Source organism: Schistocerca gregaria, chromosome 3, assembly GCF_023897955.1.
Source record: "Schistocerca gregaria isolate iqSchGreg1 chromosome 3, iqSchGreg1.2, whole genome shotgun sequence".
NCBI lineage: Eukaryota > Metazoa > Arthropoda > Insecta > Orthoptera > Acrididae > Schistocerca > Schistocerca gregaria.
In genome coordinates this window covers 810297703-810369791 of record NC_064922.1, presented here as the reverse complement: position 1 = coordinate 810369791, position 72089 = coordinate 810297703, and positions in this window count along the sequence as shown.

Here is a 72089-nt window from a genome sequence, read left to right as displayed (position 1 = left end):
TAACAAACACTTTGCACCTCGATATCGATTGCATCTATATGCAGTCTTGTGATCATACAAGTAGAATTTCATGAATTGCACGAGAATGTAGAAAAATGTTGGTGCGAATGGAAGCTGTAAGAAACACAGTTACCTAATTATTCTGTACCAAGTAATAATCAATTCATTTGATAATTCAGAAGAGAAGAAACTAAAAATTATGCCTATTAAGACAGAAACTGAAGTGCAGATGCGGCACTGTGCAGATCAGCGCTCTTTCATCTTCATAGCTATACAAATAATGTATACTAACCAGCCTACTCATTGCTTTCGTAATGTTTCCCTCTTGTTTAGTCTTCTTCTGATGAACTGGATCCACACCCATGAGTCTGATTTTTTCTTTGTACCCTTCCATCTACTATCTTTGTGTGTTATTGTCCGGTGTCCAAAAAGCAAAATATTATGCCTGCTCCCACGAGGTATTAAAATGAGGTCGCAAATAGGCTAACGAATTATAATCAAAATACAGTGAGACGCAAATTTGTCTGTCGTCATGGTGTTAAGTGGATAGAAATAGTTGGAGGTTATTGTCGTCTTTTCTTATAGAGATTTTCATATGACTCTGACACAAGACGCCGAGATAAATGTGTATATTCTCCGTGACGGAACATCCCACATTCCATTCATCCTGATCCATTCGTTACGTGCATCGGCGGCAATGAGTGATTGGAAAGCTGTTGTGAGGTGACGAATAACAGTAACAATGGTAGTAATTACAAATCAATAATCAAGGATGTTTACTGCATTACAGACGATTAACAAAATAACCAAGAATGGCTAAGTGTTTAATTGACGCACTGAGTAGGTATTCTTACCACTTTGTTACTGAATTCTGTTCTAGTTGTTTGCAGAGAGAAAACAAAGAACCCCGAAGCCATACATATCGATAGTACAACGAGATATTACCTATAAATTATCCTTGCTTTACATCACGAGACGAACATGGCGTCACTGAGCTGATATTTGAAATACGTTTCTGTTTTCTCTCACTGTCTCTCTCCCTCTCTTTATTTTAATTTTAATTTTTTGAGGAAAACGTCGAGAAGCGCGATAATAAGCAAGTAGGCATATAACCTGTTTACAGTTATTTTCATCGGGATACATAATGCAAAAATACAACTTTTAAGTGTGTTAGTGGGTAATTCCAGTTATTGACAGTCTGTTCGTGAGCTTGCTCGCATTCAGTGGGGTGAAACCTATCCTAGAAGCAAGTAAAACACAAATATTTCTCGCGACATGCGCAATACATAAACGAAATCTCTTTGCACTGACGTGTTGTCCGATATGTTGCACGGAAAACACATCTAATTCATGTTGCTAAATACAGCTCTATCAGATATCAATTTCGAAGCGTACCAAATGTATACAAGTATATCTTGAAATACGCAAAAAGGCCCATAGAGGTATTAAACTGAAACATAGCCTTTACCAAAATTGTAACTGGGGTTGACAGCAACGTCGTCTACCACATTGACAACTCGAACGGTGACAGTGCTCGGCCAGTTACTTATGTTCGCTGGAATCAAAGCTACAGCATGAAAGCACAAAATTGAAGATCATTAGTTTTGGAACCCATAGAAAGTAAAGCAGTCATCAGTCGCAATAGTGGTTTGAACACCACAATGCTTTAATAGGCACGGTCTTGTTGGAGGTGGTATGCTGTTGCTTTCAACCGACCTTTGAGTTGACTTACCTAGCCAGTTAATAGGGGAACGTACAGTTTTACGTGGATTTCGGACCACAGTGCAACTCGGCATTTTTCACATCAGCAAACACTGCCCCAGGGGAAATATGTGTAAAACGGCACATAAAAATCGTGGGACTGGTGAAGAATCGAACCTGCGACCTCTGTATCCATAGTCTTGCTCTTAATCACCTTGCCACCACGTAGCCAACACTGTGGTTTCTGCTTGCCATTAAATTTAAGGATCTCTCGTTTGTGCCTGCGTTGGCAGTTGCGTGTGCCTTAGGAGACCTTACCTTTGGTATAACCCTCGTATACGGTGTGTGTAAACGCCTTCTAATGCCCACTCAAGAAAGACAAGGATACGTAGTCTAGCTTCAATATTACAAATACGCCTAAGTTTGTGGATGAACGCAGACTTACGTTAATAATCATTTAGAATATTTATCAGTACTGTACCCACTGGAGTGAAATTCGTTTTCTATCAATGATTCCCACAGCTACAGGAACACTACTTTAATACCTCTTACACAAAATACAGTGGTATTAGACGAAAAGATCAACCTGATACAAACTGTGGGAAGTTTGTTTTACAACCTTCGTACCTGGATAAAGAGCTTTTCCTATTTGAGATATCTGTGAACGTTGCTGCATAAGACGATTTAAGAAGAAACTAAATTTCTTCAGCTACGCCAATGTTTAAAGAAATCGTGTTAACGGCACTAAATCGTGGTTTGTAAATCGTTTACCAGCCGTACTCTGCCGCATTTCGCTGGTTAGTAGGCAAAAAGCTTACTGACAAATTTCACAGAAGGAATAGGTGGACGAAATGTCACCCATTGGAAGATCGTGATATTTTATTTAAATGGTTACAAAACCAGGTAAAACGAACAGTAAGTTTGTCAGTAAAAGCACATTACTGTTGTCAGTATGATGTTGCACTGCCCAGGGCCTGTAATGATAAATGGCCCGTTTAAATCAGGCATAATGTATACAGAAGTGAAAGAGAGTTCACTACGATATTCAACAACCCGTATGCATTGCATACACACAGAAATTACTGTTTCAGTGTACTTATGAAGCCCAAAGGGTTAACAGCGTATTTTCCGGTGAGAAAGAGAACTGGCAGACACTATTCGCTACATTAGGTTACTTAAACTGGTGTCACTCTGAGCTAGAATTTATGGTCAGCGTAGTGTCAATGAGTCGGATGCCGGTTTTGCAACTGTGAAATACTTTTCCACATTACAGAAGCGAACATTAAATGTGAACTAGTACTGCGAAAATTTTGAACTTGGCTAACTGTGAATGAAGATCTTTTTGTTTACAGCAAAGGAAAACAACTGATTTTCTAAAACATTCTCTGTTATGCACAACTTGAAATAGGTTACGTCGACCAAATCATATGGAAGAACAGATAGCGACGTATATCGGAAGGCAGTATGATCCCTTGGCTTTTGGTTTGGCAGTATTCGACAGCCATTCCTAGGCGAAGGTAAATGAAGAAAGACAGTGCGTTTTCGTTATCAGGTGACATCTTCATCAATTACTTCAGTTTTAATGTAATCTACGAGTAATTAGTGATGTTTGATATTAACATGAAAAGAATTCCGTAGACAGGGAAAGAACCTGTTGTTGGACAACTACTTCTATAGTGACCAAAAGGACTTAAGTGATCTTAAAGCTCATACGTTCCACCAGCGGTATGAAGAAAATGATTGTAATAATGACGGTGATAATCGAATTATCCGGTAACTTGACACGTCACAGTGGATTCTCTCGAACTAAGAAATTTCTTGAATTAGTAAAAATTTCAAAATGGCTTCAAATAGAGGCTAGGACGCCTAGAAGAGTCTTTACATCCAGCTGACATGAGAATAGCATTATCTGCACGTCAGAAGCTTGCTTCTACTTAACCATTTAATGGACTCGCGTTTTTTCCCACCGTGACTAGTTTAGTAAGCTATGCCCATCATCCATTATAGAACACTCCTGGGGCTGGGAAATGTGGCCACAATGGTCTGGTGGAACGAACTATCACAAGTGCAATGCGTGGGTTCAGGAATTTACTTTTAAGAGGCGCCCACAGATTTACTTAACCTCTTGTAACCTCAAGATAAAGCTGTTATAATCCAGAATCCGCATTAAACATCACGTTCCTTCATTCCAAACTGGGCAGAGCCAGTTTACGTTGGAAAATGACATATGTGGTGGTCAGGGTAAACAGAAATACTGTCACCTGTAAACTTACTTACATTAGAAAATTTTATTTTATTTGATGAACTGATAGCCATCTAAAGGAACAGGACTCTTATTTTACTTGTACTTGATTGAACTAGAGACGTTGAAAAATTTGTTGCTGGACTGTAATTCGAATTCGTATCTCCTCTTTCGAGGATCTGAATCTCTTGGAACAGTATAGTTTAATCATTTCATTCCTTCTCCCAAGACTGCAATTTTCTCTAGATCTCCTCCACAGGTAAATATGTGGGTCGGAATCCTGATCCAGTAGAAAAATATTCGTAATTCCTTTTCAAGCCCTATCACGTGCACGCCGGCCTGCTAGTGAAACTTAACGTGCATTTTTAATGTCTGTTCATGTTGCCAACAATTTCTGGACAAACACACACACATCTTAAAGTTAGTGAGTAAGCAATTGATACTAAATCAATATTCATGAACAATAAAGATGAACGATAGGAGTGCGGTCCGATTGTCACTCAGGCACAAAAATTTGTGTCCTTATTTTAGATTCAAACACCTAGCAGCTGGCAAGAAAAACAGAGACGTAACATTTGATTCTACTCAGTTCATCTTACAGTTAATGAGTAAGCAATTGATAGTTAAGAAATATTCGTGAACAATAAAGATGAACGATAGGAGTGCGGTTCGATTGTCGCTCAGGCACAAAAATTTGTGTTCTTATTTTAGATTCAAACACCTAGCAGCTGGCAAGAAAAACAGATACGTAACATTTGATTCTACTTAGTTAAGAATCCGATTACGTCTAGGGTTCGTATCTCCGTCGCTGAACGTCACACCACGCGCTTAATCTTTAAATGCATACACACTTCGTTACTTCTGAATTGAGGTACATCAGACATCTTTCATGGTTGGTTAACAGGGATTAAGTGGTCTTGATAGGACTCCCGGTTTATTACAAAAACTGTCGTCTTTTATTTTCAAGTTTAGATTTCGTTACTGATATAGGCGAAAATTTCGGCACTTCATGACTCTTCATGGATAGTCAGCAATATGATATGTTTAGATTAGATTAGTACTTGTTCCATAGATCATTTCGTAATGATGTGGAACGAGTCATTTTAATGAAAGATTTCTTTACATACCAGTATTCAATTTCTTTACAATAATTTTGTACCTCGCTGATCTGGCTCCGTGCAACAGCCGCATCACAGCATTGGTCAATAATGGCGAGACATCCATCCTCTTCATGACCGCCGCGAGGTACACAGGATCCACGCGATCAAAAGCATGAACGAAATCTACTGCAACCATCGCCCCCCAGAGGCGGCATTAGGCCGCGAGGGCGACGACGTCACGATAGTCCCCCAAGGCTGTGTGGATATTACTGATGCCGCCAAGACAAGTCTGATCGGCATGTATTCGATTCTCCAGCGACTTTTTGATACGACTTCCCAGGATGCGCATGAAGATCTTGTAGTCACTATTAAGGAGGGTCAAGGGGCAATAATCACAAGGCCGTTTGCCACCACGGGGCTTCGGTATCATGAGTCCTTCCGTTAATTGAATGTGAACCGGTACTTCTTGCCGCAGAAGCTCATTAAACATATATAGTCACATCGGTGTCATAATGGTCACAAAGGCACGATAAAATTCCAACGGGAATCCGTCTGGACGTGGGGACTCGTTTAATCGCTTCCTCCAGCTCTTCACACGTAATTTCAGATAACCCGTCCGCTTCCCCGTTCACACTCGTCGCGTCTGGGATCTCTTCCAGGACGTTCCCCAGCTCCCTCTGACCCTCCCCGTTGTTCGCATAGAATCAGCTGAAATGATCCGTGAACGCCTGTTCTATGCCCCTTTGTGTTGTAAAACGACGGCCATCGCCGAGATAGATCTCATGTATTAAATTCCTGCGCTTCTTCGTCTTTCCTTTATCACATAATGCATCGAGGGAACCTCGTTGGGCAGAAAATCCTGCGACCTCGCGCGTATCATCGTACCTGCCATTCTTTGCGTCGCAACTTGTACCAGCTTCGCCGTAGCTCGGTGGACGGCCGTCTGGCGTTCAGATGTAGGTGGTTGAGCTAACAGTTCCCGGAGAGCCGTAAATTAAAACTCAGTGGTCGTGCGCTGCCATTGAGAAACCTCCTTCCCGTAACCTATTAACGTCCTCTGTAAAGCTGGTTTCGCGCACTCGATCCACCACTGCAGGACAGAACCGAAAGAATTTCGTCGACGGAGGCAGCCATGCCATGCGTCCTCCACCATACGTCGGCATTCTGCATCTCGCAGGTGGGAGACGTTCATCTTCCAATTACCCCTCCGTCTCCATACCTGCTGTCTATCAAGGTTAACGGTACAAATATATGCCTCGTGGTCCGTAAACGCTGTCGGCCATATTTCTGCGTCCACCGTCGACATTGCTAAAGGCCTCGAAACGTAGATCCGGTCCAAACGGCCCGCGTAGTGGCTAGTAAAAAATGTATATCCTGGTTGGTTGCGATACTTCAGGTCTCATGTATCGACTAATTCCATCCCGTTGACCAGCTCCCTAAGTTCTTGGCTAGTAGTATAGTTAGGTTGTTTGTCCTTTCTGTCGAGCACACAATTAAAATCTCCGCCGAGTATACAACCATCGTATCGTCCCTGGAACAACGGTGTAAAAATCTGCTCTGTCCCTTCTCTTATCTGAGCCTAACGGCGCGTATATGCTGATCAAAAGTATTCCACCTATGGTCAAGGACGTTCCTCGGGCAGAAGGCAAATACTCGACGTCGTCTGCACGTATCCCTTCCTTTAAAAGTATAGCTGTGCCAACGCCTCTCTCGTCACACGGGGAACAGTAAATGTCGTAACCGTAAAAGTCCGAGGGGGGGGGGGGGGGGAAGTACCCGAACTTCTTCTATTAGTGCTATGTCTAAATCCGCAGCCTTTATCATGTCACTGAGCATCTTAAATATTACCGGCGTCCCAATGCTATTTATGTTAACAGACCCTATTCGATAAGCATGTTGCATGGCGGTCAACGTAGATAGGGTACCGTACGGTCGCTAATTTTTCCGTACATAGGCTGCTGTCGGACTAACGCCCCCCGCCGTTCCCTCACATGGTCTGTCATTATTCCGTGCACTCCGCCGGTCTTACACAGGGAGAGTGCGTGGGAGCAGCTCCTCCGGCATCATCTGTTCCCCACGGGGGTGGCTCTTCTGACCAGTCACCTAGTGTCCCATCGTTGTCGTGCGGTGCAGGCGCCGTAGCCTCCTCAGTAGCCTGTTGCCGTCTATCGAGCTCCTTCGCTGTGTCTGGAGCATCGACAGCGGTAGGTCATACCGCCGTCCCGCTGGCCACCGTTGCATCCACGCTAGGCAGTTCTTCTGTATCCATGGTCGTTTGTTCTGTACCCGTAAACTGCTCAGAATTGTCTGCTAGATCAGAGTGGTCGTTCTCCACCGTGAGGCGGCGCTTCTTCCGGCGCTTTGGTGATCGCTGTTTACGTTGCCGGGCCTCGGAATCAGAGGTCAGCGTGGTCTCCAGTTGTTCGTGGGGGGCGTCAGAATCGTGTGCCGCCGTATTATCGACGTCTCCGAGTGCCTTATCTGAAGGGGCAGCAAGCGGAACCGAAGAGAGGGCGTCCTGTGTCTGCTGCAGGCGGTCCAGCGCAACGTCGTCTTTCTGTGGCTCGCCACGATCCGCCGCTGTCTGTGTGTTCTGGTACGCGTCTGTCTCGCGGCCCACGTCAGCACCTAACGCGGCGACGTAAGTCATGGGGAGCACAGTCGGATGCGGCGTGAGGGGTGGATCATCCCGTTGCAGCTGTAATAACCTGCACACTCAGAACGTATGTGTCCCTCCTGCCCACATCCAGAACACGTCCTCGGTTGCCCGTCGTAAATGACAATCGCCCTACAACCGGAGATGTACATGTATGACGGGACGTGTTTTCGGAGTTTTTGTCTGACGCCATTGAGGACAGGACACGTCTTGAAACTAGCCCACTATTCGGCCACGTGGGATAGGACCGTTCCGTAAGGACGCAGGGCGTCTGTCACCAATTCTTCTGGCACTTCGAATGGAAGCTCAAAGACGCGAATCGTTCGGAGGCCCATGCCGGCGTGTTCAACTGTTACCGCTCCAACATTACCGTCCGAATGACAGAAACGAAGTCCTTGTCGGTGTCGAAGTAGTAGGTCGTCACATGCCGCTTCATTAATGAGCTTGACATAGACCACGCTGATGACTATAGATAAATGTATTCCAACTAGAGCGTCAGGTTCGATTTTCACCTCGTCCCGTAAATAACGTTCGATCTCGTAAGCCTACGGTCGAGCATATTCGTTATTAAAACTAAATTTCAGTGTCGATTTGCGGAACGACAAGGCCATGATTCGTTCTATGTATACAACGACACACCGCTACACACTTAACGTAAACACCTCTCCCGCAGACGTGCGGCAGGGACATAAACACCGTCCGAATCGCTGAGCCACCGAAGGCTGAATGTCTGAGCTACCGAAGCACGACTCACGCTCGGTACTCACAGCTGTACTTCTTACAGTATCTCGTCTCCTACCTAACAGACTTTACAAACTTTCCTCGTAAGGTTATATTGGTAATTTTTTTTTCGTTGTTTATAATACAGTGCACAGTTTTCGTAAGGTTTCTTTTAGTGTTGTTAAAACAATACTAAACACGAGAGGGAAATTAATCATCAACGATATATGCGAATTATCTGTTATCTATAACAGTCTGACAATGCACATGCAGTTTATTGATTACATGCATGTAGAATACTTGGTCTGAGTTAAAGCTGTCAAACAAGGTTTGAAGAAGAATAAAATGCCACAACCAGAGGACAGCTAATGTAGAAAATACTTTTCTGACTATTTTGGCACGATGCGCTCTCCCCACACATAATACAAAAGCTTCGAGACGCATCTGCTGCCTGGCTGTCTATTAAACCTGAGAAGAACAAAATGACGCAGAAGTTAGCCTTTTCTCCACATGCACCTATTTTAGGTTGAAAAGTGAAGAGGATTCTGTTCAAAGTTCCATTAAATTAATAACATCAGCAGACAGCAGAATTGTGTTTTAATAAAAAATTTAGTAGCGAATGTAACAGAACACGAGAGGTTTTATCAACAGTGCGCGACGCTTACCGTTACGCTACTAACTGTGACTGGGCTACTGCACCTCTGGAAGTGAATAACAGTTCCTCCAGAACTTCGTCATTCCACAGTGGTATGAGATAATGCATATGGCCGGATCTAGACTTCTGAGAGACTGACAGTTACAGCATTTCTTTTGCACTGCACGATGGTTTCAAAAAACCAATAGCGCAATACAGCAGCTCAAATGGAAAGGAATACTTCCTATTTAAATTTCTGCATCCTACAGTGTTGGCAGTTCTGTGTAGGTGGCAGTTACGTTATTTTATTTCGGTGATTAAGAAATAGAGTCGAATGTATGCACTGGGTTGTCAAGGCAGCTAATTCATGGAGATTCGGTCAACCAAGTAAATGAATGTACTGAACATGCTGCAAACCACTACAGGTAGCCTGTGTGTCAGAATTCTCATCTTGTGTGCTGCAACGGTGCGATGATAGAGAAAGGTGTCGTAGCGAAGATGGTTTGGTGGTCTGTTGGCCTGCTGGTAGTTTCATGTGATGATGGTCTCGGTTCGATTCCAACTTCAGCCGATTTCTTTTTTTATAGGGAGATGCAGATTCTATTTTCTTCTGGCTACGCCAAGTGAAGAAGGTATAATGGCATTGTCGTTTGAAATCACTTTAAACATGATATTACTTCTCTACCAAGCAGACGTTAGGTGGAACGACAATAAAGTAAGGAGTGGCGACATCACCAGTACCGAGCGGGGTGGCGCAGTGGTTAGCACACTGGACTCGTATTCGGGAGGACGACGGTTCAATCCCGCGTCCGAAAATCCTGATTTAGGTTTTCTGTGTTTTCCCTAAATCACTCCAGGCAAATGCCGAGATGGTTACTTCGAAAGGGCAAGGACGGCTTCCTTCCCCGTCCTTCCCTAGTCCGATGAGACCGATGACCTCGCTGTCTGTACTTCCCCAAACAACCAACCAACCAATCTATCACCAGTAACCTTTCCTATGCTAGTTATTTATTACTAGTGACGAAACAAATCCTGTGTGTGTGGTCACAGGACACTTATTCCATCTTTTATTTGAGCTTCTGTACGTCGATAAAATTGGTTCTGAACTGGGAATGCAACTCAGACCGCCCTTAACGCGGAATTTGATCCCTTCGTGACAATACAGTTCGGCTACAACGTGTTGTTTGTTCAAAACTTCGGATTCCTCAAAATCTTCACATATTGCGCATGAATGGATAGGAATCCTTGTCCAGCACTATTCTTTTCACAATATATTATCAAGCTCTAGCATGATAACACCTATCTGCTCGTGGATAATAATTTTTATTTTTAATTCATTTTCATTCGTTGTTAACACTAACGATGTCTGACGTTTTTGACTCCCAGTGAGACGCATAACTATTTGTCAGATCACTGTAAGTTCAAGGATGTTATTCCGAGCTGCTGGTGGGGAAAATTCGGTAGGTAACGTCTCTTTTGTGTGTAGTCAACAACGATATGTTTGGGGTTCGATTCCTAGTCAGCAATTAACTCTTTGTCATATTATTTCTAGTTGAAACATGCTCACATGTCGCTGCTGGTGTAAGAAACCCATACTTAACGATCGTTTTTTCCAGAATATAACAGCGATATGTGGCTGTTTGGAATCCTGGTAAGGAAAAAATTAATGTTTCGTCTTGTTATTTCAGTTAATACATGTAGCTACTGCAATTCGACATGTCAAATTTGATTGTGCTACGATAACAATCCGATTAGGTACTAGGTGGGAATCCCTGTCCAACACAAAGCTTTACCTCACTGTATTTCAAGTAAGTTACATGTGAAGAAGCAGTATTTAACATCTCTCGTAGTTCGTTAACAGAGACAATAGATGCTGGATAGGATTCGCGACCGTTAAAAATGTTTGCGTTATGTAATTTAAAGTTGATATTTGGTAACTGATACTGTCTAACATCGAGGAATATCGCTCTCTTTATGCATAGTCAGGAATGGCTGTTAATTTCCGTAGGCCACGAAATCTTAGTTTGCATGACCTGGGTTTGAAACCATATGCAGAACGAGTCGTTTCGTCGTGTCTTTTGAAGTTCATACATATTTTCAACTAGCTGCTCGTGAATGACGTAAATTTTTAATGACATTTTGTGTCTAATAACAAGTATGGTACGCTACTTTGTAGAGGAAATCATGAATACGACGAACTTACTACTTGCATTACCTATCTGATGCAATAATGAGAGTGCTTACATTTCAGGTATGGCAGTTATTGCAATATATGTGAGTTTACAAGACTTAAGGACAGTCGTATCTGTGATGAGGTGTTCGCTGATATTTGTAATATCGGGGTATTACTTTACATCTTGAGTTATTGCGATACAGAACAGTGTTTTCTAGTGGTGACTTGTTGAATATACTAATGGTCATATCCTGTGAGTATGAAGTTCCTGTCTCTAGTCATTCAAGGAGTGCTTTCTTTTCTGAACTTGAGTGCAGAAAAATTACATAAATTTGACTTACAGCAGATGACACATAGGTGTCTAAACGCATATCGTTAAATAAAAAAGATAAACATTTTGTTTTGCCTAAGATAAAGATTAAAAACCCTTAAAAATCTAAAGTATTATATTCAAATTGGTGAGTGGTTGTGACGATGTCTTTGCCTGACCAGCACAAAGAAATTAAAAATGAGTTATGCACATACTACCAACCGCACCGTAATACCATCACTGTCCTCATTAAAACTTACAGGATGTCTACGTTGTGCATTGAATCAGAACTGCGTCTACACATTTCGAATTTTTCACACTTTGAGAGTTCTCAAGCAACTTTGCGAACTATTCTCTGTCTGTGTTAATAAGTAACATTCATTACAATATACGCCACTTTTTAAAAAATGCATTATTTTATGTGTCACCTTTGTTTTCAATACAAAAGAAAAAGTTCTGGGTTCTAAAGTCAGTTTTTCACAGCCGGTCGTGTCATCACATGTACTCTTGAAAATGAATATGGTTATGATACTTGACAAATACAAAGCGTTAGTGCTAGTTGTTAATTTGAGTGAAAGAAATGAATGTATTCTGCAAGTTCTAAACACTGAACTATCTGTCCATACTTCGTACGCATCCATTAACTCATTGCTAATGGAGGACGACGATTGAACGGCCAAGGTGTATCCAAGAAATACACTGAACCCAGACGTCTTAAATATTCTGGAATTAAATGTTGCCGAATCCGTTACAATGTTGCTACTGAAGGATTATGGATTCGACAAGGTGGAAAGAGGTAATGTTTATTACCTTTTCAGATGGCTTAAATCTAAAAATTTTGGGTACACAGTTTGAATGTAATTGACTCTTGCCGCATTTCTTTCCAGAGCAACTGATTTCATTGTCACTTAATATTTCACATGGCTATCTTAAGCGCTTTATGGTAAAGAAAGCTTTTCCGAAGAAGAGAATTTTGTTTATATCGAGTATAGATTAGGTGCCAGAAATTCTTTTCTTAAAATACTTGTATGGAGTGTAGCCATGTATGGAAGCGAAACATGGACGACAAACAGTTCAGCAAAGAGGAGAATAGAAGCTTTAGAAATGTGGTGCCGCAGAAGAATACCGAAGATTAATATGCTAGATCATCTAAGTAAACAGGATATGCTGAAGATTGCAGGGGAGAAAAGAAATTCGTGGCACAACCTGACGAGAAGGAGGTTTCGGCTGGTAGGACACATTCTGAGACATGAAGGGAACACCAATTTAGTACTGGAGCCAAGCGCGGGGGGTAAAAAGCTTAGATGGACACCAAGAGATCAATACACTAAGTAGATTCAGAAGCATGTAGGTTGCAGCAGTTATTCGGAGATGAAGAGGCTTGCACAACATAGAGTAGCATTGGGAGCTGCATCAAACCATTTTTCGAATGAACACCACAACAACAAAAACATCAACAAGAACAAAAGGAAATTCGTATTGCTCTAATTTGGGACCGCCCTAACAAATGAGCACTTACAATTTGGCTGCAAAAGTCATTTTGTTTGCAAAACGGAACAAACCGGCACTTGTCGTCAAGGATGGGTGTCGAATGTACAACGTTACAAGCAGTATTTGTTTGGCCTGACTCTGTCTGCACGCTACACCAACAAAACTTCCATGATTTACCGAAACACCAGAGGAAATGTGCCTGACGACACTTAGGAGTGATACCCGGTATACATCCATTTTTAAGAAAATGTGCCATCAATATAGCTTTGAAAGTCTGCAAGAGCCTCTGAGCTTTATTAAACCCTAAATCACGTTAGATGGCAGGACTATGTTGGGAAAAAGAATTTTATAGGACTATTTTATTTCCTTGTATATATTTGAAACACTGGTATGCACAATCATGAAAATATGGTATCCTCTCTTTTCTCTTTCTGTTACTTACATTCTTTAAATTCACACTGTATCAACAAGGAACCTCGGTATTCCTTCTGTAAATACTGCCTGTAATTATTTAATACATATCGGAGAAATAATAGCTGACCTTGTCACTCCATGGATGCATAAACTTATTCAATGTTCTAAGTCACCCATATTCACATTATGGTCGCACCGATAGCATAGCCATTGAATGCAGCTTTCACGTACAGTTTGCAGTGGCCGAACCTGTCTGTCGCAATCCATAAACGCATTGCGTAGATCATGCAAGATTGTAAAGCTCGAATAATGTAAATAAATGGAGGCATTTCAAGAAGTTACCTTGAGTGGTATGTCCCCATACATCTCGATGACGAATGTCTTACTGCCAAAGTTGTGGATGTTGACAGGGGTATGAGATAGGTCATAGAAGGTCGTCATCTAGTCATCGATTTACTCCATATTACAGCATAGCTCATTCCCGAATCCTAGAACATTATCAGTACCCATTGCTACATGACAGTGATTGCTTGCACACAGTCCAATATTTATCCCTTTAGATCAACTGACAGTCAAAGCACGTGTAGGGGCAACCCGTAGTGCTCGGGGGCCACTCAGCTTCAGGCCGATGACAGATTTTGTACAGAACGGTGTGGATTCCCACTCTGAAGTTTCAGGCAACCCATCTGTTAGTTGTGACTTGACGGGCGACAGTACATATGTTATAAACCGGACCCGGACCATGTAGAAGTTCTGCTCCAATGTATCAGGTAGTGCAGCGTCAGAGGTGTGCTGAAAAGAAGAGAAATCGCAAATATTTATCAAATTGCACACTTAGACAATGAATAATGAGAAAGCGAACTGGCTTAATAGTTACAAGTCAGCATTCCTGTCTTATTCTGCCAGGTGACATTTGTGTTGACACTTCATGATCCTTTCACTGTGGTGTATAGAATAAGAATGATGAGCCTCACACAGTCGGCGCTGAGATAAAATGGGGTTGGGTGGGGATGGGGGGACGGAGAGGAAAATGATGTGAAAAGTGGGGTCTCACCCAACAGGAAGCCATTTCTTTGAATATTCAGCCATTTTTTTGAGTTTCACGACTTGTTTTTAAGTCAGTGAACTGCCCTGGAACAGACAAGTTGTGGGGAGAACAGACTCTTGACCTTGGAGCTAAGGAAGACAATGACTGTTGACCTTAGAGATAAGGAGAACAATGGACCGTTAGTCTTTGTTCTGATACTGGTCCCCTACTGAGCCCAAAGAAACAACAATAAAAGAAAACTTACTTTTCTGTGCCTCAGACAAAAGTTCAGTACCCAGCAACAGATATTACAATCATTTAAGCAGTAGAGGAGAGTGTACTGTAGAACACCATCCAGACCTTTGATAGCCTTGAAATAGAAGTTTGTTAAATGTTATTATTTTGTTTTCAAATGCTAGCATTCACTTTATGTGTAATGGAATATTTTTCTTTAAATGCAAAAATCGTTTTGGAAAAGCAACATTTTTACAAATGTGAAAAACTGTTCCTAGGTGTAACATGGTCAACTGGTCATGCACCAAGGAGAAAATATTCCACTCAAATTTAGAAAAGGAAATCTAGTCATTCCTGTATTTAACAATCTATGTGTTACATCATTACATTAGTACATGTCAATAATCAGTAAGTGAGATCAAATTAAACAAAAGTATTATCGAAATCCTGATTCATCTTAAATCACCGATAAGTAACACAAATTTCTGTTTTCGATAATACATTAAAGAAACTCAGTTCATTTGCAAACACCACGTGATACATGGTAAAAGAATGTATGGTTCAATCATTCACACGTTATTAACTAGTTTTAACGGCATATAGAGTTTTATTTTCCACAAAATTCTATAACAGAAAAATTAGGATTATCGATAATACAGCTTTAATATATTACACAGCACTTACATTGTACAGTGTTACATATTTATAAAACTACTCATAATGTTCACAAATGCTGCAGAGAACAACCTCATGACCCACAACAAGAAAAACGGTAGAAAATGTCAGAAGTTCTTATGGCAATCTCTAGTGCGCGTTTCTCAAGTGATTCTAAAATAGCTCTCTATAGTGAAACACACACCAGGAAACATAATATGTTCCCAGATACGCTATCTTCCAGGTACAAAACTCTCCCGTACCACGAAAGTCTGACAGGCAGAAAAGCAAGTTTTAAATATGACATATCAGTTTCCCTGGTCATCTTCCTTTATTCCATAGACACGTACACACACACACACACACACACACACACACACACACACACAAAGACACAGTTGCATTTGGAGTGGTGCCCAGACTGGGAAGCATAGACGGCTGATTGATGGCATCGCATTGTATAAAGTGACGATTCGCGGTTCTGCACTGTCCTAGATAACAGTCGACGGCCGCTGTGGAGGCCACAGTCTTCAGTCATTTTGGAGGGGCACAACAGAATTACGCCCGGCGACATTGTATGAGGAGCAATCGGGCATGTCTTCAGGTGTCGGCTTTAGTAATTAAGGAAACTCTGACAGTAGACCTGTACGTCACAGTCATCCCGCGTCCTCCAGTGTTACCTCTCAAGCCTTGGGGATGCCTTTGTGTCTTTTTCTTCTATACAGCAGAGACGATGACTTAACGACTGCCACAGCAAAGACACTGTGCTTCAAGAGTTGAATAGTATCCAAAGCTCAAGTACCATACGGGAAACAGGAGAAAAAAAAATGGAAAAGGTAAGTAACTATTTACTTTGGAAAACGGAGTTTTGCTTTTACCGTAGGAGAAACGTACTACGTGCTTGTATAGTAACTAAATGCTATAGCCAATGGTTCATATATATTTTAACCCTTTCTTTGCGAGAAGGCTGGAACGAAACTCCCCACGTTTGCCACAAAGATACAACTCGGACTCAATTTTTCACGATACGTCTACAATCCTCCCCTTGGAACACGATAGACGCTTACCTATGTAACAACATTACCGAGCAATTATGAAGTACATATTTTAGATTTTGGTGACAGTTCTAGGACACAAATATTTCTTCACAGTTGGTACAGACAGACCAAACTTAAAACAGTTTATTACACTTGCAACATTTGGTCTTCACAAGAAGATACCTGCTGTGGATTTCTTCAAGGGGAGAAAAAACATATTCTTCTTTTACACTTACTGGATCACTCTTGCCCATTCTGCCTTCACAGTTGTCTCCAGCGTGTAATGCGTTGTCCTCGCTATTTGAAATTCGATACTTGTTTTACAATGTTGTTCTCGAGCACAGTCTTTGATGCGACTGGATCATTTCCTTCAACAGCCATAATTTTCGCTTTACTAACTGAGATTTTAGGATTGTAAGGCTTACATATGCTATTTATTATTTTAGTGTAGGCTGTATTCATGAGAATAATTCCTCTACAGTTTTCGTAATTGGTGCCATCTCCTCCTTTGAACAGATTTTTAACTTGAGCTTTTGACTAAGAGAGATTAATTCGACAACTTTTCCAGCATTTAATGAGCAGAGGTAAACTTTTTAAGTTACATATTATCTCACTACATATTAAGGAGAAACTTTAAGGTACTATTTCCTACCATATGTTGCGTTTGCTCAGTCCGGTTAAATGGAAAACACAGAAAAGAGAAATCATACTTGTCGAGTACACTCGGTAACTGGATATACGTTCTGATCACCTTCTCCTTCCGGTCCCTGTTGATCTCCTATTCCCCTACCTATGTTCATCTAACTCTCCTTCCCCTCTCACTGACAATCATCTCCTTAACCTCTCTTTGTCCATCTTCCCCTGTGTACCGCCTATGTGCATCGGATTGTTCATCAGAGTTCTTTGTAAAAATTTGAATTACGCCGCTCAAAAACTTCATAGACTTTTGCAAACAACGCTTTCCCTAAATATATTAAAAATGGGCAACTAAAACACTTGCGTATACGCATGCTACGTTGTGTCAAAATTTCAAAGCAATCGGTGGAGAAATGTGGGAGATATACGCTTTTCCACAAATGAACATTTATATATTTTTTAATACACAGATTATTGTTCTATTCTAGAACCATTTTGCTGTTGAGGTGTTGCAAGTCCTCAGTCTTGACATTATAATTCTATCCTATAATAGGCAGGCAAATTCTTCTTTTGTTTAGCGTCTTTGCTGTATTCCTTTGACTGCAAATGTCGAGAATGAATTATTTAGAATTTGTCGCCTCCATGAGAACCTTCCATCAACTGGGTATGATCAGAGGCAATATGGAGGGACTGTCTCGTGAGATCAGTTCAGACGTTACAGTCGCAGGTATTAGCCATTATTTGCGACGTTCCCTCAGGGAAATACGACCACCAACGCTAGCAATCAGAGTAACGTTTCTCCAGGGATCACCAGAAACTGCGCAGCTATAGCTGCGGGTTTTATGGTTTTCAATCTCGCTAACCTTCACAATAAGTAACAGAACACTACCCGACTGTAAATATCACATACTTCTGACTCAATGTATCCTTCCGAATCTCTTCTATCACTGCTACATTCACTTATCACTTGCATAAGTTATTTAGTAGGATGTCTGTTCCATAATTATTGTATAAAGCATCTAATGCAACTCGTTAATAATATATTTGCAAACTTGAAAGTTATGTAGATCAATTTAAAGTATATTTTAACGTGTTCGGAATTTAGAAGACACATACTGTCTATTTCATTCTGATAACAGCGTAATCGCAGGGTTACAGGAGTCATAGGTGAGCACCACGTTGTTGTGTGGTCAGTATAGGAAAGAAGGAATAGGTTCGTGTAAAATTATAAATAAGATCTATTTTCACGTAAATCAGAATCTACAAACATTGGCTAGTGTGTTGTTGCTGAATACTACATTGTTAATGATTGTAACAGGGAACAATAATCCAAAGCAGTGTTTAAATCCTTGTAAGAAATTATAAACTTTCTGTCCCTAGAAAGAGTTTGATGCATTACTTGGACGGTGCAATCTGATTTTAGTTCCAATTTTTTTTTTCCATTATAATTATCCGGGCTGTTATGTCGTGGTCGGTGGATGAATTTTGTCTCAGTTCCCAACGTTTCGTCTCCGACTGCGGGAGACATCTTCAAGGGGATCCGTAGGTCGATGGAAGGTCCAATACACCCACTGGCTCCCTACTGACTGCCGCTAAATTCCGTGTCCGCGCGCTCCCGCGCTGCGGTGTGACGTCACGTTTTGAAAACGTGAGTGCAATTGGCCGCTGTCCGTCGCCGTCGATCGCCGTTGCCATCACCCAGTAGTGGACGGGTGGTACACATCTTTAACACCGGCATCCATATACCGTTTAATTTCACGCTCTCCTCCTTTCGGTTGAAATTATTTGGGTGTTTAGCGATTTCGATTGCCTCCCTGTAGAGCCTTTCGTAGTATCCGCTTGTGGCCGCTAGTACTTGCGTCCCCTCGAAACGAACATCGTGGTTCCCTGGCTGTTAAGCATGCACCGCAACAGCTGATCGTTCCGTTTCTCCTCTTCTACAGTTTCCCTTGTGCTCTTCCAAACGTTTAGAAACAGTTTTTTTTTTGTTGTACCCACATAAACATCACCACAGCTGCATGGGTTCCTATACACTCAAGCTTTTTCTAAAGGTTTGGGAGTGTCCTTGGCAGGCTTAAGGTATTCCTGTAGCTTCCTGGTGGGCTTGTAGATTACGGTAATATTCCGGTTCGTCAAGATCCTCTCTATTCTTTCCGTTACATTTTTAACAAACGGCAGGAAAACCTTAGATCTTGCAGTAGTCTGTACGTCAGTATGATTTCTGCGTGGCTGCCTCAACGCACTTTTTATTTCGGAGGACGAATATCCGTTCTTCACTAGTGCATTGTGGAGATGTTCCATCTGAGCGTCGAGCAACTCAGGTTCACGAATATTTCTAGCTCTGTCCGCTAACGTCTTGATAACACCCCGCTTCTGTTGTGGGTGGTGGTTCGAATCCCGGTGCAAACAACGTTCCGTGTATGTGTGTTTGCGGTATACTGTGTGGCCCAACCTACCATTTTCGTTTCTAAAAACAAGCACATCGAGGAAATGTAATTTGCCGTCTAACTCCTCCTCCATTGTAAACTGAATTCTCGAGTTTACGCTGTTTAGATGCTCGTGGAACCGGCTTAGTTCCTCCCTACCATGACTCCACAGCACAAACGTGTCATCCACGTATCGGAACCATACATTTGGTTTTTTGCTGGCAGTACCTAAGGCCTGTTCTCCATAAAGAAGTTTGCAATTACGGGACGTAGGGGGCTTCCCATAGCCACGCCATCCGTTTGCTCATAAAACTGTTCATTCCACTTGAAGTATGTGGTCGTCAAACAACACTTAAGCAGTTATAAAATATCGGCAGGAAACGTTCGATCCGGGTGTTCCAATACATCATGAAGTGGAACCATGGTAAACAGCAATACCACGTCGAAGCTGATCAATATGTCCTCCGGCTGGACCACTATGCCATTCAATCTGCTGGAACCACAATATTCGTTTCGAGGAGACGCAAGTACTAGCGGCCACAAGCCGATACTACGTAAGTCTCTACAGGAAGGCAATCGAAATCGCTAAACACAAATTTCAACCGAAAGGAGGAGGGCGTGAAATGAAACGGTATATGGATGCGGGTGTTAAAGAAGATGTGCACCACCCGTCCACTACTGGGTGATGGCAACGGCGATCGACGGCGACGGACAGCGGCCAATTGCACTGACGTTTTCGAAACGCGTGACGTCACGCCGCGGCGCGGGAGCGCGGATACGGAATTTAGCGGCAGTCAATAGCGAGCCAGTGGGTGTGTTGGACCTTCCATCGACCTACGGATCCCCTTGAAGATGTCTCCCGCAGTCGGAGACGAAACGTTGGGAATTGAGACAAAATTCATCAACCGATCACGGCATAACAGCCCGGATAATTATAATGGACATGATATTTCCAGCCGTGAAAGTCTACATTTTAGTACCATAAGACCTTACCACAAATTTCCAAATTTTGCTGTTGTGCAAGTTCGATTCTGTGTGGTTCCCATTTAAACCAGCACTCCGTCTTTTTAATGAAATTCGCATTGCCACTTTAAAGATATACTAAAGAACTGTTGGGCCCTTTTACATTAGGTAAATAGTTATTCCAGTTATACCTTCTAGATACTTAAGAAAACTGTACTCTAAATGATGGCGGTACTGTAATCAAACAGAAAACAGAATTGTAAGGCAAGCACAGATGGACAAAACTCAAATGGCCAGAAAAATATTTCATGTACCTTAGAAGGAAATCCCAGCTTGCACCATCTGCTTTTCATTTTCGCTGCTACCAAACTGACCACTGACACAAAAGCTCGAGGGAAAAACTTCGATGCATATGAGACCCATAGCAAGGCAATGTAATTCCGTCGAAGAGTTCCAAAACGTTTTTCTGTGTGCATATTGGTCGGAAACGACTCAACGAGGCATTAAACACCAGCTAAGCAGTTTACTCAATTCTGAACACTCCACTTTTTCCACTAACTCCCCGTTTTTTGAATATGTGGTTCAACAAAACCAGTACCTTACCGAACCGTATAGCCAATCTGCGCTCACACAATTATGCATCTCAAAACTTCCGCGTTCATTAGGAGTTTCGCCGGCCGCGGTGGTCTCGCGGTACTAGGCGCTCAGTCCGGAACCGCGCGACTGCTAAGGTCGCAGGTTCGAATCCTGCCTCGGGCATGGATGTGTGTGATGTCCTTAGGTTAGTTATGTTTAAGTAGTTCTAAGTTCTAGGGGACTGATGACCACCGATGTTAAGTCCCATAGTGCTGAGAGCCATTTGAACCATTTGAACCATTACGAGTTTCCCTTCTCACCGGACAGCAAAAGGAAAGCATTTCAGCTCGCAGGGACTTATTATAATTATTAGAAATTCAGCAATCGGACTACTGTTTTGTCAATAAGAACTTTAAGAACGGCAATCAAGCTAACAATTCATTTGGTTACAACGAGCAGTACCGCCCATTCCATCACAAGAGAAATAAAAGATTTGGTTCCGATAACGATTTTCATGGACATTTTAAAAAGAGACAACCTTTTGACAACCAGTATATTCAGCAGCAGTAACTTTATCAGAATTTCGACGCCAACAATCACAGTTTCCAGCCTCAATTCTAGCCACAGCCGCAGCAGCCCGGAAATATCCATCCATCCGTAGTTTCGCCAGTACAGCCCAGTCCAGTGGTTTTACGCAACCGCAAGGGACTAACTTCTCTCACAAAACAAATGGTCACAGTCACATGGAAACGATCAACAGCAGAGAAATTTTCACCAAAAGCATGAAGGGAATAATCAATTATTTAAGCCTAGTTTTGGCAACAGAAACTTACATCACAATCAGCCCTGGCAGTCTCAGTTTATTCTTCGTGAACCTAATGTCCGTTTCCATCCACCGCGGCTAGACCAAACCAACCGTACAACACATGTAGTTGCACCAACACAGTAATCTTCAGCCCCCAATCAGCCCACTAGTAATGCATGAGTGAAAACGGTCGACGCCGATCAATCGCAAAACGTGCAGTGTGGTTCTTCTACTCTCAATACCGTTCAGCAAATCGTCATACCTTTCGACAACATTACGGACACATTATTACAAAAGAAACACCAAACCCAAAGCAATATATCTCATCCCGTTGTTGAAATTAAAATTGGTTTGTATTTATTTTCTGCAGTGATAGACTCTGATTCACCAGTAACACTGATAAATGGAACAGCATTTCCTCTTAGTAAGAAGAAAGTTCGAGGCGCAGTCTCTAAGAAGAGAGTAGATGTGAAACTGCAAACCCACTTATCTTTTATACTTGCTGATCACACATTTCATGCTAATTTATGGATCGTTCCTCTCTTAACAACCGACGTCATACTTGTATGGATTAACTTATCGAACATGACGCTGGTATCAGTTTTAAGAAGTCATTGCTTATACTGAAATCCGATACGCTACAGCTATCTACCACTTTTCAGAATACTTTGTCAGATCAGGAGCGAGACATTAACAGAGCACATGTCATTTCAGCATCGATAAACACTAATTGCCATACAACTTTCTTTACAGACACGTATTTCCGTAGTAACAATATCCCTGAGGAAGCAGATTATGACATTGTGCACACGTTCAAAAGTAAGGTGACTTAGTGTAAGGCTTCGACCGACTAAGAGCACTCTGAAATATTTAACAATGTATCAGGAACTATGTCCAGTTTTGTTCACGAATTTCAAGTAAAACAGCGCGATACATTCAAGGCAAAACATAATGCCATTCCGTTCATCCATAGAGATCAAGTCAAAGTAAGAAATTCAGGCCATGTTAGTTACACCAAGGTATTATTGAACCAGCCGTTAGTAAATATAACCCTCTTCACGTTGTCAACAAGAAAGATCGCTCCCTTCGTCTTGTGTTGGATTCACGTCAGATCGACGAAATCATTATTACGGAAACCGATCGTCCGCAAACATTGTCATGTAATCGTCACGTAATCGTAAAAGCTTTCTTTCTTAAAGAAGGTTAGAGTATATATGGAGTGCGGGGCTTACTTGCAACCATGGAGAAAGAAGATTTATTTTTCTGTCCTTGGTGAGGATATTAATATGAACTTTTGTCACCAGTCAGTCCGTCAGGTAGGGGCTACACACAAGCTAGTGTTGCGGTAAGTGATTGTCTATTGATTCTGGGACCTTGGATAATGCGGCTTGGGTTTAATCCCATTATCTTTCAACGGCATTGGGCCGTAACGGGATGCCAATATTGACTACCGGCAATAAATTTACGTCTTGTTGTGGTGGTACAAGGGTTTGCGTAGAGAGGATAAATCTTTTATAATCCAAGCAACTACAATTTATGGGTGTGGTTTAGTGCGTCCAGTGGTTGCCAGGTGTTGCCTCGTATAAAGGATCTGGATTATCTGAAAAAGGGCTCAATGCGGCCATAAGATTCGAAAGAGTATTAAAACACACAAGGGCGATTATGGACGTTCTCTTTTTGAAACATAAATGAGTGATGGTACCGAGGATGCAGACATAGTTCCTATTCAAGAGTGGTAATATAACATCTTTAAATATTTCTCGCAAATGACAGATAAATGAAGACAGAAACAGAGCCCAGAGCTACAAAATATATGTGGGGTACTTCATGACCTAGCTGTGAAGTTCGGTTATCTGATGTTGTGAATTTGGTTTTATTATAGAACAGCAGCCATTTAAGAGTTTTGACTGTCATGTGTTTGAGGATATTTCGTTTGAAGGTGTCAGATGAACTGCAGTCGTGGAAAAAGACAACTGAACGAGGTGGCAGTACCGGACGACGCATCCCTTATTTATGTGCCACAGACGCATCATACACTCTCACCTCCAGTGTTAGAACGCACGTGGAACACTGCTTGTGTGTAGCTTTTTCACTTGCACCAGCTTCATATACTCCTCCTCCTGCAGTAGAGGGCTAGTGCCTATGACGACTTTTTTCAGAAATCTTTTCGATCATTGTGGGCTGTACTGATAGAGTGGTAAGCAAGAACTTTGAAAATTCGAACAGCCATTGCTGTGCAAAACTCAAATTGGCGATTGGCAGCGGTGATGGTGAAGTCAGTGATGACAGTGCACTAAAGCAGAGTTATCAAACACGGTTTTCAGAAACTCCTTCACCACAGAAGACGAAGTAAATATTCCTGAATTCCAATCAAGAAGAACTGCCAAGATGAGGAACATAGAAGTAGGTATTGTCGATGTAGCAAAGAAGCTTAACTTGTTAAAGGCAAGGTCTCCGGTCCAGATTGTATACCAGGTAGGTTTCTTTCAGAGTATGCTGATGCAATAGCTCCATATTCAGCAATTATATACAACAGCTCGCTCATAGAAAGATCCGTACTTAAAGACTGGAAAAATGCTCCAGTCACACCAGTACCCAATAAGTGAAATGGGAGTAATCCGCTGAATTACAGGCCCATATCACTAACGACCATTTACAGTAGGATTTTGGAACATATATTGTGTTCGTACATTATGAATTACCTCGAAGAAAACGATTTATTGACGCATAGCACGTATTCAGAAGATATCATTCTTGTGAAACACAACTAGCTCTTTATACGAAAGGTATCGACAAGGGATGTCAAATTGATTCCATATTTTTAAATTGCCAGAAGGCTTTCGACACCGTTCCTCACAAGCATCTTCTAACCAAACATCGGGCCTATGGAACATCGCCTGGGCTGTGCGACTGGATTCGTGATTTCCTGCCAGAAACCTGTCATTTTCTAGTAATAGACGGTAAGTCATCTATTAAAAAAGAAGTAATATCCGGCGTTCCCCAGGAAAGTGGAGTATGGCCCCTATTGTTCCTGATCCATATTAACGACATAGGAGACAATCTGAGTAGCCCTCTCGGATTGTTTGCAGATGATGCTGTCATTTACCTCCTTGTGAAGTCATCAGATGACCAAAACGAGTTGAAAAATGATTTAGATAATATGTCCGTTGTTGTTGTTGTGGTCTTCATTCCTGAGACTGGTTTGATGCAGCTCTCCATGCTACTCTATCCTGTGCAAGCTCCTTCATCTCGCAGTACTTACTGTAACCTACATCCTTCTGAATCTGCTTAGTGTATTCATCTCTTGGTCTCTCTCTACGATTTTTATCTTCCACGCTGCCCTCCAACGCTAAATTTGTGATCCCTTGATGCCTCAGAACATGTCCTACCAACCGGTCCCTTCTTCTTGTCAAGTTTTGCAGCAAACTCCTCCCCAATTCTATTCAATACCTCCTCTGCCCATCTAATCTTCAGGATTCTGTAGCACCACAACTGGAAAGCTTCTATTCTGTTCTTGTACAAACTATTTATCGTCCATGTTTCACTTCCATACATGGCTAAACTCCATAAAATACTTTCAGAAACGACATCCTGACACTTAAATATATACTCGGTGTTAACAAATTTCAGTTCTTCTGAAACACTTTCCATGCTATTGCCAGTCTACATTTTATATCCTCTCTACTTCGACCATCATCAATTATTTTGCTCCCCAAATAGCAAAACTCCCTTACAACTTTACGTGTCTCACTTCCAAATCTACAGATATGCGTACAGTGCGAAAAATGGCAAGGTTGAAGTTATTCACTTGAGTACTGAAAGAAATCCGCCAAATTTCAACTACGCGGTAGGTTACAAATATCTGAAGGCTTTAGGCATTTCTATTACAAATAACCTAAATTGGAACGATCACATAGATAATGTTGGGGGTAGAGCAAACCAAGACTGCTGTTCATTGGTAGAACACTTACAAGGTGCAACAGGTCTACTAAATAGACTACTTGCACCATGCTTGTCCGCTCTATCCTGGAGTATTGATGTGCGGTGTGGGATCCGCATCAAGTATGTCTGACGGATGACATCATAAAAGTTCAAATAAGGGAAGCTCGTTTTGTATTATCGCGAAATAGCGGAGGCAGTGCCACAGACATGATACTTCAATTGGAGTGGCCATCATTAAAACAAAGGTGTTTTTCACTGCGATGGAATCTTCTCATGAAATTTCAATCACCAGTTTTCTCGTCCGATTGTGAAAACATTCTGTTGGCACCCACCTACATAGGACTCGCACAGAAAATTTAAATGATCGTTTCTTCCGAGTGCCGTTCGAGAGTGGAACGTTGGAGAGACAGCATGAAGGTGCTTCATTAGACCATCTGCCAGGCATTTTATTATGAATAGCAGAGCAATCATGTAGATATAGATGTAAATGTAGATGTAGAGTCCAGTGGATATTACTGGCCAGTCCGGATGGTCAGAATTCAGGAACATTAGATACATTTTCGAGCACGAAACGATATACTCGATTCAAAAAGTTTTCAAAACTCGCGCCTAAACAACAAATAGGATTAGTAATTTACAAGGATTGTTCGAAATATCTAATTAGCATTGCAAATACCACAGCACTGTAAGGAAATCACTAGATTTTCTTCAGTCAGCAGAGCTTCGTTGGCTTGGAGTGTAAACAACAGCCAATTTGGTACTTGTAAAATATCCCCCCCCCCTTAACTATGAACCTTGCAGAGGTCGTGAGGCTTGAAAACTTAAACGATACAAAGAACCGTAGTGTAGGTGCAACCATAACAGTGAGGTATGTATGGAGAGACCAGACAGAGACCATGATTCCTGATGAAGTTCAGTAGTCTTTTCAGTAGACGCAGGGACAACAATCTGGATTGGGGGAAACGAATAACAGAGGACGCTGCCTGGTAGAATTTTACACAGAACGTAATGTAATCATCACCAACACTTAGTTAAAGATTCATGAAAGACGATTGTTACATATTGTGTCGATCTGACGATTAGACAGCCCCATTTCCCTGTACGCACCAATTTTGGTTTCTTTTCATCACATGATAACTGTTTGCTGCCTGAAATCGTGATTTATTTACACAAAACGCACTGACACTAAAGATGTTGTTTTCCTACCAGCAATAAACGTACGCATGCACATATTAACACCGCACAGAACCGATTGCCTGTATATAAATTTCGTGAAACGTTGATTTATTGTTATATTATTACTGACATCAAATGCGATAGCATTTAACTGCATTTGTTAGTATACTGGATATGATACTGTTGCATGTACACTGTGAACTACTTACTATTCCCACCAACACAGCTGATTTTCCAACAAAGATGATTTTCACTCGTATATAGGAGTCGAAGGTCATAAAACAGATGCCGTGAAACACTGTTGTCGCTATTCCGTCTGCTATTCACTCCGTACACTGAGTGGTTTGTACTGAAAATCAAACAGATACTTGGAAATGAAGTTAAAGATCATGAGGAAGAAATAATATGTTCAAGTTTTGCCAATGACGGCAAAGGATGTTGAAGAGCAGTTAAGGGGATGGACAGTTCAAATGTTGAAATGTGTGTGAAATATTATGGGACTTAACTGGTAAGGTCATCAGTCCCTAAGCTTACACATTGCTTAACCTAATTTATCCTAAGGACAAACACACACACCCATGCCCGAGGGAGGACTTGAAACTCCGCCGGGACCATCCAGGGATGGACAGTGTTCCGAAAACAAATTATGAGACAAGCATCAACAAAATAAACACGAGTAATGAAGTATAAAAGAATTATATCTGGCGTGCCTATAGAATTAGATTGGGAAATGATAAACTATATGCGGTAGACAAGTTTTGATGTTTGGGGAGTGAAATAATTAAAGATGGCGGAAGTAGAGATAATATAAAACGCATACTGGCAGTAGCGAGAGGGGTATTTGTGAGGCGAGGAACTTGATATTTCTAATGTAAATGTAAATGCTAGGAAGTCTGCCCTGACGATATTTGCCTGTAGTGTAGTCGTATACAGAAACGTGGACGATAAGCCGTTTCGAGAAGAAGAGAAGATTTCGAAATGTGGTACTAAAGAAGAACGCTAAAGAACTGATAGGTACTTTCAATAAAACACCAGCTAGCACTGAATCGAAAGGAGGAAAATGGAAATATTTAGCACGATTTTACGAAAGAAAAAGAATCGATTAATAGGACACACCCAGAGGCATGAAGCAATTGTCAATTTTTTACTGAAGACAGACGCTCAGAGCTTAATTTGTAGAGGGATGCCAAGGCCTCAATACAGCAAATAAGTTGAAATGCAGATAGGCTGTGGCAGGTGTGCACAGACGAAGAAGCTTGCACAGGATATACGTAGTAGCACGGACAGCTGCAGCAAAGCACTCGTCGGACTGAAACCCACTGCACTATAGTACTGCCACACGTAAGTACTATATTTAGCATCGGCTTGACATAATGGAAAGTTTGCAAAGTCTTTTATATCCATAAATTGAGTCGATGTTCCTTTATTGTTCGTTCGAAGTTGACAGAAGACTATACATTATGAACTTGCAGTGATTTCGGCTACAGTGACGATTTTAAAGTGATCAAATTCTGCATGAAGTTAAAGAATATGCACATAATGTCTAAACGTCCTGTGCATTCGCACGCAAATATTTGAGTTTCCTACACGTATTCTGAAAGTGCTTTAGTGGCGAACAGCACATTTCTTTTACTTGAAGGCAGTCTAACGAATATCTGTGTGCACATTCGTCTGCAGTGCTTTAGTAAGCAAGTACTATGTAGGCGACTAAATAAAACTGAGAATGAATCTACATCTACATCTATACTCTGCAAACCACCGTGAGGTGCATGGCATAGGGTACGTCACGTTGTGCCAGTTATTGGGGTTCTTCCTGTTCCATTCAGTGTGAAGCACGGTAAGAATGACTGACTGAATGCCTCTGTGAGTGCAGTAATTATTCTAATCTTAACTTCACGATCCCTATGTGAGCGATATGTAGAGAGTTGTAGTACATTTCTATAGTAATCATTTAAACCCTGTTCTTGAAACTTTGTTAATAGACTTCCTCGAGATACTTTACACCTATCTTCAAGAGTCTTCCGGTTCAGTTCCTTCAGTATCTCTGTGACACTCCCTCACAGATTAAACAAACATGTGACCATTCTTGCTGCTCTATCATGTTTATGTCCAATATCTCTGTTAGTTTTACCTGGAAAAGGTCCCACACATATGACCAACAGTCTAGAACCGGTTGCACGAGTGATTTGTAAGCACCCTGTTTTGTAGACTGATTACACTTCCCCAGTATTCCATCAATAAACCAAAGTTTGCCACCTGCTTTACTCACGACTGAGGCTATGTCATCATTCCATTTCATATCCCTACAAAGTGTTACAGCCAGCTATTTATATGAGTTTGTCAATTAAAACAGTGACTCTTTGATAAGACAGTCATAGAATACTACATGTTTTCATTATGTGCAATTAAAAATTTTACATTTCTTAACATTTCATGCAAGCTGCCAATCTCGGCACCAATTAGAAATCTTATCAAGATCTGACTGAGTAATTATGTAGTTTGTTTCAGACAGTACTTCATTATAGATAACTGCATCATTTGCCAAAGCCTGGGTTTACTATTAATATCGTCTGCAAGGTCATTAATATACTAGATGAGCAGAAAGCTGCCAATCTCGGCACCACTTTGAAATCTTATCATGATCTGATGGAGTACTTATGCAGCTTGTTTCAGACAGTACTTCTTATAGATGACTACATCATTTGCAAAAAGCCTGATTTTACTACTACTAATAATTCCAATCCCAAAGAAAGCAGGTGTTGAAGGATGTGAAAATTACCGAACTATCAGTTTAATAAGTCACAGCTGCAAAATACTAACGCGAATTCTTTATGGATGAATGGAAAAAAACTAGTAGAAGCCAGCCTCGGGGAAGATCAGTTTGGATTCCGTAGAAATGTTGGAACACATGAGGCAAAACTGACCCTACAACTTATCTCAGAAGCTAGACTAAGGAAGAGCAAACCTACGTTTCTAGCACTTGTAGACTTAGAGAGAGCTTTTAATAATGTTGAATGGAATACTCTTTCAAATTCTGAAGGTGGCAGAGGTAAAATACAGGGAGCGAAAGGCTACTTACAATTTGTACAGAACCAAATGGCAGTTACAAGAGTCGAGGGACATGAAAGGGAACCAGTGGTTGGGAAGGGAGTGAGACAGGGTTGTAGCCTATCCCCGATGTTATTCAATCTGTATATTGAGCAAGTAGTAAAGTAAACAAAAGAAAAATTCGGAGTAGGCATTAAAATCCATGGAGAAGAAATAAAAACTTTGAGGTTCGCAGATGACATTGTAATTCTGTCAGAGACAGCAAAGGACTTGGAAGAGCAGTTGAACGGAATGGATAGGGTCTTGAAAGGAGGATATAAGATGGTCATCAACAAAAGCAAAATGAGAATAATGGAATGTAGTCGAATTAAGTCGGGTGATGCTGAGGTAATTAATTTAGGAAATGAGACACTTAAAGTAGTAAAGAAGTTTTGCTTTTTGTGGAGCAAAATAACTGATGATGGTCGAAATAGAGGGGATATAAAACGTAGACTTACAATGGCAAGGAAAGCGTTTCAGAAGAAGAGAAATTTGTTAACATCGAGTATAGATGTAAGTGTCAGGAAGTCATTTATGAAAGTATTTATACGGAGTGTAGCCATGTATGGAAGTGAAACATGGACGATAAATAGTTTGGACGAGAATAGAAGCTTTCGAAATGTGGTGCTACAGATTAATGCTGAAGATTAGATGGGTACATCACATAACTAATGAGGAAGTATTGAATAGGATTGGGGAGAAGAGAAGTTTGTAGCACAACTTGACCAGAAGATGTGGTGGTGGTGGTTGTTGTTAGTGTTTAACGTCCCGTCGACAACTAGGTCATTAGAGACGGAGCGGAAGCTCGGGTGAGGGAAGGATTGGGAAGGAAATCGGCCGAGTCCTTTCAAAGGAACCATCCCGCCTTTGCCTGAAACGATTTAGGGAAATCAAGGAAAACTTAAATCAGGATGGCTGGAGACGGGATTGTACCGTTGTCCTCCCGAATGCAAGTCCAGTGTGCTAACCACTGCGCCACCTCGCTCGGTCTTGACCAGAAGAAGGGATCGGTTGATAGGACATGTTCGGAGGCATCAAGGGATAACAAATTTGGCATTGGAGGGCAGAGTGGAGGGTAAAAATCGTAGAGGGAGACCAAGAGATGAATACACTAAGCAGAGTCAGAATGGTGTAGGTTGCAGTAGGTACTGGGAGATGATCAAGCTTGCAAGGGATAGAATAGCATTGAGAGCTGCATCAAACCAGTCTCAGGACTGAAGACCACAACAACAACATCGTCTGCAAGGTCATTAACATACAAGATGAACAGCAAGGGACCCAACACACTGTCCAGGGGGACACTCGAAGTTACTTCTATGTCTAACGATGACTCTCCACTTAACATTTTTTTGTACTACCAAAAAGTCCTCAGCAAAGCCAGCACTGACGCCGGTTACGAGTGCTTGCCGTTTGCTGTCTTACGAGATACGTAATTTAAGTAGTAATTAATTGTGTTTTCTGTATATTCTATAGTATTTATGTTTATTAGTGTCATTTAGACTTGTTATATTGAAGGTAGTAGTTTTTATACATTTTATAAGGAAAAATGATAATGACAGTGAATTCTGACCTCACTTGTATACGTTTGACAAGCAATACGTGGTAAATTTGTGATATTTACTACAATATCTGAGTAAACCAGTGTTATAATAGAACTTCTGAGCCCTCCTCATAAGCAGTCTAGTTAGCAGAAGTCTAAAACTCACCACGCCGTCTGCTTAAATTTCTTACCTTGTTGTTGCCTTTAGTGATCGTATACTGTAAGCCCGTCCGTTCCTATGAAGTAGAGCTCGTATTTGTGCTTTACATTCTTAATTTTTGTCTTGTACCTGCATCTGTTAGTTTACAATACCCACTATTTACGTTTATTACTGTCATTTGTACTGGAAGGTAGCAGTTTTTATAGTTTTATTAGGTAATTTTCTCGTGTACGTAAACGTTTGTTTACATTATAAATACGAGAGATAACCAGTAGGTGTAGATTACCGTAGATTAATGTTTATTCTTTAATAATATTCAGTAGATAGCTTCTAGCAGTTTAGTGCAGATCACTTTTTTCTTTAGCACTCACTAGATAGCACCTAGCAGGAAAATAAGCACCAGATGTAGCTTCTACCATACATTTTCATGATTTTAGATTGTTGACTGTCGCTGGCCACTGTGGTCGAGCGGTTTTAGGCTCTTCAGTCTGGAACCGCGCTGCTGCTACCATCGCAGGTTCGAATCCTGCCTCGGGCATGGATGTGTGTTATGTCCTTAGGTTAATGAAAATCTTCATAGTCAGTTCGAAGCATTCACCGCAAGACACAAATATTTTGAGCATCTTTGATCGGAATTTAAAGGTATTGTCCACCACGTGATAGAGAAATACGTGCCTAATAAATATAAAGGGGAGGGAATGGACCCAACTTGGTTCAGCAAACATATTAGTAGGTATCTGAGAAAGCAGAGAATTTCACACAGCCGTTTTGTACGTAGATCTCCGCAGACAATTAGAAATTATGCGAAATGAAAGCAGCTGTCAATAGGTTAATGAGAGATTTTTTAACGAATTTGAAAGCAATATTTTATCGGCAGATTCTGAAATCAACCCCAAAAAATTTTGGTCGTAAGTATAATCTATAGAGGTTACAAACAATTTAATACCTTCTCTTGCTGACAGTACGGGTAGTGTAACGGATGACGGTAAAAAGAAGGCCGAAATTCTAAACCTAGCTTTCAAAAACTCGTTTACGGTAGAGGACTGCAGCACCTTTCCCACCTTTATTTACCGAACAAACGCAAGGATGACTGACATAGTGCGTAGTCTATCTGGGATTGTAAAACAGTTAAGATGCTTAGTCGCCAGGAAGACATCTGGTCCAGACGGTATCCCCGTAAGTTTATATGTTGACTATGCTACAAATATAACACCATTATTATCCATTATCTACCAGAGATCATTGGAACAGCGGAAAGTTTCACGACACTGGAAGAAGGCCCAGATCATAGCAATCTATAAAAAGGGGAAAAATCGGATGCACATAATTACCGGCCAATTTCACTGACACTGATTTGTTTTAGAGTCATGGAAAATATTTTGTGTTCAGACATAATGCCCTTTCTAGACTCTGAGAAGCTCATCTGCAGAAACCAGCACGGTTTTAAGAAACAACGGTCATACGAGACACAGCTGGCCCTCTTTGTGCATTATATTCAACAGGCTCTAGATACTGACGCCCAGGGTGATGCCATATTTCGAGATTTTCGAATGGCGTTCGACTCAGTTCCGAACTGTCGCTAGCTTTAAACAGAGCACGCTTACGGTCTGTCCGATGAGATATGCGGTTGTCTAGAAAGTTTTCTAAAATACAGAGAGCAATATGACGTACTGAATGGGGAGACTTCAACAGAAAAAATCGTAACTTCAGGTTTGCCCCAGGGCAGCGCAATAGGCCCGCTGTTTTTTACGATTTACATAAACGATCAGGTTGATGGTATTGACAGCGGCATTAGACTGTTTGCTGATGATGCTGTAGTCAACAGGAAAGCAGTATCACACGAAAGTTGAGAACAAATTAATGAGATTTGCAGAAAATAAATGTTTGGTGTAATGACTGGTAGTTTGTCTCTCAATAATAGTAAGCTACTGTGTATAACAAAGCGAAAATCCACATTAATTTACAAGTACAAACTAAATTCCCAGTCTATGGATACGGTAACATCCGTCAATTATCTGGGTGTGACTATTTGAAATGATGTCAAATAGAACGATCAGATTACACAAGTAACGGGTAAGGCGAACTCTAGATTACGGTTTATTGGTAGAATCATGAAGCGATGCAGTCCTTCAACAAAGAAAAATTGCTAACAATACTTTAGTTCGTCCGGTCTTAAAGTATTGTTGGTCTGTATAGGAACCTTAACAGCTGGGTCTGATTCAAGAGATTGAGAAGGTCCAAAGAAGAGCGGAAGATTCATAACTGGTACATTTAGCCATCGCGAGAGCGTGACCGGTCTCATAGAAAGTCTGAGATGGATTACACTTGCAGATAGACGACACGCTAAACGGAAGGGGCGGAACAGTAAATTCCAAAAGCCGATCTTCGCCGAGGATGTACAACATATATTATTACCACCAACTTTCAAATCGCGCAATGATCACCATTCAAAGATAAGGAAAATTAGAGCTTATATTGAGGCGTTGAGACAGTCGTTTTTGCGTCGCAAGATCTAAGAATGGAACAAAGGGGGTGAAATATGACTTTGGAGCGAATTGTGATCTCCGCCACACACTTCTTGGTGGCTAGTGGAGTGTAAATGTAGATGCAGATGAAGATTCCCCATGTCGCCGTACCTTTGATAATAGGCATGTGGTACTGAGACAACTGCTTTTCGTAAATCCAGAAATCATCTACCTGATTGCTTTGATTCAAAACTTTCAGTATGTCTTGTATGAAAAGTGCAATTTGGATTTCACGTGGATTCCGAAATCCATACTGGTTGACATTGACGAGGTCATTCTGCTCAAGATATTTCATTATGTTTGAACTCAGAATATGTTCTAAGTTTCCATAGCAAATAAATGTCCATCACTTCTTTTACCCTCCTTGTAGATAGGTGTGACCTGTGCTTTTTCCAAGAACTGTGCACGATTTTTTTATTCCGTGAATCTACGGTAGATTATAGTTAGAAGAGCGATAACTCAGCCTCAAATTCAGTATACAATCTGACAGGGATTCCATTGGGCTCTGGAGGTTTGTTCACTTGAAACGATTTTAGCTGTTTCTCAACACCACTGGCACTAATACATACTTCATTCATATTTTCAACAATACGAGGATAAAATTGTAAAGGAAGATTTGAAAACAGAGTTAAACACTTCAGATTTTCCTTTGCTACCCTCAGTTTCAGTTCCGGTCTCAATCACTAGGGACTGGGCAATTAACTTTGGTACCACTAACCCTTTACATACGACCACAATTTCTTTGGGTTCTGAGACAGATCACTTGACAATATTCTGCTAAAGCAGCCGTGAGGACAGGTGATATGCAGTAAATCTTGATTACGTCGGAGGTGTATAATTCGGAAATCTGCCCAATCCGTACAAATATTTCACTTCGGACACATGCAATATACTTTTTATGCTAAATTTGTGTAGAAAGTGGAACGTGCTTAACGCGGTAACGTAATGCAAATTTTAAAACTGAAACAATAATGGATTGTGCAATGCTAAAAAGAACTCTTGCGGTACCACTGTATTACAGTACACATTAGTTACTCAGTATTCTAGATACTCTGATGACTCTGTTAAGCGGCGCAAACCAAGACCAGAGGTTCGCCTCAGCGAGACGCTGCGGGTGTGGACATCAAACCGCGCCGCTCTCTGCAAGAACGAACAAGCTACGCGCAGTGTCGGTACGCCATAGGAAACCGTTAGTGAGCGTCTGGATGTCACACGTTTCTCGTTTTCCATTATTACTGACGCCTGCAGGCTTACATGGGAACATTGTTGCGAACATACGAATACTCTACTTCCATGTGGGTACAGAAAGAGCTGTATTTTGACCTGTTAAACAACGGTTTTACCGGCAAGATCAAATATTCCAAAGAAATGCACTACCTGCATTATTTACTGTCAGTTACAATTGACCAGTGGCACTTTGAATATTAGCAAGATGTCGAGCAAATCATATGTGTTGCTAACACTCGACGAAGACATTAAGATAATCGAGGTAAAATACAAATTTATGGTATATTGAGAAACAAGGATGGTATGCAGGATGAATGAATGAAAGGGAACGAGCGAATGAAAAGAAAGACGAACAAATGGGGTGTTGAAGAAATTAGTGAGTGGGAATGTTTGATCGCGACATTGCGTTCAAAAACTCACTGTTCCCATGTGTGGAAACATGTCAAGTAAAATGGAAAAACCACTGGTGTTTGGAAAGTCGGCTAAACCGCGTTGTTTCAATAACATAGGCGTCAGTAAGCTCCCAGCCATATGGATAAGCTATGAAAAGGTATGGATGGTGAGCTGTGCTACGGAAGAAAGGCTGCGCTCTTTCAGTGACACAATGAAAAAAAAAAAAAAAAAAAAAAAAGAAGGAAATCGCCAAGTTCTCCTCTTACCACACAGTGCAACCTGCTACCCGAAAGTCAAGTTACCACACATAAACTCGGATTGTGTTATGGTAGCAGCAGTAACAACATGATTTACATTCTGCAATGTCTTAGTTTTCTGCAAGGGGCAATGCATCAGAATGTGTTAATGTCAGTTTAGAACCTGACACAGAACTCAAAGTCGAGGCGGAAAAACAAAATGTATTTAAGTGTACAAAGCATGTTACAGCAGAAAAAAACAATGTTGTTAGCGCCATATATCGATCCTGCCTCGGAGGGGGTTAAGTGAGAGATGTGTCTCAGAGCTGGATAGTGACAGATGCGAAGCGACACTGGATGCGGACGTAGTTTATGTGTCAGCCGATAGAGGACAATGGTGGATAGGGGGACTGTGATTTTAGTTTCTATTGCGCCCACTAGAATGCATTAAAGTAATGGAATGTTTTTCATAAACTGTTCTAGTATTTTCATAAATTGGCATTATGTCTTCTTGTGTATGTAAAATGTTATAAATGTGTTTTAGCAGTATGGATGATGCGTGAGTGTGATTTAATGTTAATATGAAGATAATTGTTTAACGAGTTATGTAGTAGGATTTAGTGTGGGAACATTTCGAAGAAGTATGGATGTTTGTAGAATTGATTTGTAAAGTAAGTTTATGGTAAAGGGAAAGTTAATTCAGGTATAAATAACAATAGTAAATAACTTCATGCATAAGCAAAACATCAGAATATTAGATAAGTCAGTAAAAAGTGCAGTCAAGTTACCACACATAAACTCGGATTTTGCGATTTTGCGATTGGTTATTGATGAAAAGCGCGGACTGACGCTAGGGAATGTTGTTTTGCTATTGGTTGTTGTGTAAACTGACCAATGGTAAAGCAATATTCTTCACGCGCCTTTCTCAACTGGTAGAGAAGACTTAGAGTATTCTAGAGAAGAGTGGGAGCCTATCCATGACACAGTTCGAACGAGTGTAGTAGTAGTTTCGATAGAAACGATAAGTTTTCCGATCTAGAAATGTTTCATTTTTCAAAAGCGTGGTAAAGTGTCGGCATAATTATTCCGATGGGTGTGTAGAAATTTCGGAATCTTTAAGTGAATTTTGTGACGAGAAAAGACATACACTCCTGGAAATGGAAAAAAGAACACATTGACACCGGTGTGTCCGACCCACCATACTTGCTCCGGACACTGCGAGAGGGCTGTACAAGCAATGAACACACGCACGGCACAGCGGACACACCAGGAACCGTGGTGTTGGCCGTCGAATGACGCTAGCTGCGCAGCATTTGTGCACCGCCGCCGTCAGTGTCAGCCAGATCAATACCTGTATATTTAATAGAATTGTCACATGTGCTCGATGCTGGCATGCATTCGGTACTTGTTTGCTATATATTAGAGGCGAGACATGCGGTAAAAATCTTATCGAGTTCCTTATAGGATAAAGTTAGTGGAGCTTTTATAGTTCATAATTCTTCTCTGTTGAATGGTCAGAATAACGAAGATAGTATGTTGGGGTGATAGACATGAATGGGGCTTGAGGGACGCTCTGCAATCACTAAAGGACTTCTCCATAATATCCAACGCAGGTATGTGATCGAATGGAAAGACTTGACTGCAAATCCCAGACATAATTTCTACTGAAAGCATAGCACTAGAGATCTGAAAATGCAGTGTACATTTCTTACGACCTCAATCAGCACACCATATACTACGGTTTATGATCCTTCTCAACCAACCATTGAATATAACCCAGTTGATACATCACCGCTCTGACGTGGCATCGAGATAGAATGCTTCACAAAAACTGGAGAAATATCTAGCGGTTACGATGTGAGGGAGTTGAGAACATCAGTATCATACCATGCTCCTTAGCCAAATAACTTTCAAATTCGGTAATTTTATTACGCACCTGCACCGTCAGCGACATGTAACTGCACTGTTGATATGATATTATACCCTCTGGCCATCACCATCTGTACTGAGTGGCAGAGCAGGTGTCTGGAAAAAAACACTTGATTCAGTAGTAATGCTATATGTAGACTTTGTAAGAGGCCCATCATTAAAGAATTTGTTGCTAGCGCACTCGAGCTGATGTAATTTTAATGTATTGCTCACGCGCTGCCTGAGATATGTAAGCTAGAAGAGAATCTGAGAACAAAGAGCAGTATTGACTGCAGTAAGAACTGTGTGTGAATAGGAGTAAGTTGTTGCTAGCGAACAGTCATGTCTGGTGAATCGTGTTGGCTGGGCCGGTCGTGTGCAGCGATGGCGGAGCCTGAGCGTTGTAGGCGTATGCAGCCTTGCGCATATGTAGTATTGTTACATCAAGTAAATGTTTTAAAAAATCTGTTAATAATAACCTTTCTCATAAAAAGTAACTTTTGACATTCATCTCAGTTTAAAGAATCCACTAATTTCTCCAATCCTTGCCCATCCCGATTATTGAAAAGAAAAATCAGTTGTTTCCTTTTATATAAGACAAATCTATCGGCCAGCATTGCACTTGGCTGTGCCAGGAAAATTTCTTATAGGAGCAGATATACACTCCTGGAAATGGAAAAAAGAACACATTGACACCGGTGTGTCAGACCCACCATACTTCCTCCGGACACTGCGAGAGGGCTGTACAAGCAATGATCACACGTACGGCACAGCGGACACACCAGGATCCGCGGTGTTGGCCGTCGAATAGCGCTAGCTGCGCAGCATTTGTGCACCGACGCCGTCAGTGTCAGCCAGTTTGCCGTTGCATACGGAGCTCCATCGCAGTCTTTAACACTGGTAGCATGCCGCGACAGCGTGGACGTGAACCGTATGTGCAGTTGACGGACTTTGAGCGAGGGCGTATAGTGGGCATGCGGGAGGCCGGGTGGACGTACCGCCGAATTGCTGAACACGTGGGGCGTGAGGTCTCCACAGTACATCCATGTTGTCGCGAGTGGTCGGCGGAAGGTGCACGTGCCCGTCGACCTGGGACTGGACCGCAGCGACGCACGGATGCACGCCAAGACCGTAGGATCCTACGCAGTGCCGTAGGGGACCGCACCGCCACTTCCCAGCAAATTAGGGACACTGTTGCTCCTGGGGTATTGGCGAGGACCATTCTCAACCGTCTCCATGAAGCTGGGCTACGGTCCCGCACACCGTTAGGCCGTCTTCCGCTCACGCCCCAACATCGTGCAGCCCGCCTCCAGTGGTGTCGCGACAGGCATGAATGGAGGGACGAATGGAGACGTGTCGTCTTCTGCGATGAGAGTCGCTTCTGCCTTGGTGCCAATGATGGTCGTATGCGTGTTTGGCGCCGAGCAGGTGAGCGCCACAATCAGGACACAGAGGGCCAACACCCGGCATCATGGTGTGGGGAGCGATCTCCTACACTGGCCGTACACCTCTGGTGATCGTCGAGGGGACACTGAATAGTGCACGATACATCCAAACCGTCATCGAACCCATCGTTCAACCATTCGTAGACCGGCAAGGGAACTTGCTGTTCCAACAGGACAATGCACGTCCGCATGTATCCCGTGCCACCCAACGTGCTCTAGAAGGTGTAAGTCAACTACCCTGGCCAGCAAGATCTCCGGATCTGTCCCCCATTGAGCATGTTTGGGACTGGATGAAGCGTCGTCTCACTGGGTCTGCACGTCCAGCACGAACGCTGGTCCAACTGAGGCGCCAGGTGGAAATGGCATGGCAAGCCGTTCCACAGGACTACATCCAGCATCTCTACGATCTTCTCCATGGGAGAATAGCAGCCTGCATTGCTGCAAAAGGTGGATATACACTGTACTAGTGCCGACATTGTGCATGCTCTGTTGCCTGTGTCTATGTGCCTGTGGTTCTGTCAGTGTGATCATGTGATGTATCTGACCCCAGGAATGTGTCAATAAAGTTTCCCCTTCCTGGCACAATGAATTCACGGTGTTCTTATTTCAATTTCCAGGAGTGTATAAGCGTTATCCGGCGATCTTATTAAGCTAAGGTTTTTCAGTTTATTCAGAATGATGTATCAAGGTCATGACGCAGCATTGCTGACGTCCAAAATTTACCAGGTTAAATTGACTGTCACTTATTGAAAGGTTATAAGTGACCCACATTTTTTTTTATTGAGAGATTAGTCACATTTTATTATTGTTACGTTACGCAATTTTCCTGTTAATAGGTTATACTGAATGTGAACGACATAATTACATTTTTTTTACTGTTGAGAGGTTTAGGAATTTTTCTGTTTTGAGGTTACACTAAATGAGAATATTATTCATATTTTATTGTTTTGTGGGGAGGTTACACTTGGCGACAACCGGCCAGGATCGTATTTTTGTGAATTTCTGAGAAGTAGTCAGCTATATATCTGCTCTTATTTACTTAATATTTATAGTAGTTTGCATCTGGCGCAACGCATTTACTGATTTGTCACTTTTCCTTTCACAGGTCATCGGCAATTAATTGCTCTTTGTTGTAACTGTATTTGTTCCATATTTGCTTTGTCTTTGTTCGATTCTGTGCTTAACTCTGAGTTGTGAAAATGCCGCGAAAAACTGCTAACAGTATATCGCGAGTCGTAATGGGTGATAAAGCCGACTTTAATCATTTGACTGATAATACTGGCGACACTCAGTGTCTTGATGATAATCCTCCAGTTACAGACAATCAGTGCGTACCGACCACCAGTAACGATTCTAATCTAAATGATGAGCAAACAAATTCAATTGTGTCCAATGTAAATGAAACGACAATTGCTGACGCGGCACTTTCAGTTACAATGAACGCTGTCCAGTTCGACACACCCGATTTGCAAAATCTACGTAGCGAACAGATAATTGTTTATAACGAAGGTGAACAACATACACAAAACACGTCAGATGTATTTGAGTCCGCTTTGGTGGCTAACAGTGCACATCCGATTAGCGTACCTTTTCATGAATCAGGCGATGACCAAATGGTTATTCAAAACGTGTCACATGCAGATACACCATCGCACATCATAGAAAATAGAGTCGCTACTTTTGGCATCGATCAAGTTATGGCAGTATTGCTACAACTTGATGAAAAACTCAGACAGTTGAATAAAAAGCAAGAAAAAAATTACAAACAACTTAATGAAAAACTAGGCAACAATTCCAAACAGTCGAATGAAAAACAAGACAACAAATACAAACAACTTAATGAAAATCTCAAACAGATTAATGAAAAACTTGACACCTCTACTGAACAGCTTACTGAACGGATTACAGCCGTTGCCGAGCAGTGTAATGAAACTAAAAAACAGGTACGTGAGGAAATTAAGGCTAGTGCTAGGAATAGTTGTGAAAAAATTTGATCCGTTGCACAAGAAATATGTAATACACATGCAGCCACAACCAAATTACTTAGAGATGAAATTAGTGCAGTCGCTAAACAATGTTCTGAAAACGCAACACAGATACGCGACGAGTTTAAATTAATGTCATCAGAACTTTCACGCATACTGGATGCTAAAGTAGACACGAAATTTGAACAACGAAACAGCCAAATTGCCGAACTTTTTAATCGCCACCTACAAAACTGTGAAACGCGTTACCGTAAATTCCTACAGGAACAGAACAAAGTAAAGAAACACGTCATGGATACAATTACTGCACAGAGACAGGAAGATAAGCGTAAAATCCAGAATGAGATTTTCACTCTGCAGCGGAGTGTGCGCTGATATGAAACTTCCTGGCAGATTAAAATTGTGCCCGACCGAGACTCGAACTCGGGACCTTTGCCTTTCGCGGGCAAGTGCTCTACCAACTTTTTTTTTATTGTCAGATTGACTTGGTATATTTCACGAGAATTCAGACAACCATATTCAAATCATCATTTAATATTAGCTGCGAAAAGAAAATCAACAAATTAGTTGAAACACAAATAAAACATTACTTCTGAAGGGGAAGACCAACCCGTTATCCCACCCGTATGAATTTTGGGTGTATATATATACATGCAAAAGAGAAAAAAAATACGAAAAAATACAACAAGGGAGGGGTCTCAAGCTCAGGGAAGAAACAGGAATCACAGGGGAACTTAACCAACCCCTTGACGGTTAAACACAAGAAAAAGCATATTCGCAAAAAGCGTTCGGTATTGTGGTAACCGCTGCCATTTCCAATGCGCAGTTGACAAGTAATGGTGAAAAACGCGGGGATCTGCGTCATTACCGCCTTCAATGACGTAGTGGACATAGTAACCCAAGAGCCAGACAATCGTGTTCGTTTTCGTCTGAGGAAAATAAGAGATGTCCGGATGTAAGAAGATGTCGTCTGGGAATGCGGTTTCAGGCCCTCTAGTAAGAAAAGCTAATTGACGGCGGACCCAGAGCCAATGATCCCGTCCGCAAGCAACTAGCCTGTGAAGTAAGGTGTCAGTTTGATGACATTCCTCACACTGATCAGTCGGACGAAGGCCAATACGAAAAAGACGATCACCAGTAGGTATCAGACGGTAAATGACCTTATACCACGTTGAAACAATCTCCATCGGCAAAATGGGAAGACTAAGATGAGACCAGACCGTTTTCCATGACGTTGACGGGGAAGCAAGTTCAACAGAAGAAGGGAAGCATGCTGTACCCCAACGGATTTGTAGCATGTTGGTAGTAATATGCGTCATAGAAAGTATATCAGCACCCAGAATACCGACAAGTACAAAGTATTCACGAATGTGCCGCAATTTAGGATTAATCCGTCCAACATCAACAGGAGGGGTCAGACTGGCCGGCCGGAGGCGGGAAAGTAAACGAGAGGTGACTGAATGCGGAGCCCGCGTACAGGTTAAAACATTGCGGTGGGCGAATAAGATGGACGTCTTCACTTTGATATCTGAAAGACCCAATCCTCCAAGCTTCCGAGGCCTGGCCACAACTTCATACCGGACACGGAAGACATGGCGGCGCCACAGAAATCGACTAGACAGCTGTTTCAGCCTGCGGGCCATCATCGCGGGAAGCGGGAAGACCTGCGCAACGTAGTATATTTTATTGAACACATAGGTCTCTAAAACCCGTGCCTTGTGAAGGAGGCTAAGGGAACGGCGGTCATGTTCAAGGATCGCCCCGTGAACACGACTCGTAACCTCACGCCAATTTAGTGCCGCCATTTTGATCGGATTACGATCCACTATGATCTCCAAGGTCTTATGGCGATCGACAACCGTCGCCCAAGGAATGACGACATGATCAAAGCCTCTCAACGGCAGGAACGTGCATTTGCGATCATTAATGCGAGCACCAGCAAGACCACAAAATGAATCCAAGGTATCCTTAAGACGCGGTATGTCCTCGGCATGTCGTACTAAAACCATGACGTCATCGGCGTATGCACTGACTGCAAAAATTTCCCCCAATATATTCCAGCCACGTAATTGCATGGTGAGATGGCGAAGTAAGGTCTCTAAGGATAGAACAAAAAGTGACATGGATAAGGGGCTTCCCTGGGGTAACCCCCGTCTGATCGATATCCGGGGGGTAGGGTGACCGTTCACAATCACCGAGACACTGATACCGGTAAAAAGATCAGTTAAGACTTGTCGAGCATCATTATTAAAGCCGACAGCGGTGAGCACTCTCGATAAAAAATCATGCCTGACGCGATCGAACGCTTTTTGGAAATCAAGAAAAAGCAAAGCCCCTGGGATATTAGCGGATGCCGCCACCGAGATTACATCGCGACATTCGAGAACGGAAGTCAGTATCGTGCGTCCAGGCACACAGCTTTGGTGGGCGGCAATAATGGTATCGAGCAGCTTAGAGAGACGGATATTAATTGCTCGAGCGACAAGTTTATAATCAAAGTTAAGGAGAGTAATAGGACGGAGGGAATCAATTGCAGGTCGACCTGTGGATTTCGGGAGGAGGACCATTCTGCCTTCCTGAAAAGGAGCAGGAAGTGAGACTCCCCGCATCACTTCATTTACTATTGACGTTAAGGTGTCACCAATGAGCGGCCAAAATTGAACATAGAACTCCTTAGGAATACCATCTAATCCAGGCGACTTGCGGGACTGCGAACCTGCAACAACATCATATATGTCATCCTTCTGAAAGGGACGCAGAAAGGCGTCGTTTAATTGAGGAGTGACGACGCGAGGCAGCAAGGAGGTAAAGCCGTCAAGAGAGGTTTCCGCCGGGACATGAGTATCGTACAGATCAGTAAAATAGGTGTAAACGAAGTCAGGAATGTCACGGTGAGAGGTGAACACGCGGCCGTCAGCGGTTGTGAGGGAGGCAAGGCACCCACGTTTCCGGCGCGACCGTAAACGGACTAGATGGTAGAGTGACGTCAGTTCCTCTTGTAGAAGGGAACGTGGTTGAGACCTCGTCCGCAGGCCCTCCATTTGAATGCGTTTGAGCTGCAGCAATTTGGCTTTGATGCGCTGTATATCAGTAACCCGGAGGGGAGCATGCGTAGCACTATCGTACAGTTGACGTAAGACAGAATAGTAAAATTCTTGCGTTCGTCGATCTTCTGCCACCTTCGTAGCCCCAAAACGCATGAGAGCCCTACGGATGTGTGGTTTTGCATACAGTGTCCACCATGCCACGATAGACGGGTACCGGTCCATAGTACGAGAACAACGAGTCCAAATGTCCTCCAGGACGATACCAAGGGAGGTATCTTGCAAATACGCGATATTGAGCATCCAAGGAGGACGAAACAATTTTACCGGTTGTCGCTCGTAATTAAACGTAACGGCTACAGCGCAATGATCAGTAAAACAGGCTGGTATCACATCAACAGCCAGAAGTTGCCCACACAAGGAATCGGAAAGGTAAAAGCGATCGAGGCGACTGCTAGACGTGGGAGTAAAGTAGGTATGTCGCACAAGTGTAGGATAGCGAGAAACCCACACGTCACGCAGGTGCAAGGAGCGCACAAGGTCGTCGAGTTCTTTACTGAAATTAAAATTAGGAGACTGATCTACCGGCCGTAGAACACAATTGAAGTCCCCACCTAAAATTATCTTTGTCGGGGATTTACGAAGCAGGTAAATGACTTCTTCTTTATAGAAACTCAAACGTGCGGTAGTACAACCCGAACCAGAAGGGGCATAAAGAAGGAGTAAACTGAGATCATAAAACGTGCACCCGATCCCCCTTCCACTGTCGAGTACTTCGAAATTCATCAACGGAATGCCTTCTCTATAAAACAAGGCAGTGCCCGTAGAAAGTTCGGAAGCGACATTAAAAAACGTCGAGAACCCAGGAATAGAAAACTGGTCGAATAGGACTTCCTGTAAAAAAACAACATCTGCCCCAGACTGATAGATAAACTGTCGCAAAGGGGCGAGCCGAAGCTCAGAACATATTCTGTTAATATTCAGAGTAAGAAATGTATATGCTTGCATGGAACTTCAACCCAGAAAGAAGAACAAAGATCGGTAGAGAGCAGTCAGCTGACGGAGCAACATACAAGTAATCATACCAGAAACAAGCGCTGAACCACAGAGAGAAAAACTACGAAACAGAACCCTCATCTTCCCACTGCTTTTTCTTCGGCCGTGACGCGGCTCTCTGTGGCTGTTTACGGATTCGACTGCGGCTCCGCGGTGCCGACGCTGCAGCGTTCGGCTGCGTGGGAGCATCATGTAGACATTCCGTGTCAGATTGCGGGAGAGAGGCCTCTACATCCCACTCGTCCGCAGACATGGGTTCACGGTGGGACAGTTGGTGAATAACAACGCGATCCACTGGCTCTGGAGAATCAATCAGTTGTTTGATGGGAGGAGGCTGTGACCCAGAGGGGGCGACAGAAATTCCAGAAGGGGGATGCGAAACAGACTCAATAGGAGAAGTGTCAGAGAGAACCGGAGAAGACACGTGGCAACCAGAAGCAGGTTCCGTCACGGGCGTCTCCGAAGAGGCTGCCGCGGCAGCAGGAACAACGTCAGATAAGGTGTCAGGGAGCTTCTGCAAAGGCGTGATAGCACCTGTGGCGTCCTCATCCACGATTTCCGACTGAGAAAGAGAGTCCTTTACCGGAGGCCCATCGGAAGGGCGAGCCAATAAGGAAGATTCATCAGCCGCATCATCCTGTGTTCGCCGACGCTTATTGTGAGTAATCAGCGGGGGCACGTCGGATTTAAGGGCAGCAACATCCCTACGCAAGGACAACGGGGGAAAATCACGGCCGTTGTCGGGCAACGGATCACTGCGTCCCTCGGTAACAGTGAGCGATTCAGTCTGAGATCCTTGCGGGAGAAGATCAGCTAAAGTCAATTTTTTACGCTGTTCGTATGTAGGTTTTAATACCACCACACGCCGCGGACAATTAGTACGGAAATGACCAGTTTCATTACAATAATAACATGTTCCTTCCTGGCCACTGTACGTGATATGGACCCTATAACCACATACCTGTAGGTGAGAAGGAATAGGATTTTTGACCACCATTTCCACCGACCGAATACCACTATATACCTGTAAGCGGTGCTGAGCAGACCAGCGTTCCTTTCGAATATGGCGTACGTCCCCATAAGGAAGCAAAACGGACTTCAGAAAACAGTCGTCAACCTCGGGCGGAAGGTTAACTACCCGAACATTCGTATATATCACTTCTGCATTTGCCAAGAGAACCATACTAGTGGAACCATCATGGTGCGTAAAGGGTACCTGAGAACCATGACGAGAAAGTAGCCTATCAACCTGGAGCGGGTCAAGAAACTTAACAAAAAACACATATAATTCGCTGTCGAAATATGCGGTATGCACCTGATCAGTAGTGACCTTAACTGTATCGACTAACCAGTCATGTATCTCCAAAGAACCGGGCTGGACGTGACGCGTGGATTTGTCAAAGGTAAAACTGACTGTACCTGTACGCGGAACTTTCGTGGGAACCATGGTGGACATCACGGCGAGAGACGACGCCGCGACAGGAAGGGCCGCACGAACACCAAACACCAGCCGACAACCAGCGATGCGACGCGCACAGAGACCAACACGGCACTAAACTGACAGGAGGAAAACATGCTGCGCTACGGTAGAGGCGGAACTAAGAGCACAACCTAGTCGCCCGACGCGCGAAGCGAGAATACGTCAGCTACGACTCAGCACTTGCACTCACCAACTGAGCTACCGAAGCACGACTAACGCCCGGTACTCACAGCTTTACTTCTGCCAGTACCTCGTCTCCTACCTTCCAAACTTTACAGAAGCTCTCCTGCGAACCATGCAGAACTAGCACTCCAGAAAGAAAGGATATTGCGGAGACATGGATTAGCCACAGTATGGGGGATGTTTCCAGAATGAGATTTTCACTCTGCAGAGGAGTGTGCGCTGATATGAAACTTCCTGGCATATTAAAACTGTGTGCCCGACCGAGACTCGAACTCGGGACCTTTGCCTTACGCAGGCAAGTGCTCTACAAACAGCTACCGAAGCACGACTCACGCCCGGTACTCACAGCTTTACTTCTGCTAGTACCTCGTCTCCTACCTTCCAAACTTTACACAAGCTCTCCTGCGAACCATGCAGAACTAGCACTCCAGAAAGAAAGGATATTGCGGAGACATGGATTAGCCACAGTATGGGGGATGTTTCCAGAATGAGATTTTCACTCTGCAGAGGAGTGTGCGCTGATATGAAACTTCCTGGCATATTAAAACTGTGTGCCCGACCGAGACTCGAACTCGGGACCTTTGCCTTTCGCGGGCAAGTGCTCTACCAACTGAAAGTAGGAGAGGATATACTGGCAGAAGTAAAGCTGTGAGTACCAGGCGTGAGTCATGCTTCGGTAGCTCAGTTGGTAGAGCACTTGCCCGCGAAAGGCAAATGTCCCGAGTTCGAGTCTCGGTCGGGTACACAGTTTTAATCTGCCAGGAAGTTTGATATCAGCGCACACTCCTCTGTAGAGTGAAAATCCCATTCTGGAAACATCACCCATACTGTGGCTAAGCCATGTCTCCGCAATATCCTTTCTTTCAGGAGTGCTAGTTCTGCATGGTTCGCAGGAGAGCTTCTGTAAAGTTTGGAATGCAGGCGACGAGGTACTGGCAGAAGTAAAGCTGTGAGTACCGGGCGTGAGTCGTGCTTCGGTAGCTCAGTTGGTACAGCACTTGCCCGCGAAAGGTAAAGGTCCCGAGTTCGAGTCTCGGTCGGCACACAGTTTTAATCTGCCAGGAAGTTTCATATCAGCGCACACTACTCTGCAGAGTGAAAATCTCATTCTGCAAACATCACCCATACTGTGGCTAAGCCATGTCTCCGCAATATCCTTTCTTTCAGGAGTGCTAGTTCTGCATGGTTCGCAGGAGAGCTTCTGTAAAGTTTGGAAGGTAGGGGACGAGGTACTGGCAGAAGTAAAGCTGTGAGTACCGGGCGTGAGTCGTGCTTCGTTAGCTCAGTTGGTAGAGCACTTGCCCGCCAAAGGCAAAGGTTCCGAGTTCGAGTCTCGGGCGGGCACACAGTTTTAATCTGCCAGGAAGTTTCATATCAGCGCACACTACGCTGCAGAATGAAAATCTCATTCTGGAAACATACCCTAGGCTGTGGCTAAGCCATGTCTCCGCAATATCCTTTCTTTCAGGAGTGCTAGTTTGCATGGTTCGCAGGAGAGCTTCTGTAAAGTTTGGAATGCAGGCGACGAGGTACTGGCAGAAGTAAAGCTGTGAGTACCGGGCGTGAGTCGTGCTTCGGTAGCTCAGTTGGTAGAGCACTTGCCCGCGAAAGGCAAAGGTCTCGAGTTCGAGTCTCGGTCGGGCACACAGTTTTAATCTGCCAGAAAGTTCTAAGCGTTAAATGTTTACGAAGGCGAAAACATACGCAGACATCAATATTGCAACAGTATCAGACGAAATCAAACAGTTGATCACCGAACTGCATGATGAAATCTCCGATCTTAAACAAAAACAGACACACACACACAGTAGACTTTCAGACAGTGACCAACAGACTTGAACAATTTGAATTAATAGAGGATCCCGATGCCATTAAAGCAGACGTTAAGAAATTGAACAAAACTGTCCGTAATATCCAAAAACAAATTAATGCTTGTGACGCTAAAAATGATGATCAGGTTAAAGCATTGACTGAAAAATTGGATGAATTGGCCAGTAGTATTGACGTTATCGAAAATAATATTGATACCAAATCAGACGATAGTCACCAGTTTCGTTTAATCAAACACCCGAATACCAAAATTTACAGCAGGCGATTAGTGAGATAGGTTCGTCCAATAAAACATTACGTAGAAAATTTTCATCTTTACAGCACGAATCGACGGAGATGAAAATATTTCAGCCCTTAACACATCCCAGTATACGCCACTTTCCGAACATTTCTCACACTCACACAGCCAGTACAGTTTAGGTAATTTACAGAGAGTACGTGAGTTAGATTCCGGGCAGACACAGACAAACGGATTATCATACAATCCTGAACCAGTTCACACAGTCAGAGACGATAACGTTGATTATAAGCAGTTTTTATCCGTAAAAAAATCTAAGGTATTTAAAAATGACAGAATACAGATTCACCCATTGGATTGGATACAACAATTTACATTTCAATTCTCAACGACATTGCCTGTAATGCAGAAACTAGAATTGGCCTGGATACAACAATTTGTTTTTGAATTTTTCATTGGCGTTGCCTGTAACACAGAAACTAAAATTTTTTTGCAGCGCGTAAGTGACCTCAGGGGATTCATTATACTTCGATGAATATGTGCCGTAGCGTGCCCAGGGCCCCGATCCGTAGTAGTGCTATTTCATCTTTAGTTTTCTGCACTTCGGTCTTCTCTTTTATTATCCTTTATATCTATCGAAACAGCTCTTCAACTACCGATCGATCTAGGATTAAGAGTGAGTAAAGACAACCTGTTATGACAAGTTTTTACCTGAAAGTGACAGTCTTCATTATACGCTCCAGAAATGACAACCACGAGAACTTCAACAGCAGGGAAAAGTATAATCATAAGTATGTACAAAATTTTCAGCTATTGCAAACATATTTTGGCAACAGTAGAGGGTTTTATCCGCAATAGCATCAATACCAGCCGGTTAGCATACCTAACCAACAATGTAGTCTGCAAGGTCAACCAAGCTTTAATGTTTCGCCACCTACACATATAGCGTCGGCTCCACCAAATAGTAACGCACAGCAACAAGGAAATCACTACGTACAGAATACGCATCATTTCAACTCCTGCCGCAATGCGCCGTATTAGAATTAAGAGTAATGAGCACAGTTTTCAGTGTAACAGTCGGTCTTACCAGCAGAAGAATCACCCGCAACAACAGATTATCATGAATGAACCAGACAGTCGGTATCATCCCGAACCTAATACGTCAAGAAGAAATAAAAGAACAGTACAAATAGTCGAGATGCCACAGCATCTTCCCGCAAATAACAGCACGTCAGAAAGAATTTGACTAGATACAGTACAAATAGTCGAGATGCCACAGCATCTTCCCGCAAATAACAGCACGTCAGAAAGAATTTGACTAGATACAGTACAGGTTGCATCTTCCAACAACGTAAGCAATGCTTTTGACACACAGACTCTCGGTCACGACAATGTTATTACTTTTGACGACATCCGAGACACTCTTTTGCAGGAAAAACCAGTTATTCAGAAAACCATTTCCCACCCTGTCACTGCAGTAATGATTGGATCATCCACATTTTCAGCAGTAATCGACTCTGGATCTCCTATGTCAGTTATAAATGAGGGACCTTTCAACGAATGTAACGAAGAGAATACTTATCCTACGTTACCATTAGGCAAAACTAAAGTAAAAGGAGCAGTATCTGGTAAAGGAGTAGATGTAAAATTACAGACACACTTATTATTTTGTATTGCAGGTCATACGTTCCACTCAAATTTTTGGATTGTTCCCTTATTGACAACAGGCGTTATCTTAGGTACGAATTTTTTGGTACAACACGACGCAATTATTGACTTTCAAAATTCCTATTTAATGTTAAAGGATGGAAATGTACAACTGGCATTAGAATTTCCGTACTCTTTATCTGCAGAAGAACAAGCAATTAATCGGACAGAGGTCATTTCTGCATCACGTAACATAAACTGTCATTCGACATTGATCACAGATACGTATGTTCACAACTACAACACACCAGACGAAGCCGACTATGACGTTATGCAAATGATTTCGGATAAGGTTAAACAGAGCAGTGCAAATACAGACGACGAATGTACGCAACTACGCAGAATTCTTTTACAGCAAGCTCCAGTTTTTGACAACGTCCCTGGTACTATGTCCGATTTTATGTATGAATTGCAAGTTAAACAGCACGACACGTTTAAAGCCAAACATTATCCCATTCCGTATATTCACAGAGAACAAGTTAAGAAAGAATTGCAAGCTATGCTTGACCAAGGTATTATTGAACCGGCAGTTAGTCCGTACATAAACCCGCTCCATATTGTTAAGAAAAAGAATGGATCACTTCGACTGGTACTTGATTCGCGTCATGTCAATGACATTATTATTAATGAAACAGATCGCCCTCAAACACTAGAAGAACTTGTACAGAAATTTCATGGTACTGCTGTTTATTCCACATTAGATTTGAGATCGGGATTTTGGCAAATTCAGCTCCATCCGAACTGCAGAAAGTACACAGCATTTCTCTGTTTTGGTGACTTATCAATTTAGTGAATTACCGTTAGGTTTAACAATTTCTTCAGCAGCATTTATTCGCAGTTTGAATACTATACTTCCGACAGAATTAAAAGACAGAATCACAACGTATGTAGTCGAAATTCTTATTGCAGAAGCTAACTGGTCTGAACACAATTTGATTCTGGAACAACTGTTGCAAATTTTCGTGCACGAGGACTGACAGTTAGTCTTAGCAAATCACACTTTGGCAAAACTTCTATCGAATTTCTTGGACATGTAATTTCAGCAGAAGGTATAGCGCCTGACCCGGAAAAACTTCAAGCTTTACGTGACAGTACTGTTCCAAAGACAAAGAAACAATTACGCTGCTTTCTGGGATTAATTAACTTTTTCCGTAAATTTATTCATTACTCTACTTTAGACACCCCTAGATTATGCGAACTGACGGGTAAAAACACTATTTGGTCCTGGGATAGCCAAGCGCAGTCTGAATTTGTCAATCTGAAACAAGCTTTGTTGAACGCACCACTTTTATCACACCCAGATCTCACGAGAAATTTTGCCATTGCCACCGACAGTTCTAACACAGCTTCAGGCGTACACATTTTTCATGAAATTGAAGAAAACGATAATTGAGTAATTAAAAACATCGCCTTTGCAAGTCGCATTCTGTCACCTGCTGAACGCAGTTATTCTGTCACAGAACTGGAAACATTATGTGTTGTATGGGCATTTACCCGATTTAGGCATTTTCTTTATGGAAGACATACTACCGTTTACACAGATCACAGTGCTATCCAGTTTTTACTTCCCGCTAAATTTACACATGAGGGATTAAGCAGATGGAAACTTTGATAATATTCTTCTCGGGTATGCAGCCGGATCATAACGTCTTCATAACACAAACTTTCCGCGGTCCAACTGGCCGCCATCTTCTGGTGAGAGTGCTGGTGCACGATCTCGCCGCAACTGACTTCCCAGCGCAAGCGGTGGCCTCTATATAGGCCGCATAAGACCCACAACGCGTGCTCGGGAAGGTGCCGTAACTGCCCTCTAGCGCAGTAGACATACCCCGCCGCCAGTGACGGAAACAGGCGAAATCGAGATATCGCTGTCAAAAATTAAATAATAAAAATAAATAAAAATTTTATTCCGACGATAGAACCACAGACCGTTGTTTTTTAATGTCAGATAACATTGGGTCCCAAGTCTTACTTAAAAGAAAACCCTTGTCTCTATTAATAAGATTGTCCGATAACCGAATTACTACGGATTCTTTTAAAGTACAGTCCCAATAGCGAGATGCAGGGGCAACCATTTGTGTCTCGTCATATAGTATTGAGTCCCTCGGTGAGACAGTGTTCCGCCACTGCAGACTTCTCAGGTTGAAGCAGCCTTGTGTGCCGCTGATGCTCAACACATCGCTCCTGAATGGTCCGGATTGTCTGACCAATATAAGCCTTTCCACAGTGGCAAGGGATCTTGAAAACACCGGGCTTCCTTAAACCCAAGTCATCCTTAACAGACACAAGAATTGGACCATCTTAAGATTGTGTTCAAGCAGAATGGCTATACAGATAAACAGATCCGTGGTGCTTTCCAGTTTGGACCATCGCCTGAACCACCAGAAGATACCTGCAAGTCGGTAGCTTCTCTGCCTTTTGCTGGGAGCATTTCCTCGAAGATAGGAAGGATTCTGAAAAGATATCACATCAAAAGTATTTTTCGTCCGCCAGCCAAGATTAGAGCGCTCCTTGGCTCTGTTAAGGATGACTTGGGTTTGAGGAAGCCCGGTGTTTACAAGATCCCTTGCCACTGTAGAAAGGCTTATATTGGTCAGACAATCCGGACCATTCAGGAGCGACATGTTGAGTATCAGCGGCACACAAGGCTGCTTCAACCTGAGAAGTCTGCAGCGGCGGAACACTGTCTCACCGAGGGACACAGAATACTATATGACGAGACACAAATGGTTGCCCCAGCATCTCGCTATTGGGACTGTATTTTAAAAGAATCCATAGAGATTCGGTTATCTGACAATGTTATTAATAGAGACAAGGGTTTTCTTTTAAGTGAGACTTGGGACCCAGTGTTATCTGACATTAAAAAACAACGGTCTGTGGTTCTATCGTCGGAATAAATTTTTTATTTATTTTCATTTTTTAATTTTTGACAGCGATATCTCGATTTCGCCTGTTTCCGTCACTGGCGGCGGGGTATGTCTACTGCGCTAGAGGGCAGTTACGGAACCTTCTCGCGCACGCGTTGTGGGTCTTCTGCGGCCTATATAGTGGCCGCCGCTTGCCCTGGGAAGCGTACATCTTCGGCGTAACTCGAAAGGGTTGCGCCCTTCGATATTATTGTCGTTAATATCGAAGTGCTAGGAGTTTCAGTGATCGCTGCAGCTGCCGTTGTCCCGAGCCTTTGCCGCCGTTGGTCCCAGCCGCCGCTGCCGCCGCCGCCGGTTCCCGCCGCCGCCGGTTCCCGCCGCCGCCGCCGCCGCCGCCGCCGCCGCCGCCGCCGGTCTCCCGCCGACGCCGGTTGCCGCCATCGTATCCGGTTCCTGCCGCTGCTGCTGTTGCCGACCGCCGCCGCCGCCGCCGCTGGCGCCGCATCTGGTTCCTGCCGCCGCTGCCGCTGCTCGCCGCCGCCGCCGCCGCCGCCGGTTCCCGCCACCGCCGCCGGTTTCCGCCGCCGCCGCCGGTCTCCCGACGCCGCCGCCGGTTGCCGCCACCGTATCCGGTTCCTGCCGCTGCTGCTTTTGCCGACCGCCGCCGCCGCCGCCGCCGCCGCCGCTCCCTGCCCGTCCTTCGTTCTGTCGTCTCTGCTTACGTCTTACCCTTCCTCTTCGTCAGTCTCTTGTCCTTGTCCTTTGACTGTCCCCTGTTATTTTCCCTCTTTTCCCCTCTCCCACTTATCCTCTCACCATGACAACCCCCACAACTACCGCCACTACCACTGCAATCGTGTACACGTCCCCCTCACTTGCTGCCACCACCATCACGTGGTGTGCTCAATCACCGCCTCCCCCATAAATTCCCCCCCTCCTCACTCTTCCCACCCCCGCTCCTTTTGTTGCTCCCTCCCCTGTTCCTACCCCCCATGCCTCACGTGACCCATTCCCTCCCCTCCCACATGTAACTCATGCCACCCCCGCCAGGGTTGTTACCCGTCGGGCCACCACCCACGCCACACCATCATCATCGTCATCACCATCACCATCACCATCACCATCACCATCACCATCGCCCTCGCCATCGCCAGTGCCAACCACTGCCACTGCATCTTCTGTGGCGCCAGCTCCAGCTCCAGCGCCAGCACCAGCACCACCACCACTGCCTGCACCGCCGATGGGACCTGCCATCTCCCGCCATCTCCCGGTCGTCCCCATCCCCCACGCCCCTTCCCATCCCTCTCCCGCTGTGAAACGTCCCAGCGGCACCCCAGCCTCTTCTGCTCCCAAGAAGTCGCAGACTCTCCCCCCTCCAACCCCCCAGGATGCCATGGATACCACCCCACCTGCCCTATCTACTCCCTCCTCTCTCCCCCTCCTACAGGTACCTCCTTTCTCACCCTGATCCCTCTCTCCTGGAGGCCCGCAATCTTACCCTTCTCCTCCGCCAGCACTTCCCCGGAGCCCCGATCTCCCTTCTCGCCCCCCGTCGGGACTCCGTCCTGATCACATCCCCCAGCCCCACCCTCCACTCCGACATCCTCTCCCGCATTCCCCGCACCCGGTTTGGTCCCCATGCCTCCCTTGCCCCTGCTCCCTCCCCCTCCTCATCCCGACAACCCCAGCCGCCCCGTCGCCCACCGACCCTCACTGCCGTGATCACTCGGCTTAGCCCGATGATCACGGAGGAGGAGGTGTTGGCGGAGCTGATGGCCCATCCCTATCTAGAGGTTCGAGCTGTCCGCCGGATTCACAATCCAGCCGGCCCCACCCGCCTCATGCGGGTGTTCTCCGAGCATGCTCCCTCCATAGACCTCCTCAAGGAGGGTGCCCTCCTTTTCAACCGCCGTTATAAGGTCGACCCCTCCCGCTCCCTTCCACAGTCCATCCGCTGCCAGAGGTGCTTGCGCTATAATGCACATCCTACATCTGAGTGCCGCGAGGCCCCCGTCTGCCCGCACTGCAAAGAAGCACACTTCCTCCGGCAGTGCCCCAACCTTCAATCCCCCCCCTCCTGTAACACCTGTAACCTCCAACATCCAACCTACTCCCAAAAGTGCAAGGCCCGACCCCCTCCCTCCGCTCCTGAACTCACTGTCCCTGTCCGCCCCTTGGATGCCCCCACCCCTCCCGGCAATTCCCTCCGTCCCCCCCCCCCCCCACAGCTGAGAACATCATCCGCTTTGTAACCGTTGTACTTCAGAACATCCACCCCTTTCAACGCCCCCACACCCTCCAGCAGATATCCCTTGCCGCCCGTTCCGTCTTCCAGCTCAACACTTACGCCACCTACTCCCATAACCAGGCCCATTTTACCTTCTCCCGTCTCGACACCCTCGTCTAAATTCCCACTATGGCGCGACAGCAACGTATCCTGTTTAACATCCGTTCCCTTCCTGTCAACAAGAATCTCCTTATGCATACCCTCACCACCCACCGCGTGGATGCCTTCCTCCTAAACGAAACATTTCTCCAGCCCCACCATACTGTCCATACCTCGCCCTACCTCCTTCACCGCTCTGACAACCCCCTCCCGATAGCGCGTGGCGGAGTTGCCATTGGCCACCATCGCCAGATCCCTGTTCGGCTCCAACCCCTCCTTCCCAACCCCACGGAACACCTGATCCTTAGTCTATTCTTCCCCGGCCTCACCGTTACCTGCGCCACCATCTATGTCCGCCCCTCTGCCCCTATTCCTTTTGACTTCCTTTCCCACATCGACCGTACCTTCTCCTCCTACGTGATTGCCGCAGATCTCAATATCCATAGTCGCTCCGCCACCCAGTTACGGCGGTGGCATCGGTTCCTCGCCACCATCCAAGGAGATGTCCTTCCTCTTCCCCAACACACCTGCCCTGAATCCAATACCACACCCGATGTCGTCCTAGCCTCCCCCAACCTCCTTGGCCGCATAGCGGTGGACGTCCTCGACCCTATTGGCAGTGACCATCTCCCTGTCCTTCCTACCATATCAGACGGTCGTCGCCCCCGTCCCGATCCTCGCCTTGACCCTCCCCCCAAGTATGTCCATGATTACTCCTGTGCCGACTGGAATGCATACCGGGATACCCTTACTACCCAAGTCGATAGCCACCCCCTCACCTACCACCGCCCACATGACATAACCCATGCCGCATCCTTTCTCCAGCAGACCTTGTCTGAGGCCGTGGAGGCCCACATCCCTACCGTCGCCATCCACCCGCACCGTCCCACTTTACCCCCACAGGCCGTCCTCCTCCTTCGAGAATCCCGTCGTCTCTACCGTGCCTTCCTCCACACGCGTGACCGGGACACACTACAACGCCACCGGCAACTCCAGAGACACATCCGGAACTTGCTCGCGGCTAAGAAACGCCGGGACTGGCGACAGACATGCACCCGTCTTAATGCTACCCTACCTATTAACTCGTCCAAATACTGGTCAGCCTTCCGCCGCCTTACTGGATCAAACCCCCCCCCCCTTACTATCCTCTCCTTCATAATGACAATCCCTTTCCTGACAACCTTAGTAAGGCCAACCATTTTGCCTCCTACCTCACCGATGTCTTTACCATCCCTGACGATCCCCAGTTCGATTATTCCCTCTTCCCCGATGTCCGCGATCGAACTGACACCTCTATCCCTCCACTAGCTCCTGGCTTCCAGTACTTGGACAACATTCCACACACTGAAGTCAATAACCCTATAACTACTCAAGACATCATCGATATACTCCGCACCAAACGCAACACTGCTCCTGGTCACGACCGTGTTACTTACCGTCACCTCCGTGAAGCTCCCGCCCCCTTCCTCTCCACCCTGGCCAGGCTGTACAATGTGGTCTTGTCCACCGGCTTCTACCCCGACCTGTGGAAAACCTCCCGGATCCTGATGTTCCTCAAACCCGATAAACCACCTTCCGCTGTCTCCTCCTACCGTCCTATAAGCCTTACCTCGGTCTTCAGCAAGGTCCTGGAATCCATTCTAACCCGCCGCATCCACCAGCATCTCCACTGGCACCGCTTCCTTCCCTCCACCCAATGTGGCTTTCGACCATCCTTCTCTGCTGATGACCTTCTCCTTCACCTCACTCACCTCCTCTCCGCACAACTCAACTCCCGTCGCTCCGCCATATTCCTCTCCCTTGACCTTGAACGCGCCTATGACCGTGTGTGGCATTCTGGTCTCCTCTTCAAGCTCCAAACCTTTGCTCTTCCTATTAACTACGTCCGTCTGATCGCCTCCTTCATTTCCCACCGCCCTTCCTATGTCACTATCCACAACACTGATTCCTACACCTTCTACCCCTCTGCCGGTGTGCCCCAAGGTTCCGTCCTTTCCCCTCTTCTTTACCTTCTTCATACGACGGACATGCCTCCACCTGCACCCCCCCTTCACCTTCTCCAGTACGCCGATGACACCGCCTTCCTTGCCCTTGCCCCCACCCTGCAACGCTCCCAACACCTTCTCCAATCCCATCTGGACCGGTTCACCTCTTGGTGTAACCAGTGGTTGCTCAAGGTCAATCCTTCCAAGACCCAGGCAATCATCGTAGGCAAAACCACCCCTTCCTTCCGTCTCCTTGATTTCTATCTTACCATTTATGGCCGTCCTATTAACCTCACACCCACCCTCAAGTACCTTGGCGTCACCCTTGACCGTCGCCTCTCCTGGACCCCTCATCTCCGGACAATCCAAGCCAAGGCACGCTCCCGACTCCACCTCCTGAAGCTCCTTTCTCGCCGCACATGGGGTCTGGACCCCTCCACCGTCCTCCACACCTATAAATCTCTCATCCGCCCTATCCTCTGTTATGCCCATCCCGCCTGGATCTCTGCCCCGCCTACCTTTTACAAATCCCTTCAAATCCTTGAACGGCATGCACTCCGCCTCGCCTATCGCATCCGCCTCCCTTCCCCCACGCGGCTCCTCTATGACCTCATCCCCTTCCCACACCTCCTCCTCTTCCTCCAACGGATACGGATCCTCTACACCTCCCGCAAGCTTGATCCTCCCCACCCGCTTGTCTCTTCCATCCTCTCCCACCCCAACCCACTGCCGCGCCTGTACTCCTGTATCCCACCTGCTCTCCATCTTCACACTCTCCACACCCTCTCCCAAGGTGGCTTCCGCCGACTCCCCCTCCCGGATGATGCCCTCCTCCCCTCCATCTACCCCTCCTACCAACTTTGAGCCTTGCCTTCCCCTCTCCTCTCATTTTCCTGTGGGCACCCTCTCTCCCTTCTCTCCCTCCCTCTCTCCCTCCTTCCATCCTTACCTCCCCTAGAATTAAGAAACTCTATACTATATGAAGTAATGAATGATAATGTATAGTTGTATGAAGTAAATTGTAATATGCATATGCATAATGATGTGTCTATTCTTTTGCAGATGATAATAAATGATGATGAATAGTTATATGAAGAATATGCTAATATGAATAATGAAGTTTTTCTTTGCTGATGATGATAATGTTGAAGTTTATATATTTACTGTTAGTTAAGAAATTCTATGTAGTTATTTAAGTATTTGTTGCTGTTCCTTTTGACAATATATCTTATGTGGCATAGTATAATGACTGAATGTTTTGGAAAAGACAGCTAGAGTACATACACATTAAGTACACGTTTCATTACCCGTTAATTCGAAGTTCACTATTTTTCAGCATAAAATGCATTTCTTCTTTCAGCTCAATAATCCCTTTTGTATTTTTTCAAGGAGAAGCTTTTCGTGACATAATATACTATAAGTAGTTAGTTATTGAACCTGTTCTAGTACTTGCATTGTTTTACCCAGTTGTGTCTATAATTTATGAATGTGATCACATATACTGTACTTGTTTCATAACCTTGCTACAGCTGACTTATGACTAATGACGTTAATAATCCTTATTTCCCGCAATAAGTCAGAAGCAAATATTTTCATGCCCCAGCAATTAATTATCGATCCCAGTGTAATGCATTGCCACAAAAAAAATTTCAAGTCCCAACTATTACCATTATACAACTAAATAATGCTACCAGTTTAAGATATATTTTTAGTCCTAAAGATAATGCAAATTTTCTGTGTATTGATTGCATTATGTCTATGTATTATTCGACTATTGACCTTGAGTAATAGTTTGAATGTCTTACATTTTAAATATGTCTCATGTCACTTACATGACATCCTATATAAACACCAGTAGCTTGATGCTACACTCAATAGCTCCTGTTTTAAATGATGACTTGTGAATAACGCTGAATAATCCTTTGTAGCACTATATGAATACTTCGTAACTAGCCAATGAATGTCAATAATTCAATAGCTCCTGTTTTAAATGATGACCTGTGAATAACACTGATTAATGTTTTGTAACACCATATGAATACTTTGTAACTGGCCAATGAATGCCACTGATTCAATCAGATGAGTTATGAATAGTGTTTTGTAATACTCAATACTTGCTACATGTTTAGTAACTGGCCAATGAATGCCAATGATTCAATCAGATGACTTATGAATAGTGTTTTGTAATACACAATACTTACTACATTTTTAGTAACTAGCCAATAAGTGCCAATAATTGTTGATATCGGTTGATACACTAGTGTAATTCTATGATGACTGGCATAAGACTTAATGTGTCCTTCACCTTCTGACCTAATTCCTGCAATATCCGTTTATCCTGTCCATCCTCATTATCATGGAGCACTATATTGGTTTTTGCACTAATCCTACGTTGCTGTAAGAGTACGGATTCTACAAGAATATGGTGTTGACATATCAAGTTGTCCACCATCTTCAACGATGGAGATGTTATTATGGTCCCACTGTTTGGTGTACCTAATGTACTACCAAAATGATAACACTGAATATTAAAACAACATTTCAGTCTTGGCTACACTGATAAATAATTCAGGGAGGAGAACTTCAGATTGTCTCACTTGGTGTTGTGCTTCTGTAGAAAGATATGGACTTTCAGTGCATCTATGTGCAAACTACTGTGCTACAAACATGATGCAATCCTTCCCATTCCTTTCCTAGTTCTTACAAAATGCTAAAAACTTTTATAGTGCGTGTGCACTTTATTTCTTTTCTTAATGAATTCAGCACTTTCCAAATGTTAAAAACTTTTATAGTGCGAGTGCACTTTATTTCATTTGTTAATGTCATCAGTTCATGTAAAAATGCTAAGGACCTCTACAGTGCGTGTGCACTTTCTCATTTGTTAATATATTTTGTACTCATTGCGTATATACTTTGTCATTTCTGAATATGTTTGGTACTCAGTGCATGTGCACTCTATTTCATTTCCTAATATGTTCTGCACTTATCAATGATGTATATACTCTGTGATTGTAGCCTTAGTAAACTAAATAGATTATAGAAAAATTTGTTGCTCATGGCAAGTCCAATTGACTCACCATCGCTGCCAAATTTTTGCCCCCAGTGGAGGGTTATGTAAGAGGTCCATAAATAAAAAATTTGTTGCCAGCGCACTCGAGCTGATGTAATTTCGATGTATTGCTCACGCGCTGCCTGCGATATGTAAGCTAGAAGAGAATCTGAGACCAAAGAGCAGTATTGACTGCTGTAAGAACTGTGTGTGAGTAGGAGTAAGTTGTTGCTAGCGAGCAGTCGTGTCTGGTGTATCGTGTTGGCTGGGCCGGTCGTGTGCAGCGATGGCGGAGCCTGAGCGTTGTAGGATAAGGTAAAAGCAGCCTCGCGCATATGTAGTATTCTTACATCAAGTCCCATGTAAATGTTTTTAAAAAAATCAGTTAGTAATAATCTTTCTTATGAAAAGTAACTTTTGAAATTGATCTCAATTTGAAGAATTCACTAATTTCTCCAATCCTTGCCCATCCCAATTATTGAAATGAAAAATCAGTTCTTTCCTTTTGTTGTTGTTGTTGTCTTCAGTCCTGAAACTGGTTTGATGCAGCTCTCCATGCTACTCTATCCTGTGCAAGCTGCTTCATCTCCCAGTACCTACTGCAACCTACATCCTTCTGAATCTGCTTAGTGTACTCATCTCTCGGTCTCCCTCTACGATTTTTACCCTCCTCGCTGCCCTCCAATGCTAAATTTGTAATTTTGAACACCCTGTATAAAATACACATCAAAAATGGCACAAAAGGTGTTTTTGAAAAAGAGAAATTTGTTAACATTGAAATAGGGAGTTTCTTTTGAAGCTGTTTGTGTAGATTATAGCCTTTTGTAGAAATGAAATCTGAAGGTACGCAGTACAGACAAGAAGATAATAGGAGTTCCTGATATGTAGTGTTACAGAAGGACGGTGAGGATTAGATAGTAGTACAAAACATATGGGATATCTTGATTTAAAAGGAGGATTGACTGATAGATCTCATTCTGAGACATCAAGGAATATTCAGTTTGGTGATGGAGTGAAGTGTGGGTTGTAAAAATTGACTAAGGCATGACTGCAGTTAATAGGTTCACATGGTTCTGGGTTAGATTAGTTATGGAGAGATGAAGAGACTTGCACAGTCTCTTCAGGGGATCTCAAGTTGATTCCGTATTTCTAGATTTCCGGAAAGCTTTTGACACCGTTCTTCACAAGCGACTTCTAATCAAGCTGCGGACCTATGGGGTATCGTCTCAGTTGTGTGACTGGATTCGTGGTTTCCTGTCAGGAAGGTTGCAGTTCATAGTAATAGACTGCAAATCATCGAGTAAAACCGAAGTGATATCAGGTGTTCCCCAGGGAAGCATCCTGGGACCTCTGCTGTTCCTGATCTATATAAATGACCTGGGTGACAATCTGAGCAGTTCTCTTAGATTGTTCGCAGATGATGCTGTAATTTACCGTCTAGTAAGGTCATCCGAAGACCAGTACCAGTTGCAAAGCGATTTAGAAAAGATTGCTGTATGGTGTGTCAGGTAGCAGTTGACGCTAAATAACGAAAAGTGTGAGATGATCCACATGAGTTGCAAAAGAAATCCATTGGAATTCCATTACTCGATAAATAGTACAATTCTCAAGGCTGTCAATTCAACTAAGTACCTGGGTGTTAAAATTACGAACAACTTCAGTTGGAAGGACCACATAGATAATATTGTGGGGAAGGTGAGCCAAAGGTTGCGTTTCATTGGCAGGACACTTAGAAGATGCAACAAGTCCACTAAAGAGACAGCTTACACTACACTCGTTCGTCCTCTGTTAGAATATTGCTGCGCGGCGTGGGATCCTTACCAGGTGGGATTGACGGAAGTCATCGAAAGGGTGCAAAAAAGGGCAGCTCGTTTTGTATTATCACGTAATAGGGGAGAGAGTGTGGCAGATATGATACACGAGTTGGGATGGAAGTCGTTACAGCAAAGACGTTTTTCTTCGCGGCGAGACCTTTTTACGAAATTTCAGTCACCAACTTTCTCTTCCGAATGCGAAAATATTTTGTAGAGCCCAACCTACATAGGTAGGAATGATCATCAAAATAAAATAAGAGAAATCAGAGTTCGAACAGAAAGGTTTAGGTGTTCGTTTTTCGCGCTCGCTGTTCGGGAGTGGAATAGTAGAGAGATAGTATGATTGTGGTTCGATGAACCCTCTGTCAAGCACTTAAATGTGAATTGCAGAGTAGTCATGTAGATGTAGATGATGCCTCAAAACATGTCCTACCAACCGATCCCCTCTTCTAGTCAAGTTGTGCCACAAACTTCTCTTCTCCCCAATCCTATTCAATACCTCCTCATTAGTTACGTGATCTATCCACCTTATCTTCAGTATTCTTCTGTAGCACCACATTTCGAAAGCTTCTATTCTCTTCTTGTCCTAACTAGTTATCGTGCATGTTTCACTTCCATACATGGCTACACTCCAAACAAATACTTTCCGAAACGACTTCCTGATACATAAATCTATATTCGATGTTAACAAATTTCTCTTCTTCGACCATCATCAGTTATTTTACTTCCTAAATAGCAAAACTCCTTAATACTTTAAGTGTCTCATTTCGTAATCTAATTCCCTCAGCATCACCCGATTTAATTTGACTACATTCCATTATCCTCGTTTGCTTTTGTTGATGTTCTTCTTATATCCTCCTTTCATAACACTGTCCATTCCGTTCAACTGCTCTTCCAAGTCCTTTGCCGTCTCTGACAGAATTACAATGTCATCGGCGAACCTCACAGTTTTTACTTCGTCTCCATGAATTTTAATACTTACTCCTAATTTTTCTTTTGTTTCCTTTACTGCTTGCTCAATATACAGATTGAATAACATCGGGGAGAGGCTATAACCCTGTCTCACTCCTTTCCCAACCACTGCTTCCCTTTCATGCCCCTCGACTCTTATGACTGCCATCTGGTTTCTGTACAAATTTTAAATAGCCTTTCGCTCCCTGTATTTTACCCCTGCCATCTTTACAGTTTGAAAAAGAGTATTCCAGTCAACATTGTCAAAAGCTTTCTCTACGTCTACAAATGCTAGACACATAGATTTGCCTTTTCAGAATCTTTCTTCTAAGATAAGTCGTAAGCTCAGTATTGCCTCACGTGTTCCAACATTTCGATGGAATCCAAACTAGTCCTCCCCGAGGTCCGCATCTACCAGTTTTTCCATTCGTCTGTAAAGAATTCGCGTTAGTATTTTGCAGCTGTGACTTATTAAACTGATAGTTTGGTAATTTTCACATCTGTCAGCACCTGCTTTCTTTGGGATTGGAATTATTATATTCTTCTTGAAGTCTGAGGATATTTCGCCTGTCTCATACATCTTGCTCACCAGCTGGTAGAGTTTTGTCATGACTGGCTCTCCCAAGGCCGTCAGTATTTCTAATGGAATGTTGTCTACTCCGGGGGCCTTGTTTCCTTTTATATAAGACAAATCTATCATCCAGCATTGCACTTAGCTGCGCCAGGAAAATTTGTTATAGGAGGAGATATATACGCGTCATCCGGCGATCTAATTAAGGTAAGATTTTTCAGTTTATTCAGAATGATGTATCAGGGCCATGACGCAGCATTGCTGACGTCCAAAATTTACCAGGTTAAATTGACTATCAATTATTGAAAGGTTATAAGTGGCCCACATTTTTTTTATTTAGAGATTAGTCACATATTATTATTGATACGTTACGCAATTTTCCTGTTGGTAGGTTATACTGAATGTGAACGACATAATTATATTTTTTTACTGTTGAGAGATTTAGCAATTTTTCTGTTTTGAGGTTACACTAAATGAGAATATTATTCATATTTTATTTATTTTGTGGGGAGGTTACAACTTGTAAAGGCAGTATAGCTTTTAACATGATACTTGTATGCACCTGTAGAACCAAGACCGCTTGTGATGGTAATATGGTAGTGTTTTTTAACATCTGGCGGTCTGTAAGACGATTACGCCTCTCTTCCCAAGACACAGTAGCACCGCTCGCAAGAAAAACATGTTCACCCATCGTTGATATCGGTCAGTGTTATTTTGTATCGCCGGCAATCGTTTATTGGCAAAGTATTATACTTGGTAGTAGGAGGTACATGATAGGTTCGCCTTTAGCATCAGGCTTATAAAGCATATTTTTCTGTTCTGGCATATGTAAAGGAAATGACTATGTCGAGTCGTAAGCGAGGTATAGATTTGACGCAGGATACCGTGATAGAAAAGTAAGAGTATGTCATGTCATAAGAATGGTACATATATTTCTACTTCCTGACCCGCAACCGTATTTCGGATACTTCGCTCATTGTCGAAAATCGTTCAATTGAGACCATGATCGTAACATTTAATTGTAGATATGGCTATCAAGTATACATATGACCAATTGCCTAAAATAACTCTGCCTAGGGTGATCGGCGTGGCACGCCGGTGTCCTGTGGTGGTAATGATGCACGGTTCCATTAACAGGAGGAGCTGTCCAAATGAAGAGGTCCGTTGGGAGTGTAGGATGTAGGTGACGTCGTCCTCTAGACGGCTGAATAGCGAACTAATACCTAGAATGCGTTCGGTAGCTTTTGCGATAGCATGGAAATCTGAGAAGATTCAACATGGACATGTGTTTGCACTGGGTCATTATTCCCTCGCATGTAAATTGTTCGGTTGACTGCTTCATCACTTTTCACGTCTTTACTTAATTGAGATAACATCGACTGTGTTGCGTGCGTCTAGCAGGTGAAAGACAGATGGAAGACACGTATGCTGGTTCTCTAGACGTGAGAAACACCTTAAGTGAATTTATAAACGATACTGATGATTTGGAATCTCTTACAACACCGTCATCGGTAGTTGTGGGTGGAAATATCAGCTTCCTTTATTTTTTTCGAGTTCCAACGTAAAGCCCTTTGTAGAGGGGATTAATTTCTAGTTGTATTGTACAGTACTGTATGTTAACTGGGAACCTAGAAACGACTTAGAGGCTCCGTCCCTGCCACAGCCACAGTGGTCCACAACCACATGACCACTCCCACAGTCCACCTCACCCCTCTGCTGCCCCACATCGAACCACTCATTCAGGTTTATTGTGCAGTTAGGTCCCCAGTTGACCCCTCCAGGGAACGTATTATGCCAGATTAGTGTAGCCCTTATGTTCGTAAGGTAGAGTAATGGTGGTATATGCGTTTGTGGAGAACTTTTTCACCCAGCAATCACAGACATAGTGTACCTGAGGCAGAATAAGGGGAGGGGCAGGGGCAGATGGAAAACCACTAAAAACCATCCACAGACTGTGGCAGGCTCATCGGATCCTGACACAGGTCTGCCAGGTGGGTTCGTGCCGGGGACCAGGCATTCCTTCCCAATCCTGAAAGCAAGTTTCTAGTTACTCAATGGTTTACAGCATGCTCCACCTCGCTAAAGTTTCGGGTTTGTGGAGAAATAATTTCCAGTCTATGTCTTCGGAGTTATGTTGTGCGAGCGATCGGTAGGATACTTCTATGTGCATGATATCGAGATGTATCACGTATATGGTATAATATTATGGCAAACCATGGGAAAAAAACATGTGTTGTTGTAATCCTAGAGCCTGGAGATGTGTGTAGAAAAGGGAGCAAGCAAGCAGGTTGGGTCCACTAACAGTAAAGCGTTTGTGCTGAGGGGGACACAAGCTCATCTTTGCACAACAGTTCTAAGAGTGACTATGATCCACTAAGGGCACTCTGATCACGCATTAATAGTGGGTGACTACTCGACCTTACGGGAAATATCTAGTGCCAAGAGTACACCTACGGTGCATGTGCTTATGCTATCTGTCTTCGAGGCATATGTATGAATATTGTGAAAGGGGCGATTTTGTATGGCGCAGGATACGAATTGTATGTTTACTACATCGAGATGGTACACAGTCATATACTGCATTGTTGGAGTTTGGTTTCACGCTTTAGTATTTGAGATCCTGTCCTGAGTGGCAGTGCAGTGTGATTGAGTAAGAGTCTTTCCGTTTTTGACGATATGTAGGGGCCATTTGCAGGGTTTAATTGTCGGTGCAATATGGCGATCTGTGTAAAATAGTCTTTTGCCGCTGAAAGTCTCGTCTGCAGAAAGAAAGAAAGAAAAGACGAACTGTGCTTTCACATTGGCGCAATCAGTAATTTGGCGAGTAAATTCGATAAGAACCAATCATAATGCTCCATTCATTCACAAGACCTCCTTTGTGTTGGGATACAGAAGTCTGTACACAGCAGTGAGAACGTTTGCATATGTTGAAAGGAGGAAGGGTAACACGTGATGGATGGGGTGTCACGTTAGGACCGCAAGGAAGAATGCATTCGACGTTATTCTGCGCTATTTCCGTAAACAGCTTCTGTCAGGGCTAGAATTTCCATGCAGACAAGCTGAGAGATCACAGAAGCTCTTACACAAGTGAATGATAACTACTTGTGGGCACTATACAATTCCCGACTTGGTTCTTATTTTAGATAGCCATGTGACATCATTATAACATCGAGAACCTTTTAAGATGCATTTGCGATGATGTGTAGCTACACGCAAGCATTTCGTGGCGATGTGTCAGCCACACTGGGCAGGTAAGCATGCATTCACAGCTAGATGCAGTTCGAATGTCCTGTTAGGATCGAGAGGAACACAAAGCAGCCTGTGCTATTCTGGGAAGCAATGGAACGTATTTCTGCAGTGTCTGTGAAGGTGAGTTGCTCTGCAATTAGGTCTTTGCTCCTCTCCGGTCTTAGCTCCCATCCTCACTGGTGGAGCAGTGTAACTGAGTAAGAGTCTTTCGTATTTGAAGATATGTAAGACTCTTTTGCAGGGTTTAACTGTCAGTGCAATATGGCGATCAGTAAAGTAATTATTTTGTGCCAGTGAAAGTCTCTACTGCAGAAAACAATGGCTGATGTTGGTCCCACACTGGCAGCAGTTTGATACATAAATTCAGTATCGAACGGGCTGTCCCAGTAGGATCGCAGTAGAACATATTTCTATAGCACATATTTCTGTGACGCCAGTATAACATTGTGAACCTTTTACTGCTATGCGTACATCTATCTTGGTGCCCACACTGCAGCTATGCATCTTCATGTCAGCAATGGTGCCTAGGTGAACACGTATTTCGACAGAAATGTCTCACCTGTCAAGTATGTAAGATATGTTGCCGCCTCATGCAAGCAGAGCCCGAATGAGCATCTGTGCATGGTTTGGCAGTTGATGGCCTCGTCCTAACTTTGCGGTGGCTGCCAGTGCATCCCGACTTTCTGGGAGCATGTGCTGTAGCCTCCTGTGTGATCCAGTGGACAGGGAGCGGGTGAAGTGCGTGCGTGCGTTTCAGCCTTTTTTTAAAGAGTTGGTTTCGTGTCTGTAGCATTATTTTGCGAGCAGACCAGTACGCTGTGCTATGCGTTATTTGGACAGTTTAGGAGTATTGAGCGTGTCTGCAGAGCGTTTTGCATGCGTTATTTTGATACCTTAGGAGTTCTTTTCGTGTGTCCACTTCACTGTACTGCATTATTTTGGTGATTTAAGAGTAGATAATAGGTTTGTATGCTGTGTGCTGCATTATTTCGATAATTTACGAGTTGTTATCATGTCTTAAAATCAGTGTTCTGCATTATTTACTAGTAGTTTTCAGGTCTTCAGTATGTGTATTGTGACGCCAAGCATGCCATGGGGAGTTTTTGTATCAGTGTGATAAATATACTATGTCAAATCTGTCCCTAAATAAATTGTTCCAACAATGAGTAAAGTAACTTCTCCCTCTCTCCCACAGCCCAGAACTGGTCATTTCCGCCATTTTCCCCCTCCTGACCGCAATCTTGGATTATGGCATGGGAAGGACAATGGTGCCCTCTGGTAGCTGTACATTGTACTAGTTCAGTTGAACTCCACACCAAGTGACAAACACACTGGTTCAAGGTACTGCCTCAAATGGTTTAAATAAAGACATATTTCCAGCCACTTTCCCCCACCCCATACCGCCATCATGGATTATGTCACAGATGGGACAAAAAAACCTTCAAGTGGCGGTACTATTCAATGTAACGCGCTTTTTCGCACGTCGACAGCGGTTCTGCAACAGAAATTGTCCACCTACCTTGATACTGCGTCATATCTCCAAACGTAACTCGTGACTGCCGCTACTTAAGAGATCTCAGAAAAGCAGTGTTGAAGAAACTGAGATTACATAATTACACGAATGAGGCTGCTGTAAGTACAAAAACCGGAAAAATCCTTCTGAACTTTAAAAAATAAATCGGAAAAGGGTTGCTGTTCAAATTTCTAAGTTCAAAGTCCTTTTATATTTGCATTAGGATTTTTTATTGCTATTAAGCAGAATCAGCAGCCCGCATGTGTTCAAATCAATAACTTCTTGTTCACCATCCTCGTCACACCCAAATAGCCAGAAATTTTCCCATCCAATTCCAAAATCATATACGAGAGTAACACAGTTAATAAACTGCTATATACTTTTGCACTCGGCATTCAGTGGTTGTCTTTAAATAAAGCTTTGTCCGCCATAAATACTCAGCAAAAAAAAAAAAAAAAGACATGTACTTAGTATCGCCACGCTTTTAGTTCAAAGTTTACACACTTGATTTTTTCCAAAACAAAATATCTCTCGACTCTTAAAATTTCACAAATATTTAATGGTAAACACCAGCTACCTTTATCACTGCACTGATACGGGGAGGTCACAATATCACTTCATTTTACACATAATGCGTTCGGACACTTTCAGAATGCCTTGCTCCTTCGAAAGCTAGTTCACCACTTGCTTCTTCCTTCTGCGTCTACAAGCACCTCTACCTCATGCGTTAAGTGGCAAACTATTTCACTTCTTATTGGCTGTACAGAATTACGGCCAATCAGAATTGACTTTCAGAGCGCGGCTCACACCAAAATCTAGCAAGAACCAACCACCGCTCTGAGCTCATTGACATCATTAAAATAAGCAACTCAAAACTCTCTTGTTAAACAAATAAAATAAACTTTAAACTGTACTTTACATATGGAATTTAACTATATAGTAGCGAACGTTCTGGCTATCTGTTACATATTCAAACATGCTTGGACACCCATCATCCACTAGTAGAGGAACCACTGGTGGATTCGTTCTCACGATACGAAGTTGGAACACTTGCAAGTTTATATAGAGAATTAGAAACTGAACATTTAATATTGGCAAATGTCCCACATACACTCATACAAGTACACTCTTTCACGCTCACCCTAACACAAAACATAAATATCTACTTCAAATTCTTAAAGTTATTACTACAGCAAAATTAGGAAAGGTTTTCTAAAATTAGAACTTTCCAAATTTGAATCTAAACACTGAAGGTGTTATCATATCTATTCAAATAGTTACAAATAGTTAATGGTTGACACCAGCTACCTTTATCACTTTACCGAAATGCAGAAGTCACACTATCACTTCATCTTACACATAATGCGTTTGGACACTGTCATATATATGTTTAGTTTCCTAAGTGTCGGATAATTACGTTTTTTTACTGACTTTCCTCCTATTTTACTTCCAAATTATGACAGTTATTGACTTCAGATTTTGACTTTTTTTCCTTTACACAACATACGTGTATGTAGGTAACATGAAGTTCCTCAGGCTATTTCTAGATCAGTTATTAATTTTTATATTTCCAGAGAATATATCTACTCTGTAAGCGCCTCTCCACTACTTCATACGCTGCAGTCACGCCGTATGGTCATGACGCACATCTGCAGGACACAGCTCGTCCGAAACAGATCGTATAAGATTCAGACTGCTTACACTGGAGCCCACATACAGTCATACAAGAAAGCTTTAATGGAAAAATTGGCGATCATGCACTAGCTGTGATGCCTCAATGTGTACTAGGTCAATTGGATGCCAGACCTTGTGGTGAGCACACTTGATGGTGGTACTGCCTCTAATTGTTTAAATAAAGACTGCAAGCAAAGTAAAGACTTCTGTCCAGCACAGGCTGAGTCCTTTTCCCGCCATTTTCCCCCACCCTAGACCGCCATATTGGATTAAGTCTGGGAGGGGCAATGGCACCCTTTGGTCGCAGTACTGTGAACTAGGTCAGTTGGACGTAGAACCCCCCAGTGAACACACTTGATTGTGCTACTGAGTCTAATTGTTTAAATAAAGACTGAAAATAAAGACATGTCCAGCATAGGCCGAATCGTTTTTTTTTCTGCTAGTTCCTAGGAAGAAGCTAGTGGAGGTAGTCCAAATGCGCTTTTTTCCTGACATCTTCTTTGATTGGTGGAGGCAGATGAGGTGTGTTGCATTGTCCTGATGGAATTCGAGCTTCCTGCCAGGAGGTGTGGCAGGGGAAGAGGGTCAGGTTAAGTAACTGATGAATTTAATTAAGTAGTCAATCAAACTGATAAGAGTGGGAGGGGTTATTCCAATAACTCAGATCTGAAAGTGTATCTGTAGCAGTGAGAGGTTAGGTCTCCTGTGGGGTGGAGTAGGGGGAGAGGGAGTGGGCTTGGGAACAATAGGTTAAGTGTGCCTGTCAATCAAAAGGAAGCATCCTCTTAGCAGAACATTAGGTTATTGTACCTGTCAATCAAAGGAGAACAATAGGCCACATACCTTTCAATGAAACGATAACGATAGGTTTGCCCCTGAGTGCAAACCTGCCCCTGATATAGGCAACCCGCACTAACAAATTTTCCAGAAACTGCCTTGTCCACCTACTGTCGGACCAGTGCCTCCTAATTATACTGGTCACGCGGGTTTGGCCTGGAATCTCAGTCTCTGGAATAAAATGTTCTTCAGTCGTGAGTCCTCCTTCAACTCAGTCTCGATCTCCAGTGAA